The sequence below is a fragment of the Solanum verrucosum genome, unplaced genomic scaffold (assembly GCF_900185275.1).
Source record: "Solanum verrucosum unplaced genomic scaffold, falcon-dt-bn FXZP01000176.1, whole genome shotgun sequence".
NCBI classification, from domain to species: domain Eukaryota; kingdom Viridiplantae; phylum Streptophyta; class Magnoliopsida; order Solanales; family Solanaceae; genus Solanum; species Solanum verrucosum.
In genome coordinates, this window is record NW_026020412.1 from 666509 (window position 1) to 738597 (window position 72089).

The following is a 72089-nucleotide window of genomic DNA, read 5'->3' on the forward strand; positions in this document are numbered from 1 at the left end:
CAAACATATATTATGATAAATTATGTAAAACATAAAAATGATTAGATATCAAGATATTTCTAATCATTCATTATATATTTAAAATTCTCGAGATATATGATAATGTCAAATCATTTAATTTATGTTGAAATGTTCTTAAAACCTACTAAGAATTACTTTTTTTCTTATAATAGTCGATTATTGAAAAGACTGTTCAAAAGCTTAGAAAGATTATTTATGCCCGCGCGGGTAAATTACCTAGTAAATAAATATTTAATTATTTTACTTCAGGGGAGCAGTTAAAAACAAGGACAAATATGAGCTAAATGGTTAATAACGAGGGTATTTTTGAGCCTCAAGGTTGACGTCAGGATATTTAAGTGCCGAAAGGTGGATAGAGGGTAGTTTTGTACCAATTCAAATAGTTGGGGGCATTTTAGGCCCTTCTCCATTTTTAAAATAAGTTTCAACACTTTATAAAGTGTTTTTAAGTCACTCTTTAAAAGTCACTTTTTAAAAGACAATCCAAATGGGCTGTGCTGGTGTTTTTTAAAAAATGGGGCAGCACAAAATGATTGAAAATGTATCTCAATGGATTGAAATGGCTTTCAATAGTTTTCCAATTGATTTCAATAATTTTATTAAGCATTAAGGGACTTTAAAAAGCCAACATAAAACACATAATCTGCATAATTTAAAATTCAAAAATCCTAAAATATCTCAACAACTAAAACAACCTAACTAAAATTCAAATTTCAAATTTATCTTAAACTAGACAACTTATTTTGGTAAAAACTACTGCAGTAACTAAAAGTAAACTTCAACACTCCTCCTTTGCTTTAGTTATTGTAATTGAAAAAATGCTCCTCCTCAATTTTTGCTTTGGTAGTTGATGTTGGATTCTTTTCTTTGTTTTTGAACTTGCAAAATTTCTTCTTTTTCCTTTTTCTTCTTTTGATTTTGTGCCTCAAAAATACCTTCCGTGATATTGTCTTGTATAGAAGTTTATTTGAAAGTGTTTTAATATGAACTTTTGTAGGATTTGCTGGGAGAGGTTGTAAGGGTTTTTCTTCCATCACAACATCACATATCACATAGGTTTTAAAATATGATTTTATTCTCACAGGCCAGATTTGATACTTTTTTACTGTGAATATTTTTGGGGTTTTAAAAGATAGACTATTGCTTGCTATTATTTTTGGTTAAAAATTGGTTTAGAAAAGCCTATGCGTTGAAAAAAGCACGGGTTGAAAAGGTAGCCCTGCTGGGTTAAAATGGGTAGCTCTGACGGATTAAAAAAGGTATCCCTTACGGGTTAAAAAAAATTTGGTAGTTCTTTGGAAGATTTCACATATCCCTTAAGATCAATAAAGCTCTTGATACCACTGTTGGTGTTTTTTTTAAAATGGGGCAACACAAGAAGATTGAAAATGCCTCTCAATGGATTGAAATGGCTTTCAATAGCTTTCTAATTGATTTCAATAATTTTATTAAGCATTAAGGGGCTTTTAATAGACAACATAAAACACATAATCTGCATAATTTAAAATTCAAAAATCCTAAAATATCTCAACAACTAAAACAACCTAACTAAAATTCAAATTTCAAATTTATCTTAAACTAGACAACTTATTTTGGTAAAAACTACTGCAGTAACTAAAAGCAAACTTCAACACTCCTCCTTTGCTTTAGTTATTGTAATTGAAAAATGCTCCTCCTCAATTTCTGCTTTGGTAGTTGATGTTGGATTCTCTTCTTTGTTTTTGAACTTGCAAAATTTCTTCTTTTGATTTGTGCCTCAAAAATACCTTCCGTGACATTGTCTTGTATAGAAATTTATTTGAAAGTGCTTTAATATGAACTTTTGTAGGATTTGTTGGGAGAGATTGTAAGGTTTTTTCTTCCATCACATATCACATAGGTTTCAAAATATGATTTTATTCTCACAGACCAGATTTGATACCTTTTTACTGTGAAAATTTTTGGGGTTTTAAAAGAGGGACTATTGCTTTCTATTAATTTTGGTTAAAAATTGGTTTAAAAGCCTATGCGTTGAAAAAAGCACGGGTTGAAAAGGTAGCCCTGATGGGTTAAAATGGGTAGCCCTGACGGGTTAAAAAAGATAGCCCTTACGTGTTAAAAAATGTGGTAGTTCTTTGGAAGATATCACAGATCCCTTAAAGATCAATAAAGCTCTTGATACCACTGTTGGTGTTTTTTTTTAAAATGGGGCAACAGAAGAAGATTGAAAATGTCTCTCAATAGATTGAAATGGCTTTCAATAGCTTTCCAATTGATTTCAATAATTTTATTAAGCATTAAGGGGCTTTAAATAGCCAACATAAAACACATAATCTGCATAATTTAAAATTCAAAAATCCTAAATATCTCAACAACTAAAACAACCTAACTAAAATTCAAATTTCAAATTTAACTTAAACTAGACAACTTCTTTTGGTAAAAACTACTTCAGTAACTAAAAGCAAACTTCAACAGACTTCTTCCAAAATGAGAAAAACCACTATCTATACTAAGGAAATAAATGTAACACCCCATATTATGCATATGCTAGTTCTATTCATATGATATTTGACATATCCTTATCGTATAGGTGAGAGACCATGTTTCTTATATAATTAGTGTTGGTTTCAATTAGCTAGGAAGGTGTTGTAATGTTTTGCATGTTTCAGTATGTGTACTCCAAGTTAACTCCGACGGAAGTATTTAAATTCGAGATAGTAAGGTGGTAACTGAGCTTAATGTTCAAAGTTAAGTGTTAAGTTAAAGAAAAAGGGATTAATATCTAGAGAATAAAATAAAATAGTGAGTTGATTGCTTGGCTTATTAAGCTAGCTACTAGGTACATCACCTACTTTAGTTATATGGATCTAGCTAAAAAGGTCAAGGTTAATGGATTAGATTTAAGTCTATGTTAATGGATTCACTTGAGGCCCAAACTAAGTAAAAGAAAATGAAAAAAAGCCCAACATCCAAAACTGTCAAGGCTCAATGCAGTTTAAGCCCAACTAAGAAGAAGGCAAAAAGGTGCATCACCCAATTTGACCTTTTAAGCAACTTGATATAAATAAGCAGGTGCATCACCTACTTGACTAATTAATGGCTGAAAATGGAGAAAAAAAAGAAGTTCTAGAGAATATTTTTAAGGGTCAAGAAAGCTCAATATAGAATAAATATTGGCTGATATTTTCACTCATTTTAACACACAAAATTCAAAATTAACTCCAGCTCTCTCCCTTTTCTCTCAAAGCTTAAAAAGCTTAGAACATTAGCCTTAGAATTCCTCCTAGGGTTCTTGAAGAAACCCTCATCTTTTCAAGACAAGGTAAGTGAAAACACTTATGGATTTAGCTCAATTCTCCTATGGAAGACTAGGAAAATATGTTATTTATGCTGAAGTATAAGTACAAAGGAAAAATGTTTTCACTAGCTACTGCTCACTTTTCTTGGTTATTAAGAGACTTTTCTCTTATCCTTTAGTTTAAGTGTGAAGGAAAGTTGAAGTTCTTGAAGAATTCAAGTTAAAAGGAGAAGTTGCATAGATTGAGCTAAGGTGACTGCTCCTTTTTTGTCCTCCTTATGTATGAGTTTGGATAAAGAATTACAAGTGTATTTTTATTAAGAACTCAAGGGATGGTGAGTTCAATATTTGATTGCTATGATAAATAATATTTGAGTCTATTTTATGTGTATATGTCAATATGGTTGATGTTGGGAAAAGGTGTGAATATTTTCTATTTAAATATAGAAGGAGGGTGTAGTGATACACCACCGAACTGAATGTTGTGTAGGGTTACTACTTACTCCACTTTGTATGTTGTTTAGAGGGTGTAATGAAGTCAAAGTTGTTTCGAAGGATATTATAAGAATATGTATGATATGTGGATCTTATTTGAGGAAAACTAGTTGAACAACACCCTTGATATGATAAATTACGAGTCTGCTGCCCAACTACCATTTTGGTGAGGTTAAGTAGCAAAAATGTATTGATTAACTACTAATACTAGTTTTACTTATTTCATGATTAATAATCTAGAAGGAAGGAGGTTAATTCATTGTAATATCCGAGTTGTACAACAAGGTACGTAAGGCTATTTGATTTCATATTCTTTGGAATGAAAACTTACACTTGTGTAGTAACCAACGAAATAGCTTCCGAAGTGCTCCTCCTTGTAAAGGACATGTAGTCACAACGTATGATCTCTAATGTAGCTAACGATCTTTTTCCCACTCCATCATGTGACAAAGTACTCCAATATGTGTTTACTATTAGAAGCTACATTTTTACTCTTCCAAGTACTATTATGAATAAAGGTGGTTTCCAACAACAATCTTTGTGATTTCTCCTTGTAATCAAATGAGGTCCATTGTGTCATTTAAGCTATTAATTCATTGATGTTACATTTGCTCTTTGTTTCATTGTTAATGCCTCAAGTGCATATTCACATGTCTTCTACTACTGATCCATAATTTTGAAGCTAAAAATGATTAAGTCCACCAAAGTAACAATCTCAAAGATTACAGAACAACGTGGAGCAATCTGCATAGTTGCGGGTGGGGCAAAAGCCCATAGAATGATCCCATTTTTTGTATAAATGTGGCAGCCCAGGGGCAAGAGCCAAGCATGGGTCGATCCCAAATGTATGTTTATGAGGACAACATCCTAGGTATTAAAATGCCTAGCATGGTCATTATTTTTTACCACTGATCAACTCGTCATTTGTATCACATGCCTTACAAAGATTATAAGCACATAAGAATAAAGAAAAGAATGTACCATACATAATCCCAAAGAGTAAGCAAAGGTGGTCTTTCATTCTATACTATGCATTTATATATTGATTTCATTAAAACCCTTGCTTTACATATGCTACTGCCTTACATATTTAGTACATTCTTTCGTACAGACGTCCCTTATGGGGGACTGTGTTTCATTCCACAAGTATAGGTACTCCAGTTAGTAGACCTCCTCAGTAGGAGTGCACAACACTCAGCTGCTTTTAGTGAGCTCTAGGTTGATTCGGAGCTTTACCGAATTTTTACTAGATTCATTTTGATATTGTATAGTAGTTAAGGGTAAGGCGGGGTCTGTCCCGACCTACTCTAAGTTAATCTATTTTATAGAGACTTTGTAAGCTAATGTATAAAGTGGAGTTATGTTTGGCACCTTACAATTTTACCCTTAATTAGATAAGGGCCTTGTTTGGTTATCTTCTTTTGTGAATTCTTAGATTTAAGAGATGGTCACTTGCACACATAGCCTCTTTTCTCCATCCTCTTGACTTTGATAGACCTTCTACACATTGTATGTCTTAATTTGGTGTCCATCATACTCCTCTAAAGCTTTCAAGTGATTCATGCTATCGATGTCGTTATCAATTTACATCAATTCAAGCTCAAAGATCTCAATTTTTTGTTCGTTTTCATCAACTAATTCACAACAACTTAGTGACCCATTTGCAGCATTCAACTGCATTAATTTTGTATCTGATAAAAAAGGATAAAACATACTAGATACCTTTAATCTTCTTATTGAGACTAGTGTAAAATAGACTTCAATATATCCAAATAAAATGAAAGTCATAGCTTGCGTAGTTTCTTTATCAGCCCTAAAGTAGAATCATATATGAATCGGTGCATCTGATATGTCATTCCATCCTTATTTTTAATGAAATATAGGAATTTTAAGACATTAGGTTTACGAAATCCTCCAATAATGCACACCTAATTAATGAGAATATGTTTGTTCTATAAAACATCAATCATGTAAGCACCTTTGATACCACAACTGTATGGGAATTCCTTTCCCTATCTCTTCTATATCCGGCCATTCATATGAAAACTTACGAACCACTGCATATTATAAGTTTTTGATAATATTGATAACTGCCACCATCCATTAGACCACTGGGACACTATCAATAAATTCAACTGGTCTCGATGGAGTAGGAGCAATGTATGTTTGTTTGTTTGTTTGTGTAGGTATGATGATATTGTTAAGCTTTTTTGGGTAATTAATCATATATGAATGTTAAGTTGTTCAAGCTATGCACATGTTTGACATTACTCTTGACTTGGAATGATTTACAAAAAGACTTTATATTATGAAATTTATCTCATTTCATTTTATATACATTTCAAGGACACCAATAATCAAGAAAAGAGAGTGGTCAGCTTATACCATGCAATCTGTGAGATTGCCTATCATAGGGTAAATCCCTTTCTTCTACTTTGTGTCTTCGTATGTCAAATCTCAATATTTGATAATTGTGATGCTCCTACTTCACTTGCAAATGTGTTTACAGTCAATTTTTAGGAAATTATTAAAATTTGCTACAAGAAAATATTTTCTAAGGACAAATTTTTCATCCAAAGAGGGGAAATGTCTTTCCTCACTTACTTACAACTATGTTAACTTTTACCTTCACAATATTTACTCTCAACACTTGAGAGACATTTTACCAAACCTGAATCCACATTTTTTGTCTCTAAAACAGTCAATTTGCTGATAATACTGTCAATCTTCACTCTTCAATATATATATATATATATATATATATATATATATATATGCTTTTTAAAAAATTATTTCACTCAGCTAACCTAATACCAGAAAACATGTGTTACAGAAAAGTCATGTAGGTGGATGGAGTCTCAAATTCCCATTTCAATGGATCCACACAAGGAAGTTATTAGCGGGTGACATTGCTCATACCAAATTCACTCATAATTGTCATTTGCAGGTCCATCAGTCAAGAATATACCTGAGATTTTTGTCACCATTAGGTTTAACTTTGATTAAACCCACTAGATACCTACATCAATCAGGTAGCAGATGCTAGCCTAGAAAGCTGTACGTTGCATATGCCTTAAGCTGAAGGGATGCTAAGATTGAAGCATACCACAAAAAAGTTGTAGTAGCAGCACGTCAATAAATAAGCTGTTGTATGTCGATTTATAGAGTTTTCACGGTGCCAATGTAATTAAACTGATTAAATTAGGATACTTACCTTTTCAAAATACCATCACGCTCAGCTATAGACACTTGTCTTTAGTTAACTTTTGCACGCTAATTAGTGTATAAATATTAAACCAAAAAAAATCACAAGCAACTCTTCATTCAATCTTACAAAAGATGCACTTGCAGATTCACACTACTACCACCAACCCACCCACAGAAAAGAAAAAAGAATTACACCTATATGATACAGACATTTCCATTCTCATTACATTACAAGTGAACAGAATAGACAGTTTTTGTGAAACTCTGCAGCAATTCTCAGTACTCCCTCACTTTTCAATGCCCTGCTGCATATATTGTATCAAATCATAACCGGCAGTCGTCCACTTATTGTATGCATCACTACATGCACGAATCATGTAATTGGCTGCTTCACGCTCACTCATCTCAGGATGAAATCTCTTCCGAAGATTTCCTATAGGGTCACCCCTGCTAAAGCAAGGTAATCCACTATCTAGCATCATCAAAACTGTATTTATAATCCCATCCATGTAGCGACGTGCAGCGAGGTAACCCTTGACACACAAGCTGGAAAACAATCCATCCAGTCTTAGGATAAGAAAAAAGAAAATCATACCTAAAGGGCAGTGCAAATGGCCCAAAGAAGACCACTGACCTTACAAACAGGTGCCATGTCTCACTTTTCATTGCTCCAGATGGGTCAATTAATTGGGTCATCTCATGACTCAGTTTGAAGTGAGCACTTTCAAATCGCATATTTCCACCAGGAGAAATTTCCAGGATAAAACCAAAGTCAATATGGACAAGCCTACCAGCACTGCAGAACAATGTGAAAGAGACATTCATAAGCTGAATCAATATTACCAGACCAGTAATGATAAGCTGGAAAAGATGTCTATTTGCTTCTTTTGGGTATCCAAAAGTATGCGTCTATATCATAAATTCCTCCACAAGAAAATCTGCACCACCCCATGTGGAAACATCACTTTCAAAAGGCATAACACAATAGACACTTTTAGTTTGTCTCAAGTTACAACTAAGTACTCCAATTTGAGGATGCACATCTAGACACCCCAACTCATCTCCATTGTGTCAGTTGAACACTCCAACTTACAAAATGATCATCTAGACACCTCCAAAATTTATGTGTTGCATCAGTGTTGGGAGTCCACTAGACACAGTCGGGACAAGTTGAGGTGCCTAGATGTGCATTCTTAAAGTTGGAGCATTTAGTTGCCAGTTGAGGCCAAGTAAAGGTATCTATCAAAGTATTATGCCTTTAGAAAAGAGGATTGTACAGCTATGAAGTGAAATTAATTCACATTATTTGGTCTTTGGTTTGTTAATAGACTCATTTAAAAACAGGTTTATTCAACAATCAAAGCAAGTTAGAGACACCATTAACCATCAAGATATATAAAATACAAGGCTAGTTGAGCTTGCCTAATGACGCATAATGTTTCACGTGAGTCTCCTAGTAGACATTGCAAAATGCAAATATCACACAGCAAAGGCAAGTATATAACCAAATCTTTAGTACACAACTTAGAACTTCCAAGCACGATAGTTGCCTGTTGGTTGGATATTGCACATTATCTTAAATCATCAACAAATGTGTATCAGCAATCTTACAGTAGACAAATGTTTTGAGTTCCTATGCTTTCTTAATCTCAACCTTCATACAAATTTTCAAATAATATCCAAAATAGAACCAGACTTTTGGACACATCACTGACATGTAAGCTAGAATGCATAGTGAGGAAACTGTTGATTGTGTTAATCAATTAGCATGATTTTAGAAGACTTTATTTTTCTAACGTAGTTACAGGAATAGAATATTCCTTTGATTGTAATCTTTTGTCTTTTTCTAATTAGTTACAGGATTCATTGTATAAAAATTCCTTCTCATGGGATGTAAGATACACAAAAATACAAGAATCATAAAGTCCCAGCAAAGCTACTTATCAATGATTTATAGATTCCAAAAAAAGATAACAGAAATAGAAGAAGTCTTTCTTCTAAAAATCATCAAAGTAAGATCCATCCCAATTCTTGGTTTCTGATGTTGAGCCCCCACATTTTGTTGTCAGTTTGAAGACTTGGGCATGCAAGGGGGTGTTAATTGTCTCACATTAGTGGGATGTAAGTTTCTTGGTCTTGGGCAATCCCCACCTCATGAGCTATCTTTTGCGGTTGAGTTAGGACCAATGTCTATTTCAAGCATATTAGAAACTCTTGCTCTTTAAGTGATAATAAAAGTAGTAGTACTTTTACAATTATTCATTTTGAAGTATGAAGATCCTACTCATATTGATATTTTGCTTGAAAATAGATGGTTTGTTACTTTTATTGATTGTACTACTAGGATGACTTGGGGTGTATCTGCTAATGGTCAAAAGTGAGGTCTTCTGTCATTTCATAAGATAATTTGTACTCAATTTGATGTTAAGATTAAAATCTTGCAAACTAACAATGACACATGATACATGGATAAAAGATTTGGTGTTTATGTGAAATTCAATGAGATAATCCATCATACAAGTTGTCACTATACTAGTGCACAAAATGGAGTTGCTAAAAGAAAAAATCAGCATTTGTTTGAAGTGGCAAAATCTGTAATGTTTACCATGAATCTACCAAGATCCCATTCTAGTTATCGCCTATATTATCAATAGCATGAAACTTAAAACCCTCCATTTTCAGATATCTCTAGAGGCTTTAAAGGATGTGAACATATATAGCAGAACTACGGAAGAGGGACAAAGTACCCCTAACGTATGGAAAATGGTTCACTGATACCCTCCGTCCAACTATTGGTCTAAAAATACTCCCAACCTATTTTATTTTTTTTGCTCAAGGATTACCCCTCAAACTAACACCCTAAACTTGATTGTCTTTTCCTATTTAAAAAAGGCACATGACTTATTATGATGGGCCACATATATTATTTAATTTTAAAATTAAAGTCGCACACTTTGAAATCCAACCCATTGATATGATGATATTTAAGAGATGTATATACATCCATATACACAGCTGTATAATATTTATACGATGTACGAGTTCATCTTCCTCAAAAAATTGAATGTTTTTTTCAATTTCGACAACTCAAATATGAGTTCCTCTCGATGTTTCGAGTCTTTTGAATATTATTCACTCAAAACAATTCACATTCAGGTCAAATTTAAAAATGAAAGCTTCAAAGCTCTTCAATGGCAGATTACAATGGACATCAACTCAAATCTTCCTCTAAACGGTTCAAATTTTATATATGAGTTTCTGTTAATGTTTCAATTCTTTTGATATACTATTCACTCGAAACGATTCACATTTCCGGTAAGTCAAATTTTAAAATTTAGGACAGTGTTGGACAAGAACGATAAATGGGGGTTTTGCTCAAAATTGATTCTTGTTTGTTCTTCTTGTTTTGCTGTAAGTATTGTTTAAGTCGAAACATTATGATGAAATTATCAAGAAAGACATAGAAATTAAACAAAGAACAAAGGAAAACAATGGAGAAAATAAGAAAACAGAGAAGAATGGTGCAGAAAACAAAGAGGAAAATAAGATTACAAGGCTATATCTATTAATAAAGTACTCCCTCTGTCCCATTTTATGTATCATCCTTTCCTTTTGAGTCTACCCCGAAAAGAATCTCACCTTACTATAATTAGAAACAATTTCGCTTTAAAATTCCTCTATACCCCTAATGAAATCCCAACCACACAAATATCTAAGGATTGGTTTAGACCACAAGTTTCAAAAGTCTTCCTTTCTTTATTAAACACCGTGCCAAGTCAAAGGGTGTCACACAAAATGGGGCAGAGGGAGTAATAATTAGACCATTTTTTGTTATAACAATGACTGAAGGGTCATTTTATTTAATTTTCCCTTGTTTAAATGAAAAGGGCCCAGAATTTAATTTAAACAGTGGGGCTGGTCCAAAGGTCCTAAACAAAAGCCCACTTTGTTTACTTAGAGAGTGTTTGGATTGGCTTAAAAGTTGGTTAAATCTACTTTTAAGTTTGTTTTTGACTTCTGAAAGTGTTTGGCAAATGTAAAAATAACTTATAATAAGTCAAAAATGACTTAAAATAAGTTAGGAAGTGTTTGGCAAGGTTAAAAATAAGTTTAAAATGATTTAAAATAAGTTAAAAACCAAAAGTAGGCCTCCCCCTACTTTTTATTTTTTGACTTAGAGCCCGTTTGGATTGACTTAAAAAAAGTAACTTTTAAAAAGTAACTTTTTAAAGTGCTGGAACTTATTTTTAAAATAAGTAGTTATGTGTTTGGATAAAAGTGCTGCAGTTGAAAAAAAAGTTATTGATGTGTTTGGCAAATAAGTGCTGGTAAACACTTTTTTTTATCAAAATGTCTGAAATACCCTTTAAGTTGTTAACATGATAAAAAGTTGATTAATTTAAGGTTTTTATACTTAAAAAAAAAATTAAAACAAAATTAATTTATGTTTTACATCCATAAGTAATAATATTTTTCTATCATTCACATATTTCTTTACCACCTTATAAGAGGAATATAAATTCATATTTCAGAAATAATAATAATAATAACAATAATAATAAATAATAATAATAGTAATAGTAATAGTAATAATAATAAAATAATAATAATAATAATAAATAATAAAATAATAATAGTAATAGTAATAAACATAATAATAATAATATAATAATAATATTTATAATTATAATAATAATTATTATTATAATAATAATAAACATAATAATAATAATAATATAATAATAATAATAGTAATAGTAATAGTAATAATAATAATAATAATAATAATTATTATTATTATAATAATAATAAAATAATAATAATAATAATAAAATAATAATAATAATAAAATAATAATAATAATAATAGTAATAATAATAATAGTAATAGTAATAGTAATAATAATAATAATAATAATAATAATAATAGTAATAGTAATAATAATAATAATAATAATAATAATAATAGTAATAGTAATAGTAATTATAATAATAATAATAAACATAATAATAATAATATAATAATAATAAACATAATAATAATAATAATAATAATAATAATTTAATAATAATAATAATAATAAAAAATAATAATAGTAATAGTAATAATAATAATAATAATAATATAATATAATAATATAATAATAATAATAATAATAATAATAATAAATAATAATAATAATAATAATAATAATAATTCAATATGGGCAATTTGGAAATTGTATAAAAGAATTAAGGGCAAAAAGGTAATATACTTGGTCAACATAAAAGGGCTTTTAAGTTAAAAAAAAAAAAAAGCTCCCCTCCCCTAGCTTTTAGCTTTTGGCTTAAAATAAGTCACTTTGATAAGTGTCAAACACTCTAATAAGTCAAAAACTGGCTTTTAAAAGCCAGTTTGACCAGCTTAAAAGCTCATCCAAACAGGCTCTTAAAAGTCATTTAAGTTTGACTTTTTATTTTTGACTTAAAAGGTACTTTATTTAAAGCCAATCCAGCCGGGCTCTTACCCTTCCACCAACTTTGTGCACGGATTGCCCCTATTTTGAGGTGGTTTTTAAATTTTTGTCCCTCAAATCGTTGGTCTTTAATTTTTGACTTTGTTTCTCATTTTATGAAAAATTATTGGCCAAAGTACCCTTAACTATAACCTAATTTCGCAAGGCAAAAGTTTAAAAACCTTTAGCCTGGTATGGCAAAGATTTAGAGAACTTAACCTCTATCAGCATAAGCTCGCATGAATAAGTTATGCTTTGTAAGGCATAGCTTGTGTCTTGTGATTTTTTTTCAAAAGTTTAGAGAATCTTTGCCTTGTCGAGCAAAGTTTTAGAGAACTTAGCCTCTATCAGCAATTCAGCATAAGTTTGTATGAATAAGTTATGTCTTATAAGGGATAACTTGTGCCTTGGGAATTTCGTTTCATAATTTTTTTGCAAAAGTTTAGAGAACCTTTGTCTTGTTTAAAGATGGAGGCCTGGTCATAGATTTTCTGAAAAACTGAAGATGCTAAAAGGGAAACTGAAAGAATAGGAGTAACAACAACAGGGGAATTGGAAACTCAGAAAGGAAGATATTCACATCTTACATTCCAAAGACCTCTCACCGAGGTTGACCTTTAGTAAAAATCCAATTTAGCCATGGATTTTGAGGAAGTTGTTAAAAATGAAGAGAGAGCCTGGAAACAAAGGTCCAGAACACAATGGTTGAATAATGTTGACAAGAATACCAAATACTTCCATAGAATGGCAACAGCTCACGAAAGGTTCAACTCAATAGACTCCCTGGAAGTAGATGGAAGTACAATCTTTGACTCAGGAGTTATTAAGGAGGCAATCCAGAAAGTCTATAAAAAGTTTTATATGGAACTGACAACTGGAGGCCTGACCTTTAGCTCCATGAGGCTTCAGTCATCTCCAATAAAATGCAGATTTGGTTACAAGAAGAATTTGAGGAGGAAGAAATATCGGAATGCATCAGACTCTGTGGCATGGAGACAGCACATGGTCCTGAAGGTTTGTCAATGAGCTTCTATCACACCTCTGGGATCTTTGAAAGGAAGACATCAAGAATACTGTCCAATACTTTCACACCAACCATGTACTTGAGAAAGGCTTCTATGCCACCTAGGCACCTACATTGCTCTTATTCCTAAGAAATAGGATCTTCTGAACTGAATGACTTCAGACCTATAAGTTTAATAGGGGGAGCGTACATAATCATTGCAAAGTTGCTTGCAAAAAGATTGGAAAAGGTGGTTCACAAGTTGATTAACAAATAACAGATGGCCTTTATCAAAGAAGGGCAGATTATGGATGTGGAACTTATAGCCAATGAATGTGTGGATTCAAGGTTAAGAAGTAAGGACCCTGGAGTTATGTGCAAGATATTGAGAAGGCCTTTGATCATGTAAATCAAAAGTTCCAATTGAACATCCTCAAGCAAAAGGGTTTTGGTGACAAATGAATCAACTGGATTGATTTGTATAAATACTATCAGTTTCACTGTCCTTTAATATGGAGAACCTCTTAGTTTTTTTCCCACTTAATGCAGGGTGACCCATTATCTCCTTTTCTATTCATAATGGTCATGGAAGGCTTTGACAGTATGGTGAGAATTGCAATACAAAACAGATGGCTCAGAGGCTTCAAAATTGGCGACAGGAGTAACATTAAGGAGATTTGTCATTTACTCTATGCAGATGACATAGTGATTTTTTGTGAGCACCAAGTATGATCAAATCAGATATATCAGGATGTTGCTATCAATTTTTGAAACCTTATCAGGATTGAGGGTAAATTGGGGGGAAAACAGCCTTTTCCCCATCTGGGAGGTCCCTCATATACATGATTTGGCTACTATCCTCGGATACAGAGTTGATAAAATGCCACCAACATACCTTGGCATGCCACTGGGAAGCAAGCACGTATTTACTGATCAAAAGGGGTGGAAGCAAAGAGCAAGATGAAATGGTGGAGGATAATTCCATCATGTATATGGTGGACAGTATGGAAAGAGAGAAATGGTAGATATTTTAAAGATAAATCTAATTCCATTAAGAAAGTCAAATGGAATTGCATTGAATCTTTTTATTGTTGGTGTAAAGAACAACATATAGAAGATACTGAGCAACTTGTAGTTCTATTAGGAGCTTTGCAAATATTTACTCTTCTTTTTGGAGGTTTCCAACATACCCTTAATACTGAGGAATACAACATTACCAATTTTCAGAAAAAACATATAAGAATTATTTTGAGAAAATACGACACATGTAAAGGCAGGTATACTTTGTTGTGCATATTTATCTCCACTTAGCTCATGCATGTGAACTGTTGAAAGATTTTAGAACATTTTTACCATGCATGACGATATTTTAGAGGCTTTCTGTATCTTAAGTAACACCAAACTTGACTTAGGGGTTGTTTGGTTTGAAGACAAATTATGTTGAGATTAGTTATGTTGGGATAAGTTATGATGAAATTAGTTATGCTGAGATTATTTTTTATTGGTTGTTTGGTTTGTCATATTCAAATAATAAGCATGGCATAATTTCTAAGGATAAGTTCTTTGTTTACAAAAATACCCTCCATTTTATTAGTTTTTTATACTTTCTTTGCAAGCTTTAGTTATTCACTCTTAAAAACAAAATTTTCATCTTATTTAGCTTAAATATTTTTGTGTGTGCATTCTCATAATTATGCCGTGTGTTTTTAAATATAAAACATCCATCTTATTTATCTTTAAAATGAAACATTCATCTTAAGTTTGTTACCGTAAAAGAGATTTTATTTCATTTAAGCAAATATCACTCATATATTGTAAAATATTTTTTTTGACACTAGTAACATTGTATTTCAATCAGTACTTAGGTAGTACTGAAAAACCATATTTACAAAAAAGAAGAAAAAGATTAGTCTTTCCAATGCTAAACCAGGAACTAGATGGACCCTAAAACAACTATGATTGACTCAGTCTCATTGGAGTAGACATTTATACACCAAAAACAGAACAACAAAATACATTTAAGCTTGACTTCCTGCAGGTTGTTGTCCCTATTTTCACATATATTGTAAAATATTAAAGTTATCTTCATTTAAATTGATATATAAAATATAAATTTCAAGTGATTAAAAAAATATTTAATTAAAAATATGTAATTCAATAGTGAAGTGAACATTTTAAGAGAAATAAAAATATAAATAAACATAAGATTAGTCAAATAAATTCAACGTATAATATATTCAGAAATAAAAATTATATTAGTATAGTTTAATTTTTTAATGGGGAAATATTTAATTATAAAAATAACGAGTAGTGAAGGTTGTGAATGTTATTATAAATGGTATTAAAAATTATTTGAATTTACATGTATGTAAAAGCGATGTATAAAAGAGGATTTAAGAAGGTGTTTTTGTTATTTTACATTTTTACCCCGGGATTAGCTATCCACACACAAGTAGGGATAATTTATCCCAGTCATAATTATTAATCCTCGGACAAGTTATCCCACACTTTGCAACCAAACAAAGAATTGAGGGTACTGAAAACTTATCCCATGATTATTTTCCTTATCCATCACACCTAACAGCCCCTTAGAGTGTAACTTCGCAGCCAATGGTACTATGACAGAGGACAGAGGTAATTACCTGTCAATCAGAAGGTTCCCGTTATGTCTATCCTTAGGTTGAAGCAGCAAGCTAGCAACTGCATAACCTGCACTGCTTACGATGAAGTTCTCACGAGCAGCTTCAAAACCAGGAGAACCTACAGGTCCATAGTCCTGTTGGAAAATTTCATATAGACCACCATCAGTCGTCTCACCCATCTGACTTCTGCTCCGTGTGTTGGGTACAACCTGCAAAAGGGACAGATGTGAAAAGATTTTGGAGGTAAGAAGCCTGTCATGACCACATAAAACTAAGTGATCTCATCACCATTGTATACACATAATATCATCTTTCTTCTGTACTGCCAAGTAGAAGATACCACCATGTATCGCATGCTAGGTTCTCTCACCAAAAAAAATTCATATGTATACACAAAACAACTCTTTAATTATCATCCAATACAAAACAAATCACTGTGTTCATAATTGCTTAATGCATAAGAACCAAAAATTAATCGCTGAAAATATTCTATTTATTACAAAGATAAATCCAAGATATGAGGGAACTAGAAGAAGATAGGAAAGCTTATGTTAAGCATTTGTTACGGCAACACAGTTCAGTAACCAATATTAGCCACTATCCTGTAGGTGAGCGCAGCATCCCTTTAACAACCTACTGCATTCAAGCCTTCAATTATGCTATAAGATTCAGCAGACAGTTTAATTTTCTTCAATGCACTCTAAGGTGTCCCAACTGAATAAATAAATTTATCAGTTGTTACTTGTTACCACACTAGAGCCCTATAACTAACAACACAATATTACATGTGTGAGTAATTTGGCATATCAGCCATGTATTGCTTTCTGGCCAGAGAATTGACAATTGCACTTATCGATAAACAAAAAGAGGATGACTTGGAGAAATCTGGGAATTTGTGCATAACGAATTTTAGGTCAAACTACTACCTTGGTCATTTTCAAATATTCAGACTCAATATTTTTTAGCGGATGACATGAAATGAAGATGCAACACAAAAGTAAAATAAGATGGCTGAAAAGGAAGAGTGTTCTGTAACATGAAGATACCTAACAAAGTGATAGGCACACTCTACATATCAAATGTAAGACTAACAATATTAAATAGGACTAAATGTCAGGCATTCAAGGCCCAACACATCCAAAGGATGAATGCCATTAAAATGTGGATGTTAAGATGGATGTATGGACATCCATTATTAGGCAGATTAGAATGATCAAATTCGAAAGAGACTGCAAGTAGCACATATAGAGGATAAACTACAAGAAGGTTGGTCTTGATCCATGTGCTTCATAGACCTCCATATGCATCAGTTAATGTGTGTAATATGATGATTGAAGACACTAAAAATGAACATGTGACCTAAAATCAAATGAAAGTAACCTGTATCAGAAAACCTACAATCTCAAGAATCAATGTGAACTTAGCACAAATTTTATATACACAATACCTACTACTTGAGATTAAAACTTAGTTGTTTGCAATGTGCTTTTTCTTACAGTAGGTCCAGTGTTTGTAATGTGCTTTTTCTTAGTCTGGTGACATATTTGTATGTCAATGCAGGGATAAACAAGGAAAAGTGTGAGACCAAAAGAATCTGTGGTTTTCCTTAAGTGACAACTAATCTAGTATTGAAAGAAACTGTAACCAAACAAAGCAGGATGAATACAGAGAACTCAGAAATCCAGCCCCAATTAATTTGTGACTGGGAGCAAGACTACTGGCTTATCCATGAAAGAATAGAACCACTGGCATTTCTATTTTTCATTTTAAGTGTAAACAAAAAAAATTCATACCTCAAACTCGACAAATCTGGCATATGTAATTTTGAGTTAGTTTTTTATTTTTCTCATCATACATACTCCCTACAAGCTTCTTATATAAGTTGGGAGACTAAATAGCTCCTTAGACCAACGGTTATAGATACCAACAACATTAATTTTTCAACAACTTCCCTCCAACAGGGACAAAAGTTGTACTCTTCACTATGCAAAGTAAAAGCCACAGAAAATTTTAACTTGAATTTGTTTTCCTAAAAGGTAGCACAACTGGATTCACATACTCTATTAGAGCCACAAAGCTACAAAATTTCAGCATATCCTTAATGTTTTGTTATTTCTCAATCTTTCGTCAGAAGTAGAAAAAACAAAAAATGAGGTGGTTTGCTGGTTTTGTGTGGGAGGAAGCGGGGGTGCAAGCATTAGTGACTGCCTCCACGGTCACACGGAAACAGGGGGAGGGGGGGAGGGGGGGGGGGAGCCCAGTGCACAAAGTGCATTAGCAAGTCCGAGGAAGGGCAATGTAGACAGCCTACCCTAATGCAAGCATTAGTGACTGCCTCCACAGCATGAACCCGTGACCTATAGGTCACACGGAAACAACTTTACCGTTCCTCCATGGCTCCCCTCCTCTTTCGTCAGTTGTATCTTGGGAAAAAAGAATGTTAGAGATCATTTTGAAAAAGTGCAGTTTGACATAAGAAGATGAACGTGGCATTTGGAAGGGAACTAATGACCGCAGGGTAGTTTGATGGCCCATAAATTACAATACGAAAGGAGTCATGGGCATAACTCTGACAATGGAAGAGCTTAATCAATTTCTTATTCTCCTCTTTCAATTTATTCATAGTTTTCCTAGAGTCTCCAAGTTTGTCTTGATATTTTCTATGTACTCCATAATCAGAACATTCCATGTTATGATCCCTCAAGGGACTATTCACAATCTGACTCCAGTAAAATAATCTTATCATACAAAAAGAGGGCCATGTGGTTAGCAATTGATTTGGGTAAACCTTAGTTGCTTTTTTTCTTGGGTAAAACTTAGTTGATCGGTGATGGCTTGTTTTCATCTCCAAGTATCTTTTTTCTCCACTTCAATTGATTTCTATTTATATCAATTTCCATTTTCCTTTTTTTTGGATAAGTTATCAGTTCACAGAAATTTCACATATGAAAACTTCACTCTGAAAGCACATGAATCCATGAAACCATAAGCAGATGTCATACAAGGATTCACCTCAATTATTCCTCTTTCTGGGCCAGTTGGGAGAACTCCATAAGGAAATAAATAAAGACTAAGGCCAACAGCTTCAAAGATATCTTTCAAAAGTGAAATAACTTGTAAAGCAAGGACATCTTGCCGACAATCATCTCCAACCTATGCCAAAGAAAACAAAATTTAGCCATATGTAAAGTAGCATAAACAAGAAATGAACCAGTTAGCATACTGAATCTATGGAAAAAGTTGTAGATTCTTTTTTTCATAAAGTAAGAACTGATGGTGTTCTACCTAACATACTTGAGTTTCTAGATTATATAGGTTACCCAATTTCATATGGTATCAGATCAAACATAAATCCTGGTTTCATGTTTAAAAGCCAATCGTCATTGAAATTCTTTTATGCATTTGGCCCAAGAAAAGAGAATCAGATGTACGCATGAAATAATAAAGGTGTCTTGTGTAAGAGCATTTAAAAAATTACATGAGATGATAAACATTTATAGAAAACTACTATTCCCACTGTTTCATTTATGTGAAGGTGTTTCATTAGAACTGATTTAAGAAAGAAAGACTTAAATTTGTGGTCTTACACGTGACATAACATTTCCATGGCTATAAGATCATTTCATTAGGGGTAAAATGAGAAGATTAAAGTTAAATTGTTTCTAAATATAGAACTACGCCCTTTTTGGAACAGACAAAGGAAAAGAGCGTCACATAAAATAGAATAGAGAGAGTAGTACCAACAGCAAAGATGTCAATACTACATAGAGTCTGAATAAGCATGGGACGGCTTATTAATTGCATAAATTATTCAGGATTGTTGTTCCCATGTCAAGTTCATCTACTGCCAGAGCTCAAAACTGAAGCTATTAATGACAAATTTTACATCCTATTCCTCAAAACTGAGGTATCAGTAACATAAGAAAAGTAATTTTTTTTTTTAAATAAAGAAAAGTAACTACTTTTTCTTGAAACTGAAAGAAGAGTGACCAATTTTCCAAATCGTCTACAATAAATCAAATGGCATTGTTACTATACAGAGTTATTCAAAATTTAACTTCCTAAAATGGAAAACGTTAATTTATTTTTTATCATCATAAATGTGAAAGTTCTATTGGATTTACCACAATACTTGCGAATAAACATAAGAAGACTATTGTATTATCTAGCAGTGGTTGTAAACATAAATAACACTATTCCAAATCTACATTGACCTTTAGTACTTCAAAATCTGTCCGCTTTTTCCCACAGGAATTTTTACTGAAGCTACAACACTTTCTTGAACTCATAACAACAAAATCATAGCAACCAGCTTTTTCTATGATCAGAGACTTAACATTACATAGCTTTAAATACATCAGACATTTGACTTTATCCTTGTACACTCGCCTAACCATAAATTGATGCAATCCACGAAACCTCAAAGGAACACACAAATTTAATAAGGTCAAAATTTTGGAGCATTCTTCTCTCGAGCTCCTTCCACCTGTATTACTTTTGCAGTTCATTTTCCTGAATTCTGCTAGAGCTGTTGATGTTGGCAGTATGGTAGCCATCAACTCAAAAAAATTCTGGAAGAGACATATTTTATAGTTTGTCTGACTCTGCCAGAATTGGTAGTATGTTGTATGAAATTCTCCTTGGAGCAAGACCGGTTTCTGGAGTTAAAATTATCAAATATGTTTCGATATATCTGATTGTGCTTCATTTGTGTAAAAATAGGAATAGGAGCAAAATTTGTATTTAGCATCCTACATGGAGAAGGATTGGTATGGAGTGTCTATACATAGGGCTAAGCGTAATAATATAGATAAACAATTCAATAATACTTTCCCAAGTCGTTATCTCTCACATGGTATCAGAGCATTGATGAGAAACTTCCGGGGGGGGGGGGGGGGGACTCAATCAGACAGATAACCGAGAGTCAATTTTCGGCGACTGTTAGAGCTGATTTGTGTCATCTTCTGTTTTGTAGGTGTTGTGCGAAAACCAACACTAACACGAGTTTCCGAAAGCTCAGGCGACATCTAGCGAGATCTGGTAATGCGCGCATGAAAGAGATTTTCCGGTCGATTATTTTGAGCTGTTCTTTTTCAATTGAAGTTTTCCAAGTCTTTCGAGCAGTTCCTACCAGATTTCTTCAGATTTTGATCGCCAGACTAGGGTTCTGTCACTGTCAGATTGGGTTTTTCCAGAGATATCTGCCTCGTCTGATGTGTTTCGAGTCACATTTTGCATCTTGCTATTTTGTTGTCATATTGTTAGTGCAATCCTACTTCAAAAACATTTCTTTTGAGCCGAGTGTCTATCGAAAACAGTCTCTATCCCACAAAGATAGGGGTAAGGTTTGCATACATCCTACCCTCCCCAGACACCACTTGTGGGATTACACATGTATGTTGTTGTTGTTGTAATGCCATTATATTTTACATTCTAAATACATATTGTTCCAAGGCTGAAAATAGACCCATTTCATCTTTCTAAGCCTCCCATGTGCCTAACCATCACCGTCATAGTACCCATTTGACCTAACAATTTTCTACCCCTTTTACCCCAATTGGTGATCTCTGACAACTATTCTTACATCAGTCATTGCAAAAGAGATGAAGAGAATATACTTGAGATATAATAAAAAATGACCAGTCTATAAGATAAAAGGTCATACTGAACATTTAACACAAATTAGAGTACGTACCTACTAATCATTAATTACCATCAAAGAGAACTAACTGAAAGAAGACTTCAAGAGAAGAAGAAATGCCTTTAATTTTAACTGAAAGAAGACTTCAAGAGAAGAAGAAATGCCTTTAATTTTAATTTATACTAGCTGCTAAACATAACGATCTGGTGGGGAGAACTAGTGGATAGAATGTACGACAATACACATATTTTTCGTTCGAAATGAAAATATATAAAAATCAAGATGTCGATGGAAGGAAAATACACCTGTATCCCCCATCTTACCTTGAATATACAGGCTTGGGGTTTTATGTCATTTTGATCGCTGTCGTGATCTGCCACATCAAATGTGATCATAATAGGAACCTTGGCAGCTGATTGCAAGGGAATCCCACTATCAACCTGAATCCCTTTCACGATTTTATTAGGAGCAGTAGGTAGATACAGATCATCTCCTTGCATCTCAATTTTCTCAAGCTCCCTAGAAATCAAAATTTGAGGTTTATTTTGAGATACACAAGTGTCCAAAGGCACAACATTTAAGCATATTTACTAACAAATCAAATTATATATAATATTAAATCTTGGTGCACAATTTATTCACCTCCGAATACCAGCTCTTCGCTCCTCCTTGGGAAGTGGATAAAGTGCGCCAGATATAGACGTGACCTTGTCAAAGAAATCAAACTCTCTCCGAAACACATCACTAGCCTTTTCATTGAACCCATCAATTATTCGTTGCCTCACAAGAGGAAGTAGGGCCAAAAATGCAGCATGCTGAAGATAAAATATAAAATTATTAACAGTTATAAAGGGAAAATAGAAATTAAGAAAAAAATCTTTTTACCACTGTGTGACGTCGTGTAAGAATTTATCATGTGAAACAGCTACATGAAACACAATATTTGTTGCCTTCAGCAAATGTGGTACCGCGTCAACATAAGGTGACTGAGTGAATCACATGCCAACATGTGAGGGTTTCCAAGAGAGAGAGAGAGAGAATAGTAATAGTGAATCTTTCTCTCTCTCTCTCTCTCTCTCTCTCTCCAAGTCAAATTGGTTTAGAGGTATTACAGTGGTGTTAGTCAATAGCTAAACTAAAGGAAAAATTGTGTTTATTATCTGAAAATTTAAAGTTTGCAGCTTTCAAACAAATCTTCTTCAACATGGACTTTGTGCACAGCATGCTTATGGAAGAGGGCTAGATAAGACTGTTGAGGTCAAGGTGCATTAGATGTTTTAATAGCAAGAGGTATCAGTTGAAAAAATTATCTACCTTTGCAGAAGAATCTTTCCCCGACTCTGGCTCACAAGTCTCACCCTGCAAGTGTTTTTCAGGTTAGTGGTTATCATAGAGAACTAAAACCTATATTCATGATAAAGCAAGAGGAGACATATACTTTTTATCATACAAAGACAGCCATCTTAAAACAGGAAAAACAAATACAAATGCAAAAGCTTCCCACCTGCAGATTCCATATCAGAATATGAGCGAATATGTCACTCCTTTGAGTAGCTCTGAGCAAGTATCCTTCCACCAATTTCTGCATGAATTAAATTCATATGATTAGAGTCAATCATGCCTAGTATATGAAGGACGATTAAGCATCCTTTGCCATTGATGCACACAATGGATGGGAGTTCAGACACACAAGGTACTATGAAAACTACTTCGAGCTGAAAAGCCATAGTGATTTCTGCTGTTTAACTCTGTTCCATTTTTTGCAAACTTGGTACAATAAGAATCATTAACTTACTCTCCGTCATAACCATATAATATGTTGTTCAGGAAAGAATAATAATATCTAAAAACTGACAGGAATGCTAAATCCAAGGTGGTGAACTACGTAAAACCATTGAAGATGCATCAACTACCAATAATACATCTCTTTGACTTGCTAGCCAGATGATTAAGAGCATCGAACAAATTCACAACAATAAAACTGTTGAAGATGCATTGACTTCCAATAATATATCTCTTTGACCTGCTAGCCAGATATTAAAAGCAATGAACAAATTCACAACAAAAAGTCCAGAAAACGCACCTCGTCATCATATCTCAGAGCCTGCACCAGTTGGGGCATGAAGAAGGTTACTCTTTGAGGAGGGTAAGACTCCAACACCCTTAGAACATAAGCCATGACACGTGGATGACCCTTGTATGCTGGTGTGAGAAACTCCAGTGCCTGTGTAATTGAGCAAGCAGCCCAGTGCGGCAATTGTTGTAGAAGTGTTGAATTTTCGTCAATGGCTTTAGGTGTAACAAAGTATGGCAAAGCTTCAGGTATATGACGTATCTCCAATATATGCAACTGTAATAGAAACAAGATAACCATTTTCATCAATCACAAAGATCAAGTGTTTGGATAAAAGGGAATGACTAGTAAGATTGTAAAACAGGCTAACTCAGAGAAATAGTGACAAGCCAGGATCTGTAAGGAAAAATAAAAAAAATAATCAACCTTAAGCTGCATTGGAAGACCACAGGCATCTCAAAACAACAAACATTTCTGATCAGAAATATCTTCAGAAAGTAAAATCCTTATTTCTTAATTACTTTTCCAGGATTAGATTTGTTCATCAGTACCAGATAAAGTTACAGGGCCTAACACAATTATCTCAGTGAGGAGAACAACTGCCTACAGCTCCAAACAATTCTAAAAAACAGGTCACAGTTCAGCAAAATGAGCATGCAGTACTGAGAAATAAAGACAGCAAAAAACAACATACCCCGTGTAGTCCCACTAAGTGGGATCTAGGGACGGTAAAGTGTGCACAGACCTAACCCCTACCTTAGAGATAGAGAGGTGGTTTCCAATAAACCGTCGGCTTAAGGAAATATGGTCCAAAGCAGTCACAAAAAAGGAGCAACGGAAGTACATGAAACAACAGATAATAAGAAAAACAACCGATAGTAATAGAACAGAAACTACAACCAAAACAATACAATAATCGTGGTACAAGAAACATCAGGTAGTAACAGAAGACAAGAAACTACAAGAGCAATACAACGGTTACTAATGTGAACAGACAGCAAAACAATGCACTGCTACCTACTAACAAGCAGGTAGCAACTTCAAAAAGAATCATATACTCTCAGGAGAATCATTCATCCAACAGTTTTTAGCTTATCACACATGTAAAACAGTTCTCACAATAGTCTGGACTATTTTGTTTTGAATCTCTGAAGAGGTTTGACTTTGAATTTGACTTCTTTTTTTTTTTGAAATGAAAGCTAAGGCAAAGATGGTCACTAGAACCAATAGAGAGAATTCAGGGAAATGTATGGTTCAAGCATACCATTGGAAGTAACATGTTTTCTGATTCGAAATCAGCCCAAAGAATATATTCAGCCGAGACCAAATTTAGAAGCTTTGGAAGCAAATACACAAACTGAATCAATACTAAAACAACAAATAAGATAAGAAAAGGTGGATGTAGAAAGCACAGCAGGACACATTTTCAAGCATGTCTGAAAATTGTGGATGGATTTAGTGAATTTAAAAAGAATTGATTGGTTCTATTTTGTACAAGAGAATAGACTTGGAATTAAAGTGGTCAAGCTGTCCAAATCATCATTTCTTTCATTCAAAGAATTAGTGTTGTTAACTTTGTGGAGACTGCCTATACTAGTAGCTGGATTCTACCCAGCTTTTTTGTTAAGCAAACATTTGCATTAGAAGAAATAAACCCCAAGAAAAGGTGCCATCCCTAATAACATGTAAACAAACCCAAAGGTAAGCAAAAGGAACTAACTCTTAGTTCAATTTCTTCCCCAATTTTTATTTTTTATTTTTACAAGGTAACTAACAGTCTATAATTCATCAGCATAAAGTGTTGGAAGCAAAAATGGAGTGTTAACATCAGTGGATCCAAACCCAAAAACAATAAACTAGGACAGACCACCTAAGCCCAATATCATCTCATAAGGACCCTAGGATGTCCACAACAGAAATTGTATCATCTACATACTCTGATTTGCACCAATAACAGAACATAAGAATACAATTCATCTGAATCCTTTGTAAGGAACTACTAGTATCTTCAAAACACCTAGAATTCCTTTCCTTCCAAATTGTCCACCAAATTGCTTCAAGGAAAATTTTCCATCTATTTTTGTTTGTGCTGCTATTCCCCTCTGAGTTCCAGTTCATCAGTGCATCAGATGTTCTACCTGGCATTATCCACCTTATACCTCTAAAGCTTGTGACCAAATGCTTGAACAGGCTGATCATCTTGCAATGTAAAAGAAGATGGTTGATTGTCTCTAAATTTTGCACACAAATATAGCATCTAGAGCACAAATGAATTCCCCTTCTCCTTAGATTCTCCCAAGTTAAAACTGAGTCATTCACCACCAAACAAGTAAAATCGCCCACTTTATATGGAATTTTTACATCTCCATATTAATTTCCATGGCAGTAGATTCACCTGTGATCCCACTTTATTCAGGTCGTTTGTAAGCAGAGCTTACTGTAATAAATGCCTTTACCATGAATAATCCACCTGAGTGTATCTTCCCCTAGCTGTACTTCATTGTATTGATCTGAAGTCCCATAGAAATCTGCCAAAGTGTCTATTTCCCAGTCTTGCATCAGTCTTCTGAAAATCAAGATCCCTCACTGTGTGGACCAAACTTCCTTCGAGGTGGCACTTGCTGTTGGTTCAAGTTTAAAATGTTTTTTTATAGGAAGGTAACAATTGCATTTCTATAAACAAAACTTAGACACCCCAAACAAAGTGCTAATTTGAGAGTTTTACAAAGAAAGCCAAAAGTACAAAAGACCACGGTCCAAAAACCTATATTCTTATATGTTGCCAATTAAATCAACTAAGTCACCTACTTCCCCCAATATACTTTGTTTACACCAAAAGTAGAACCGACTAAGACAATTTATCCTAATTTTATGGATAGAACTTGTAGTGCCTTCAAAAAACTGGAATTCCTTTCTTTCCACACACTCCACCAGATGCAAGCAGGGATGATCTTCCACCAATCCTCCTCCCCTCTTATGTACCCTACACTCCACCAGACCTCCTATTACTGGCGCCCACCCATGAAATTATTTTTCCAGTACCATTTCCCCTTCAAGTTCGGAAAGGAATCTACCGTCCCCCATCTCATAAATATTCTTTCCATGTATTTGAATCCAAGTTGCACTAGCCCATCTTCTAGTGTCTGATAGTGTCGTGGCTTCAGATTTATTCCCTGTTCCTAAGAAAAAGCCAACCAGACATCTATTCAGTACCTCTTTCTGTGGTGAATCCAGACATTCTTTGACGTGAATAACATTTCCTTCCTGTGAAAGCTGTCCACCAACACTTCTTTATTGGACCATCAAGAGTTTCTGAGTGCATCTGCATAGGGAAGCTCTTTATCAGCCAATCTGGGTTCTCCTTAGTTAACTTGGTCGCTACTAAAGTTAATGAACCTACCGATCTTGTCGGCTATTGAATTTCATCCAGCATTGAAAGTAGTTTCTGGAATAATTAGAACAGCCCTCCTCCTTCCCCGAGGACTGACAATGCTGATGTAACGGCCAAAGTTGTTAAAGTTTTCCTTGCACAAAAAGTTTCAGAGAAACTGTCTCCTTTGTTCCACCTTCTAACACCATTTCCTCTGAACTTAAATGCCTCTCTCAGAATCTGAACAACCCATTCCAGGGTCTTCCTATTTTCAGGGATATCCTTCTAAAGAAATTCCTACCTCTCTCAGTCCATTCAAACCAAGAATCTGTTGGGTTAGTGGATCTAACAATGTCATTAAACTTAAAACCAACCGCAAAATAAATGTGACTATACATATGAACAAAACTTGATGGAATGAAGGAGAACAAAATTTCCAGTGATCAAAAGGGCCACCAGAATCCAGACGCCTGATTCAAAAAGTAACCTTTAGTGTATTACCTCAATACTAGTGCCTGGGAGCATTTTTCTAGTCATACTGGGGATATAACTGCTTCAAGCTGCCATTTCCCAACCAGTAGTCTTCCCAAAACATTATCCTCCTACCATCCTTAACATTCAAACTGATCTTTTGTGCAAAACTGCAAATCCAGGCCAAAAATTCCTAATTGAACTCTACAAACTAGTTTTGTAGGTGCCGGTTACCCATTTGGTTTACCAAAATCCCTCCTTGTATTTTTCCATCACTACAGTAGCCCATAAAGTTTGATCCTCCTTCAGTAATCTCTAGAGCCATTTCTTCAGGAGACTTTTGTTTTGATTCCTCAAATTTCTCATTCCAAGACCACCTTGTTTTTTGGGAAGGATGAAAGTTTTTCTATTTAACCAGATGGATACATTTCCTCTCATTGTTTCCTTGCCATAAAAAGATCCTTCTGAGACTATCCAGTCTCTCCTCCACACTACTGGGAAGAGGGAACAAAGACATCAAATAAGTAGGTAGAGCATCTAATACAGAATTAATCATAACCAGCCTTCCTCCGAGAGATAAGTACTGAGATTTCCACTTAGCCAGTCTTTTTGACATCTTTTAGATACACAGTTGGAAAGCACCCCATTTCTCCACTCAAAATATCAGCCAGTTGTTGTAACCCTGTCACCTCATTTACTGGGAAGAGCTTACTTCTCCTCCAATTGATGTGGTGGCCAGAAATTGCTTCAAATAGGATAAGTATAACTCTCAAAGCCTTCATCTGTTCCTCTTTCCCAATATTTATTTTCCATTAACTCCTTTCTCATCATTGTTGGCCTTGCTTTCCAACCATCATAATTCAAACTCTTGTTTACGGTTTCCCCTCTTTCCTATCTTGTGTTGGCTCGCAATCTCTTTGCTAATTCCTTCAGCTTGCATCAAGAACAACCTTACCTTTCTTGATAAGGAGCAAAAGTTCTTACCTTTACATCCAAATTCCAAGATCCCATGATATGCTGAAGAACTTCATAAATCTTGTAGTTGTCATCGTGGTCAGGTATTACCTGTTGGACCCTTATTGCAATTTGGTTATCTGATGGGTTGAACAGTTTTATCAAGAACCTGCGATGCACTCTTGGTTATCTGCTCTCCAACAACATACCCAGTGTAATTCCACAAGTTGGGTTTGGAGGGTAGGATGTATGCAAACCTTACCCTACCTTTTGGGGTAGGGAGGTTGTTCCCGATAGACCCTCGACTTGATAATCTGTTCTCAGTGACCAAATTTTGACTCATCATCCCTTGTTGCCATGCTTCAACCCCATCACCATATTCAATTTCCTACTCTTTTTCAAGATTGAGTCCTCATCTGAGAGTGTATGATAAACACCATGTTTTGAACTTAAAGCTTCTTCATGTATGAAAGATGTGTGCAAAGTACTATTGTTTTTCTAAGTTTTCACATTAGGTCATGTCCCATGGTCCATATAGAGATGGTCTGCTTGGTCAAGTTAAGGCACCGGATGCCGGTCTGCCAGACCAAAGTTTGGGGCGTGACAGTATAATCCCTTTCTCGTAAAGAATCCCTCTCCAAAACTAATTGAGCTTCTTGTCACCCAGATCACGGGTCCCCAATCATGGACATTTCAGCTATTTCGTGTAACTGTCGCTCCTTTATTTCTTTCCCTTGTGAACAACCAAATATTTTTACTGAGGAAAGTCTGATCCAAGCAAGGACGATAAGAGGAAACAGAACTTGGAGCAGAGGAAATTTTGAGGTCAGACATTTCTTATTTGTCTAAAATGCAAGGCATCTGAATCAATAACCGCAGCATTGTCATCATATCGTATTATCATCCCATTGTCATGTTTGAGTTCTTTACAGGTACGCACAATTACAGCGAACTTCTTGTTTCCAACGGTGAATCTATCAATATTTTATCAACCATTAACAAGTAATCTTAATGTGCGCGGATTTGGTTATGGAGATGAAAAAAAGTACTTCAAGATCTATCAATACTTTGGGTCAACTTCAACTCTAGTCTTATCAAAGAAGAATTCATCAGCTCCTTGCTTTTTTAAAAAGGAGCAAAGTTACATAAATATTTTACAATTAGGCATCTTCGTCATACTTAAACGAATAAAGCTTAACTTACCAGGAGAAACATGATAACAAGGCATAACCAGCAACAATAAGTTGCAAGCACACTATACAGGAAACAACTTTCCTCCATCTTTTTGACAAAAAAAAAAAAGATGTTATATATACCTTACTAGGTAGTGTTCCCACAGTTCCAAAAAAAAAACACAAATTTAGTCCATTTAAAGAACAGTCACTTTTCTTTAATTTCAGTCTTCGCTCAAAAGGAAAAGATAATCATATATCATATCATATATCATATATATATATATATATATATATATATATAAAAGAGAACCTTAGGCCCGCCTACGTGGCGCCACCACAAACCAGAATTCCCTTTTAATTTATTTATTTACAAAACTAGCCTTACCCTTTCATTAAAAGTTGTGAAATTTATGAAAAGTTGTGACTTTTATGAAAAGTTGCGACTTCAATGAAGAGTTGCGACTTTTATGAAAAGTTGTGATTTTTATGAAAAGTTGCGACTTCAATGAAGAGTTGCGACTTTTATGAAAAGTTGTGATTTTTATGAAAAGTTGCGACTTTAATGAAGAGTTGCAACTTTTATGAAAAGTTGTGACTTTTATGAAAGGTTGTGACCTTTCCGAAGGGTTGCAACTATTTCAATAGTTGTAACATTACCGATAAGGCACAATAAACATTTGTTCACACTACTATTTGTTGCCTATAAATAGAGGAATTTCCTCTCATTTTAAAACAACAAAAATTCTAAACCTCTTCTTCTTCTTCTTCTTCACAATTAAATAAATATTTGTGTACTTCGATCCTGTTGAGTGGCTCACTGACACCATTGCTTATATTAAAGATCCTGGTATGTATTTTTATAGTCATTTATTTATGCTTATGTTATTAAGTATAAATGATGAGATGTAATATATTACATTTTCCTTTACATTGTTAATGTTTGTTACTACGTAATCTTGTATGTAAGATAATGTAGTGTTTTAGTTTTAATAACTGTTAGGTTTTAAGTATTATTTTATAAATTCCATGATATTAAATCCCCGCGCGAAGTGCAGGTAATTTTACTAGTAATTAGAATAATTCATAAGGGAAATCTTTCTATTTCCTGGTCAAAGACTTTGTTACAAAGAACAGTAACCATATGACTGAAACTAGTTATAACGCAAAAGTTACTCAAGAATGTTTGTAGTATGATTCACATATCCCCTTATTTTTTAGATTCTTTCGCATATAAAATTCAAGAAAATAGACAAATAACGCAGTCTTCATCATCCTAAAGTCGACTTCATATGTCACTTCTGTTTCAAGTATTCTGTGTTCTCTCTTAAATCATGTTTCATTTCAGGCACATCCATTCAAGGTTCAATAAAAAAAATTAAGGAAATAAAAAGTGGGAAGGAAAGACATACTTGCACCAACTGAGTCACTTCAGCCTTCAGATGATTATTTGTTGGAAACCTGGCAGCCAGACACAGAGCTATCCGAGGATCCACAGAAAAGGCGGTTCGCGCAAAATCGACCCATTTATCAGAGCTGATTTTAAGACGTGAAGTGGTTTCCCTGATGTTGGAAGAATTATTAATATCAATAATGACAACCACATCAAAAGAAATTAAAACAGGGAGAAACACAATAAGCAATCATCATGCATTACTTGACAGTGGGTTGTGCCCAAACATCAAGTCTGTCAGCTTCATGTTGGCACAACATCAGAAGCAACTGCTTCCGCTTTTCCCTTCCAACAGCATAGCTCTCCATTTGGCCCCAAACCGGATGGTATTGATCTCTCTGTGACCATCATTAAGTTCAAAAAAGAGCACAAGAGCCAGAAAACAATTAATTTGCAGAGAACAGAAACTGCCCCACGCCAAAAATATATTTTAGACGCAAAAAGTTTCTCAAATGATGTAAGAACAGAAGTTCCAGCGCCTTGTTTATGATTATCTCACCACATCATTCAAAGAGCTTCCATTTTCGAGTGCCCGTCCTCTCGAATCAAGTTGGGGAGTATCTAATTGCTCATTCAAAAGATGATGGACAAACATAGAAACAGACTGCGCCTCACTCAGGGCAAAGTTTTTGTTCATGTCATACCACTCAGGTTGGTGAGCAAACCACCCCAATGATGCCCTGCAATTGAACATAACCCAAATGTTCAAATGCATCAGCAAAGTCAACAATTGTCTAGTCTGATGTAACATATTGAATCTATTGAGATAAACATACAAAAATAAATACAAAATGTCTTGGTGTGCATCTCAATATCGACTAGCAAGCTATAGGTCCGAGATGATGAGTAAGGACCTTCCATTACTTGTTTTCATGTCTGTATTCATAATGTAGGGAAACATACTAGTCCAATTAAATGCAAGTCAATAAGTCGACTTTACCGATATATCCTGTCTTCCAGAAGCTGAAGCCCAGCCCTAAGGTTTCGCAGATTACCCTGTGACTTGCATGAGCAGAACTTCAGCCCAAGTAGCATAAGGGTGAAAAATGTGCCAGTGGCAGCTGGGTGGCAAGAAAAATTCCAAGGTAGTTTGGTGGTTCCTTGCAACAACCGCCCTAAAAGCAAAAGCTGTGGAACACTATCATGTCGAACAACCTGCAAAAATAAGTTTTTCAAGACAAAAGAAAGCTACAACTTGAACATTTTTTTAAAATGCAGTACGAAAACAAAAGGCTGAAACAATAATAAGAGCACTAGATCAATTGAAAGCTTTTAGCAATATTATCAAGAGAACAGGCTGCATTTTTCACAAACACTGTGTGGTGTTTGTGTATCTGTAGATGTGGTTTAAACAATGAAAGCATTAACCCCTCATAATCACCTCAAACCGATCAATGAAAAATCCAAGCCATAGTCTGTGGGCCAATATTTGTTCAACGGGATCCTTCTCAGGCGGTGCTTCCGGCTCCCCGGAAACCAGGTGAGGCCTTAACTTAGCAGCAGGCCCAGAACACCTAAGCTCGGATGCAAAAATCCCTCGCTTTGTGTCGACTGTCCACAACCATGCATCAACAAGCTCAGCAAGTACCAGAGAACACAATTGAGGAGCAGCTGAAACCAACCATGTCCAAATAAATACACCAGTCTCCATGGCATCAGATGTCAATATATAAGCTGGGCACCAGCAAAGAAGACGTAAAAGTTGTGAAAAGCTTTCTACATTTGATTTAGAACCCGAACCCTGTGGACAATAGAAAATTCAGTAACATGAATACAAAAATCAAAATTGAACCAGGGAAAAGAGAATGTCTCTTCCCAACCTAACAAAGCAAAGAATGGTAGAAATCAGATTTATACCAGATCAGACAGAAGCAAAGCAGTTGCTTGAGAACAAGTTTCATGGAATGCTGACTTATCCACTTCTCCCCCTTTTTCTGCAACATTAACAAACTTCTGAAGCAGTCGGACAAACTTTGTAAGTAAAACCTCAGAAAAGGACTCAGGTTTTTGCTGCATATTTTCCTTCGTATCACCCGAACCAACCGCTGGACGATCAAGGCTGCCAATAGTCTCATATAACCTTCTCATTCCAGCAATTTCTCCAGCATGATTGCATTTTGCAGTTGCACTGATCATACCAGTACTGAGCACCTCTAAATTAAATGCCTCTGTCAATTTTAATTTTGCTCCAGATGCTGCAGCTGCTGCAGCCATAACAGCAGGAATATTTGCTGGCTTTGTTCCTGTCCAACAATCATTTTTACCAGTACCAATTTTAATCTCGGATAAGAGAGAAACAACTTCTGCTGTAGGCTGTGATTTTTGCCAAGTGTTTGCTTTACAAAGCTTTTCCTGAAGTACGGAAAGACAGATTAGCTAATAGTATATGCAATAGAAAATATAATACGATAAGAAAGAAGGGTAAAGGCAAGTAAAACATCAGCAAGAACCACGCAAATTCAGATGCAAAAAGGTACCTAAATTATGAACTCTAGTTACCACATAAGCTAACGTACCATCTCCACCAATATTTACTCCTATGTAAAGAAGACAGATATTTCACAAATTTAAGGACTAGTAATGTTTTTCCAACAAAATATATTTTGTCTACCTGTATCATAGAAGAGAAAGACCCAAATGTTCATTTTGCACTCTAAGAAAAGTACATCAATCCCTTAGCAAGACAATGTACACAAGTGAATGATCATAGACATATGAGCATACTTACACATGTAATGAGAGGAAAAAGAGCTACACAGCATTTTCATGAAACTGAAACGGATGAATAACAAACCTGAAGAAGCCCCTGACTAGTACAAGGAGCCTGTGAAAGTGAAACAATTATCCATTCGCGGACAGTCTTTTGGTACAAAGAGCGGATAGTAGCAACACAAGCTGGATCATTGACTACAGAAGAAGGTGGATCATTCTGCACCGAAAGCAACAGTGAATCTAGACAAGAAGAATTCCACAAAATCTGCAAGCCAATAAATCATTCAAACGTTAGCATCAAGCAATGGCAAGAAGCAAAGTTGACAAACTTGATACTTGATACAAGCAGCGAAACGACACCTGAGGAAAGCAATCTCTTAATTGATTCAACAAGTTAACTGAGATATCTCGTATATGCTCATCCCTTTGAGACAAATTCTTTACAAGAAAACTGGCATGAGTGGACAATGTAGATTCCCTATACTCTGCTTCAGGTCCAGTCTCAGACATCCGATCCTCCTGCAGCAAGTTATTGGGATCATGTGACCTTTATGGAAAAAAAAAACAAAAAAAAGGAGAAATGGGAAGGGAAATGCAAAAGAAGAGGATCAGCAACTTATGTTTGTTTCAAAAACTATCATCTCCATTAACTTTTCCATTACTGAAAAAAACCCACTAAGAAGGTATACGATATAGTTGTTGATTTTCAACTGTGACGAACTTTGTCCATGACAGTTTCAAAAAATGTGTCTACCGCTTAAAGAAATGTTAAAATGCTCTAAGTGAGTATAGACACAAAATTGCATCATGCACAAAGGAAGCCCCCTATTCCTATTTTCTACAATGAACCTCCTCACAATCCTCTGAAGATCTAGACTGACAGAGGCCAAGTAAGAAATGTCACTGATGGCATGAAGAAGATGCTAAAAAATAAAAAAGCTAACAAGTACAAAAACAGAGTCAGCTCCAATACATTACAGGCTATGATAAGATCACAGAGCTAACAAAGTCTAAAATATTATCCAAGAAATTTACATAAGATTGGTTAATCCAACTAAAAAGACACAAAGACATCTAGCCTTAAGGGAGTAATTTGGAGTTGATATTACATTAAAGCATCTGTGATTTCTTTCTGTTCAAACACACCCAAAAATACAAGGGGGGTCATCTTCCAGACTCTTTGGCCGACACCACCAACCACCGCCAATTACCACCAACACCATCATCAATCATCCCACATTCTTCGGCCACCGCCACCAACTGTCAACGACTAACATCAACCAACTCCACCATCACAATCACCACCACCCAGTGCTGTCAAAGGTGTGCTTAAAGCGCACTTTTAAGCCCTGAAGCGAGGCTCAAAATGTGTTCAGCGCTTCACCTCGCTTAATGTACGCTTCAGTGTCGTCATCAAGGTTCTAATCTACTTAATACTTTTCCTAGCCAATGAGCCTCATCTTAATAGGCGACACTAAACAATTGATATTTCACTTTATGTAAGAAAAAATCAGTTTCTTTGTTCATATTTGTCATTCATGCTTCTAATTGTAAGTCTTGGACTAAATCTATAAATTTGTATTTTACTTCTCTCTTTTCGTTTTATCCCATTAAAGCCCACAAATTGTGCTTTGCACTTAAAGCCCCAACAGGCCTTAGAGCATTTTTGCGCCTTTTTCTTTTATCAACACTGCAACCACCACTATTAACCATCACTATTGTGCCAGTCACTACAACACCAACCACCTCCAACAGCACAACTATCACCACAACCATTACTTAGCCACTAGCACCAACCATCACCACCACCACTACAAACAAGAGTTTGAGAGAGAACTCAGCTTGATTATTCCCACGAGCTATTAGGGTTTAAATAGCTAAGTATACATGTCCTAAAGAGGAAAGCAAATCATACCTAATCAATACAAATCAATACCTAATCAAGCTAGGAGTAAATCAAGCTACCAATATATTTACACATATGCTATAGAATATTTCTAGGATTCTAACAAGTACAAATACCTATTATACTCTGAAAATGTAGACAGTTATATTGTTTTTTTTTAGAGGTCATGCAATGCATTTTTTCATTTGGTTTTACAAATTATCTGTGATAAATTCATGCATTCTGTATTTTTTAATTTACTTCCATATGTGGTATCCTTCTATCGCATTATATAGTTACCTTTATCCAAGAACTACGAAAATTTCAGAAAAAATGAACTAGTCTGCCAATCTTTCATTTATGAATAGACAGTTGAAGAAAGTTAAAATACCAGCCATGCTACTGCTGTTTCAAAAGCCCTGTGAACGATTGCTGTCAAGCACTGAGAGACAGCTTGTGTAAGACCAGGACTTTTCAAGTATTCGAAGGCACAGCTGAAGGCACTTCTAGAAGCTGTTGAGCTAGGGCCCACATTGAGGATCCCACCGTTACTACTAAATCGTATGATCTCCAGATATGCAACTGCAAGTAGATACGTTGACTTGACACCTGTAGAGGCCAAAGAAAAAATATCTCTTGAGGCCTAGAACATCTCAATCATCATCTGTACCCAAAGCAACAAATATCTCCATAACAACTAAATCATTAAGAAGATTTCCTTCTCAAACTGAACATAAGGGAAGAACAACAAACCCGAAATTGTGCTCATTGCTGAAACTTCCATGCGCCCTCCTAGAGCAGCACAAAGAGCAGTTCTTTGGCTAATGGCAGCTTTCTCATTGCCACTACCACGCCGACTACCTGGGTTATGAAGAGCATTAAGTTCCAACTCATCTTCAAGCCATTTCACGGAGCTCACAACCTGGTAAACAGCACATTAGACCCTTGTATAAAATATTCAGTTAAATTAATTACATTTTTTCATGAAACAAGATATATTAACCACACACTGATGGACCTGTTAATATTGAAGTTATGACTTATGAGTAGGATAAACCATACTCCCTTGAAATAGATAGCACGAACAACTCAAATAACCATTCTAGTCTCTTTCTTCTCCACTTTTCACCCCACCCTTCTCAGATTACTAAGACCAAGGAGAATATCAACAAATGGGATAAATATGTACCTTCAGGCATGTGATATTCATATTTCAATTTGGAAGTTAAAATGCACAATATTTCAGTTTTTGCCAGTCGATCAACATGACCAAAAACAAATAAGTCTAAACTGCTTATGTCACCAAATTCTGAATTTGGGCAAGTTAATCAATGCAGTAGGCAACGCAAGCCCAAAGAATTATTCAAGCAAAAGCACAGTTATACCTTTTGTGAGAATCACTAAACACGAATATGTCTTGTGGCTTTCCATTCTTTAAGAATTATATCATCTTCACTATATTGTACTATACTTCACCATTTAGGAACTCTACTTCAGAGTGAAACCTACTTAACATCAACTAGCATGAAAAAACCTGCAACATTTTACATCAAACAAAAGAGAGCCATATCGATAACTTCCATTATGAGAACTTGATGAACATAATTCACAAGGCATGCTCATATAAGACTTCATTTCATGATTTAGGTTGTTTTTTTTCTAAGAACGTAGCAACATTTATAAAATTAGACGTGCTGGAGAGAAGGATGCACAAAAAATATGAGGATTAGAAAAGCATGTGATAAACCCAGATGGTATCCCTATAGAGGTTTGGAAGTGCCTCGAGAAAGCTGGAATACCAAGACTAACAAAGCTATTCAATGTTATATTAAGAAGTGAAAAAATGTCAAACAATTAGACAGAGTCCCTTGGTTACGATTAAAAAAACAAACGAAATAGCAAGAGTTGTTTGAGCTATCTTGGCATAAACTATGGGTCACGAAAAGATCGATGGAGTGTATACTTAGAAAACCTTGAATTTGCCTGAATTAGAAAATTTATCTATCAATATTGGAACGAAATGATCCGAAAATAGCAATATGGACATAGAGGATTAAATAGACGACCTCAACTAGTTTTGAATTGATGTTGTTCCCAGTGTTCTGATGTAGCCATTTTTTCAAAACGAACCTCCTCTTAATCAAGGAAGACGGAGTAAAAAAGTAAAATATTAGAGCTTTATGAGCAAGAGGGAATTAATAGAAAAACCGCTAAACTACTAAGTTGGAATGAAATTTTACTAAGTGGCACACGTGACTTAAGAATGCACAAATAGGTGCGACATCTTAAACATGTTTCCAGCTTGTTTCTCAAGGTTGACCTACAATAGTTGCAACAAGGTGCAGCAATTTCAACATAAGAACTAAACATTCTAGGAGAAGATGGACCACAAACTTTGCTCAGAGACTGAACTTTTAAATCAAAACTAAACTTACTAGTGGTGGGGTTCCTTGAGAAATGCGTTGGACAGCGGAGGACCAATCAGCACTCCACATGTATGGACCACTCACTGCTTGAAGTGCAATTGCTCCCATACTGCCGACGCTGTTTAGAGTAGTCGATACTGACTTTGTCATGGCATGATGGCTCTGTAATGGAGGAGCTAACCCAAAGAGAGCAATATAGAACCACAAGTTTCGAAACAACTTCAAGAGTGAAGGTTCAACATCTACAGTAGGATCGAAATCTGAACATATCTCAGCCACGGCAGGAAGGAGAGGCCCAAGAAAATCAGCTCCACTCCTGCAAAATACATTGTCCCTGAGTTTCTCCAAAAACAGTCCAGTAAAGCACATTCTCAGCCAATATTAGAAAGACCTACTTTCCACTTTTTGACTCTGCAGCCAAGCCCACATCAGAGCACAGGGATAGCAAGCGCTGACGGTAGTCTGTACGCAACTTAGGAGTAGTCAAGTGTCTGGCAATCAGAAGAAATCCTGCTGGAAGTGTCTAGAATGTGATTGAACATGTGAGCAGTAGACCAATAACAGATTATCAGGGAGAAGTAATGATATAATATGATAAAAGCATCATGTGCACACCTCAACACGTTCTGTTGTGGCCTCTGGAGCTGCGGTATTACTTTCAGCTGAGCCAACAGCAGCAAGCTTACTTAAGTAACTCCTTGTCATCAGAACAACAGCTTCACGATAGGACTTCTCAAAACCTAAACTTGCCATACGAGCAACAGCATCAAGAAGCTGCAGCAACTCAACAAAAACATGTGACTCAGAAAGTAGTTCAATAGCTCAGTTCGGGGAAATGACTTTCAAAACTTGAACAAATGAAGTAGAGATACAAGTGCACTATGTTTGTGATGAAAAGAGAGCCTCATACTCGGAGTCTCAATAAGCCTGGTATCGACGCATCACGCTCCTCTAAGCTTTCAATGAATTTCGGCAATATCATATCCACAACTTCAGGCCTCTTAACTGAAGAATTTAGATCAGCTAGTAACCTTATAACGTTTAACTGCAGGGAAGGAGCTGTGTGGTTCTCTCTCTCTACCTGGAAATGTGAGCATTTGCAGACAACATTAAAAAAAAAAAAAGGAGATAATAAAGAAACACTAGAAGAATTAAGCAATATGTTCCCGAGAAGAGACAAAATACATATAAGCCTCTTAGGTGGCTGTGACCATATTCTGTGAGATTCCCCCACTTTGGTTCGTAGAGATATTTCATGAAGATAAAGCATTTGAAAAAGAGATGAAATTGAGAAAATAATTTTTGATTGTTAAGGGAATAAATATATAAGCATCTACTTTGTCACAGGCCAACCAGAAAGATGTTTGTCTACTGGCACAAGCATGCATTGGATCATCAAGCTGTGGATTTCAAACTTCTAATTGAGAAACTCAAATATTCCAAACCTGTACTTGAGCCATAGGTTTTGTAACCTTAACACTACATAAGAACAAAAACTTAAATCTAAATGGATGCATATAAGCTATTGAAGTATTAGATTCCGTTACTTATCATCTGAAAATGTCAAGAAAAAGAGCCAAAAACATTCTCAAGTCAAAGGAAAACTAACTTCGATTTTTTTTCTTGATAATTACACTAAGACCTCATTTGTTTTAGATTAAGACGTCCGAATTCGAACACATCTGAATATTAAAATGGACATTAAGATTTAGATATTTGAATTTAAATACACATTTGAATATTAACATGTTGTATTAAGATGATAGATCCAAACACTAGATAATTAAGATATATTTTCAATATCTGAATGTATAAACTTGTATTTATTCAAAAATTAATTTTAAAAAAATTAATAAAATACTAAATAAATATTCTACTATATTAACAAAATATTTTTAAAAAAATCATATGGTTGGTGGTGGTGGTGGTGGCGATGGCTAGTGTGGTGGTTGTGGATGTCGATTAGGGATGGTGGTGGTTGCGGGTATTACCTAGTGGTGATGGTGGCTAATACAGTGTTGTCAAAGGTGTGCTTAAGCCCTAAAGCAAGGCACAAAACATGTTGAGTGTTTGTGTCGCTTTATGGGTATTTCAGTGTCGTCATCAAGAATCTACAGCATGCTTTCATATCCAATGGAGCAATCCTGAAGATGTGAACAATTAAAATTTCACTTTGTCATAAAAAAAAAATCAGTTCTTTGTAGTATATTTATTATTCATGTTTTTGCTTATTAATCTTGGACTACACATACATATTTGTACTTCTTCTCCATTTGCACCTTTTTCATTTAAGCAAACGCTTTGCTTGCGCTTGCAGCACCCAAGGACCTTATAGCATTTTGGTGCTTTTTGCTTTAGATAACACCGGGCTACCAATAATGGTTGATGGTGGTAGTTGGTGGTGGTGGTTGATAATTGTAGTGGATATGGTAATAGCTATTGGTGGTGGTGAATGCTGACAACGATATATAGTGGTAAGTGATGGTGGTGATTGGTGTGATATTGGTGTGTTATCACTCCTTAGTCTCCCAATGGTTAACAGTAGTAATAAGTTCTTTCTAGTAGTTATTTGAGTTTCTCATTCTAGTAGTAGCTATTTCTTGTAGTAGTTTGCAGTTACTCATTCCAGCAATGTTAGGAAGCCATGTCCTAGTTTCTAGGGGTAGTTATCTTGTACTGTATTTAAAACTCTAAGTTTACTGCATGAATCTAAGCAGAAAATTATCTAGTTTTGAGTACTTTAACTCAAGATATTGCAGTTTCTCTCTTAACAAAACAGCATTATAGGTTGAAAAAAAAAACTCTTTCCAGCTCCTAATACACTCTACATTAACTTTGATTTTGTCTTGCAAAGTCCCATAACTAGATCCATAACAAGGAACCGTAACAACTTGGTATCAAAGCCGGGAGTTATGGGAGACCAAATTTAACATCAACTAACACAATTGTTGAACTTGTTCCAAGAAGAATGTGCAGCCAATTTAGCCGGGAAGCAACAAATGCTCCCGTGGATGCACTCACAAAGGATTTAGCAAATTCAAAGATCGATTCTGATCCAACTGAACACACCAATCAGAACCGTGACTGGAAGGGTAAAACTAGAGTGGCAGAGACCCTTTGGGATGGTTGAACAGATGTGAACACTTATTTCGACACCAACAAACATCAAAAGAATAAAAGGTTAAACTTGCTTCTTTTCATTTGGAGGGCAATGCACAACTTTGGTTTCTTCAACTAGAGACAGATATGCCTCAACTATCTTGGGATGAATTCAAACGTCGTTGTAACTTCATTTTGGGCCACCAATCAGAAGCCAGAAATTGGGAGAATTAACTAAGTTACGCCAGATCGGGTCTGTGGCAGATTGCCAAGAAAAGTTTAAGCAGTTAATTTCGTGGGCTGGTACACTCACACAGTCGCAAAAAATTGAACTTTATATTAGTGGTCTTACTGATTATATAGCAATTGAGGTTGAGTTGAATAATCCTCTAGATTTGGCTACAGCAATGAGTTTATCCCGGCTTTATGAACCCAAGGAACAACCCATTTGTTTGCAATTGTTAGATGCTTGCATATCAAACTTGAAAGACAGCAAATTCTAACCTCAACAACATGGCAAATTTGTGAAGAAACTGACCAGATTTGAAATGGAGGAAAGGCATCTTAAGGGACTTTGTTTCAACTGTGATGAACCATTCACTCAAGGACATCAATGCAAGAAATTATTTTGGATTAACTCTATATACGATGAGGAAGAAGTTGTTGAAAAAGAGGAAAATAATAATACTTTCCATACTTAGCGCTTGAGGACAGGGGCGATTTGAAGGAGGGGAGTAATGTTATCACTTGTTAGTCTCCCAATGGTTAACAGTAGTAATTACTTGTTGTAGTTATTTCTTTCTAGTAGTTATTTGCAGTTTCTCATTCTAGTAGTAGTTATTTATTTGATGGAGTTTGCAATTTCTCACTCCAGTATTGTTAGGAAGTCATGTCCTAGTTTCTAGGGATAGTTATCTGGAAAGTACTATATTTAAAACTTAGGTCATTGCATGAAATCTAAACGGAAAATAATCTACCTTTTGAGTCTTTAACTCAATAGATTGTAGGTTCTCTCTTAACAAACTAGCACCATAGGTCGAAAAAGAAAATCTCAACGTCCTCGCTGAATTTTGCCCCACCGAATGGGATTCTCCTAGACTCAGCACTGAGGTTTGCCCCGCCTTACCGGGAGTTGCCTAAACCCAGTTGAACTCTGGCCCACATCGACAAGGCTAACATAGGAGTGGCTCTGGTACATTTGTAACGGCCCAACCCTCTAGTGATATTGTCCGCTCTGGGCTAGGCCCGAACGGCTTCAAAATGTTTCACTAGTTGGTAATGTCTGCCTACTTCTATACCCAACATCTCTCCGATGTTTTAAAAGACTCCTAATACACTTTACAGTAACTCTAATTTTGCCTTCCAACATCCCATAACTAGATCCATAACAGGAAACTGTAACAAGGTGGTTGATGGTGATGATTTTAAATAGTGGCTAGTGGTGGTGACAGTTGATTGTAGTAATTGGTAACAGTGGTGGTTGTGGCTAAAGATGATAGTTGTAGGTGGTACTAATTGATAATGGTGTACGACAGTGGCACTAGTTGATAATGGTGTACGACAGTGGCACTAGTTGATAATGGTGGGGGATGGCGATAACGATGAATGGATTGAATTGGTGCATTGCCATTTTTGTAAAAATCCGTGAATAGACATATCAATAATTTTAAGACTTTGTTAAAAAAATTGATTATTCAGATCTATTCAAACTCATTAAGTGGCTGTAACATTAAAATTTTAAAAAAGCTTAATGGTTAAGGCCACATTTGTTTGCACTTAATGGAGACCTGAATTTGAATGGTTCAAACCCAAGGCCATTAAGTGCATTTGTTTTTATTAGATTTAAACACTTATTTGGTCTGATTAAGTCTTAATCATTAAGATCTTGAACAAAGTTTTGATATCACTATGAGGCATATTTGTGTGGATACTTTTCAACACCACACTCTATCCACAATCGCTAGCCGCCACCACCACTAACCACCTCTGCCATCATAACCTTCACTATCATTACTGTCGCCAACCACCAATCACTTATATCATCACAAGCACCACTGCAACATCATCGTTATCAACTACTATTGTCGGTCGCTACCAAACCTATCACCTTTCATCATTGTTTATTCACTACCACCATTGTTAAACATGCTATTGTCGCCCAACCACCTTTGCCATGACAACCAGCATTGGCAACCATCAGCGTTGACAACTACTATTGTTAGTCACTACCACACCTACCACTTCCATCATTATAATTATTTTCCATTGTTACCACCACCACCATCGCCACCTACACCACCATCACTGTCAGCCACTACCACTATTGCGGTCAATCCCTACTACTAACCACCTCCACTATTATAACTAGCACCAGCACCAACTACCATCAACACATCGTCAACCACTACACATGCTTCAGTCACCACTATTAATACCGCCAACTACTAATATCAAAATTATCAACCAACTTCACCATCACTACCACACCAACCACCTCTACCACCATTACTAGCCACTAAAAGCAACCATTACCACCACCACGATACAAACCATTTCTAACATTTTTAGCGAACATAAATGTTTTAAATTCTTTTTATCAAATAGTGATTTTATTTTATCAAATTTATATTTTTCTCATATTTAATTACTTTTTTATTTAAATCATATATTTTTATGTTTACAAAAAAAATAAAGGGGTAGTTTCAAATACATACAGTAAAGTAATTAGTTTACAACAAATATAGTCATGTTTTACTTACATAAAAGATAGCCAAAAATCATTGAAAATATACAATGACCATACAGTATAGCTTGCCAAAAGTCAATGAAAGTATATACTGACTATACAATGTAGCTTACCTATACATGAGCTATACACTGAATATACATTATAATACACTCAAAAAGCTTAATATAGCTTAACTATACATGAAATATACACTAAGTATACATAAAATACACACATACTATTCAATCTCAATCACCTCTAAACAGTTCCAACATTTAGATATTAAATCCTCTTGATGTTTCGAGTCATGTTTGCGATGGATCAATTTTTTAAAAAGAAGAAGAAGAGAAAGAACTGAAAGAAAGAATTGGAAGAAGAAGAAGAACCGGAAGAAGAAACAGCAACAACGACGACAATGAAGGTCGAGAAGAAATTGACCATTTTTTGGTAATCAAATTGACCGAATGGTTATTTAATGTTATTATCCCATAAATAAATTGTCCACATTCCGATGTTGAAAAACAAATACTCTTAATCATTCACCCTTCGGGATGGGCCAGTGGTTTGGGCTTGGGACTTCCATGTTGGAGGTCTCAAGTTTGAAACCCCTTGCCAGCGAAAGCAAGGGGTTTGCTTTTAGGGTCGAGCACGTCAGACCGAGCTTGCCTAGTGCGGGTTACCTCTCATGTGTGGTTTGCGAGCTATTGAATAGGAGAGAGGGTTTTACCCTGTGCGCACCCAAAGGGTAGCGGCTGTGGGTTTCCCTTGTCATAAAAAAAAATACTCTTAATCATTCAGTGCTCAGATCTAGATACAACATCGTAAGCATTCATATGTGCATTCAAATTTAGACATTTAAATTTAAGGAAAACAAATGAGGCCTAATATCTTAATGATTAAGGTTCAAACCAAAAAACAAACAGACTTACGATTAAGATGAAGACCTTTCAAAGGGAGACAAATTATGGATGCAGTCTTGATTGCCAATGAAGCTGTAGATTCCAGAGTTAAGAAGAAGAAGCCAGGCATTCTCTATAAGTTGGACATAGAGAAAGCTTATGACCACGTTAATTGGTGATACCTTATGAAGGTATTAGAAATGATGGGTTTTGGGCAAAAGTGGTTTAAGTGGATGGAGCAATGTATTTCAACAGTCTGCTTTTCAGTTCTAGTTAATGGTTCTCCAACAGGATTCTTCCAATCATATAGAGGACTCAGGCAAGGTGACCCACTGTCACCTTTTCTGTTCCTAATTGCTATGGAAGGACTGAATAACATGATCAAGACAGCCAAATTACGAGGTTGGATAAAGGGTTTTGAAGTGGCTAGAGAAGGGATTGACAGTCTGGAAGTGACACATCTACAATATGCAGATGACACACTTATTTTTTGTGATGCTGAGGAAGATCAACTAAAGCACTTAAGACTGATTTTGGTCCTGTTTGAATGGGTCTCTGGTCTACATATTAACTGGAGAAAGAGTTTAATGTACCCTATTAATGTAGTCAACAACATGAGTTGGTTAGCAACAATCCTTGGAGGTGAAGTTGGCACTCTGCCAACTACATACTTGGGATTACCTTTAGGAGCCAAATCTATGTCCATAGATATATGGAACAATGTGATCGAGAAGTGTGAAAAAAAACTAGCCAGGTGGAAAACACAATACTTGTCTATGGGTGGAAGATTGACACTAATCAATCCAGTACTTAATGCTCTTCCAACTTACATGATGTCCCTTTTTCCTATCCCACCAGGGGTCACCAAGAGGCTGGACAGTATTAGAAGGAAACTTTTGTGGCAGGGCAATAAGGAAAAGAAAGGATTTCACTTGGTAAAGTGGAAATCAGTGATAACTGGGAAGAAAAATGGTGATTTGGGGATTAAGAACCTAAACTTGCAAAGTAAAGCTCTTCAAATGAAATGGTTATGGAAGTATGCAAATGGTAACCAACTGTTGTGGGAAAGGGTGATTGAGGCTAAATATATACCAGAAGACAAATGGATGACCAAAGAGGTGACTACTCCTTATGGAGTCAGCCTTTGGAGGTCCATTAGGAATCTATGGGATGAAGTGAAGAACAACTCAAAGGTGAAAGTTTTTGATGGGAGAAAGACCATGTTTTGGAAGGATAATTGGAATGAGAAAGGCAACTTGGAAGAGTTATTTCCTGATGTTTACAACTTAGTTACATTTCAGCAAGGGTTTATAGCAGATTTATGGACACTACAGGGCTGGAATTTCAACTTCAGAAGACATCTAAATGACTGGGAGGTTCAAAGAGTAGCCGATTTTCTTAACACAGTGGAACCTTTCAATGGACTTCAAACAGGGAAGGATGTTCTATGGTGGACAGGAAACAATAGAGGAGTACACAAAGTTAATAGAGCTTATAAGCTAATGGATCAGACAAACCAACAAATTAAAAATTGGCCATGGAAACAAATATGGAAAAGCAGAATACCCTACAAAGTATCTTGCTTTGTCTGGTTGTTGGCCAAGGAAGCAGCTCTTACTCAAGACAATGTCATGAAGAGAGGGATAACCTTATGCTCTAGATGCTTTCTCTATGGGGAGACTTTAGAGAATGTGAATCATCTGTTTCTACACTGCAAGTACACTCAACAATTATGGAGGATTTTTTTGAGTCGCAAAGGCATCTCCTGGACTATGCCTAGGAAAGTTTCTGAGGCTTTAAGAGCTGGGAGGAAGCAGGAGTACTGGCAAAAGACAGAGGCAGATGGAGACTTATCCCTGCTTCAATATGGTGGGGAATATGGAAAGAGAGGAACTCTAGGTGTTTTGAGAGCATAGAAAACAGTGTGCAGAAAGTGAAGCTCAACTGCATTTTGCTATTATGTTTTTGGTGTAATCAGTTATACTCAAATGATACTATCTCTATAATTGATGTTTTATACTCAATTTAGCCATAGAGCAGTAAGAATTTGGGGCTTTTGTATATAAGGTTTCAGTACAACCCATGTACTGTTTTGTGATATAATACAAACCTTACGAAGTTCAAAAAAAAAAGATGAAGACCTTCCTCAACTTCTTTTATCAAAAAGTAAACTACAACACTTACATGGAACAACAAGCAACACTTTCAGTTCCCAAAATCCTTTCCTTTTGGGAGCCTATGGGAAAATTAAAAAAAATTAACAAAGCAGATTCAATTACACAAGACTATCTTTTTTATGAAAATCACGAAGACATTAAATGCCAAAAGTTTTGTCCTTGCAATGTGAAAGAGTGCATTAAGAGCCTGTTTGGATTGGCTTAAAAAAAGAGTTTTTAAGTCAAAATAAAAAGTAGAGAAGGTCCTACTTTTGGTTTTTAACTTATTTTAAGACATTTTAAACTTTATTTTTAACTTTGCCAAACACTCTCAAAAAAACTAAAATGACTTAAAAGTAGGTTTAACCATCTTTTAAGTCAATCCAAACATGCTCTTATTTTATATAATCGGAACTAGAGAAAGATTCGCGCGGGGAGGGTAGAGAGGATGAAATACAACAATTGTCCCCTTCAGTAATCTTAGGCTTAAAACAACCATATCTCAGATAAAGAAAAGTTCACAGACTAATCTTTAACTCACAAACTTGATAACATAGTTTCAGTTCCAGAATAATACGTTTTTCTTTTTTATAAATGGTGAGTTTGTAATTCCAGGATAATAGACAAAAGTTCAAATTGTCAGTAATTGAAGCAGAACTCAAGGAAAATAGACTCTGGAGTTGGGTCACAAGGAAGCTAGAATCCACTGGAGTAAAAAAAAACAGGGAGAAAGATGGACGAATTAGTTTTCTTTTAACTGTATGATCACGTGAACTGTAGAAGTCGTCACACAATAATCGAAGATACTGACACACATTCAATGACATAATCCCTGATCTTTTTAAAAAGATTATAGAACATCAGTATAATCCCTGACTTAATTACAGTCAAAAGTGTTTTCATTACTCTAAGTTATCTACATGGAGAAGTGGACATGAAATTATCAACCTGGAAAAGCAAATTTTAGAGGGAGAGTGAGAGGGAGAATGGTATTAATTATAGTGTGCTAGATGCTCTCCCAACATTCTAATTGTTTTACTTCCCTATGACACCAAAGAAAGACTTGGAAGCAGCTACTCTTAACAAAGATGGAGGTCTAAGCATAAGGAATCTATGGATGCATGCACTATGAAAGTCTATTGTTTTAAATCCTATGGAGGTTTAATCATGAAGGCGCTCAATGGATGAAAGTTGTATCAGCTAAAATTGGTAAACTAAACACTAGGCACACTTAAGTTGTGGCTCCCATGGATTGGGGTTTGAAAGCCATAAGGAATCAATGGGATGCATTCTCTTAAAGTGCAAGTTAAAGGGGGGTAATGGAAGATGAATATATTTTTGGCACAAAACATAGATGGGATTCACACCCTTTAAGGACAAAATTCCAGACATTTTTAGATTTGATTAAGATGCTGATGCTACCTTAGAGCAATGCAGAGGTGAGACAGTAGGAATATAAGGTTCAGAAGAGACTGCAACGGTTGGGAGGTTCAAAGGATATTACAACTGCCTGGTTGCCCAGAATGTACTGTGGAGCTATCTGAGGAACCTGATAAAATAATTTGGTTTTATAGCAGTAATGTTATGTTCTCTGTAACAATTGCTACAGAAGTTTGCTACTTCAAGCAACAAAGATAAGTTCCCATGGAAAAGGACTTGGAGGCTGACAATAATGCAATGTGATTCACAAGAACCTACAGGGGTCTTAACTTCTGTAGCAGATGTCATATGAGCGGGAATGAAGTGGAGACAACAGGTCATCTCTTCATGCACTATTACATTAGCATTTCAGATGTGGGGCTTATTTCTCAGTATCTTTGGAGTGGTGTGGTTAATATCTGCTTCAGATAAATATCCTCTTTATTAGTGATCAGCAAAAGGATGTCAAAGTTACTGGAGTATGTTGCCATTTATTTGCTTCAGGTATTATGGGAGGACAAAAATAGAAGATGTTTGGAAGAGAAAGCTCAAGACATAAATAGTTTGAAATACAAATGCTTAGAGTTGTTAGCCGTGTTGTAAATGGAAAGATGCACATGAAGGGTGTGGCCTAGTGGTCAATGAAATGGTTGAGAGACATGAGGTCTCAGGTTCAAATCCCAACAGAGAAAAACACTAGGTGATTCTTCCTATCTGTCCTTGCCTTGGTCGAAAGAGTTACCTAGTACCTGTTGTTGGTGGGAGGTGGCAGGTATCCCATGGAATTAATTGAGGCGCGCGAAAGCTGGGCCGGACAACACGGTCATCAAAAAAAAAAAAAGTAGATGTTTTGATAAGAGTTTTTCCAACTTTTTTCAAGCTTAGCCTGCTTTGCGCATAGTTTGCGTATATTCTTACACCCTCGTGTTGCTGGTTTTACTGCCACAAGATTCTTACTTTACCTATCAAATTAAAAAGAGAGGAAGAAATAGATGGCAGATTCTTCTTTTATGGACTATCAATGTGAGTCAGGCACATAAATAAAACTAAAAAGAACAAATAAAAGGGCTAGAAAGTTACTATCCATAGTAATCAATGTGCTTATCCAAATAAATCCAGCATAATAGTGTAATCATGGCGTAAGACACTCTTTAAAAACTGTTTCAGCTGTCATATGGTGAAGTTTGGCTAGAAAGAATAGATTTTTAAGGCAAAATGGAAGATGTAATTCACCTTAATTATGGGTCTACTTTTTTGTTATCTTTTTGGTGCAGGCAGATTTAGCCACATAATACAAATTGTTGGGAAATACTTCTAGAGTAACGATAAAGGAAAAATATATGTTCCTTCCAAATGAGTAAACTACTTCTTAACTTCACAATCCACATCATTTCATTCTGGGATCTAATACCACAATATGGACCCTACAGTAGTTCCATAGACAAAATAACAACCAACACAATGACCAGTATAGAGAAAAGAATAGACAACATTAGATGTCGTAAAAAGCTCTGTATACAATTTCTAAGTGAAATCTCTAACTGTTACTCCATCAAAATTCACTAATTTTTACCATATCCAGGGGCAACAGACATCCCCGAATGTAATGCTTGGGATACATATCAGAAGAAACAAGAGAAATTATTTATACCGCATCAAATGATAGGTAAACCACCTTCTACCATCCAGAATTGATTCAATTTGCTACAAGCAGAGCAAACAATAAGTGATTTTAGCTTGGAAATCATTATACCTAGTGCCTCCAGACAGCAAGTAGTGTTTAGTACCTCTTAATTCATCAACAAACATACATTCTCCCTTTCCACTAGTTAATGATTAGCGTGTGCAAGTTACTCAAACTTCTAGGTAAACGGCAAGATAAAACTAACCTCTTCATCATAACCATTCCTTTCACAAATAGGAAATCCCATTATAAAGGTGTCCACAGGAGATCGATCCTTGTTCCATCCAAATTGAATTATCTCACAACTTGTCTTCAACACACTTTCAAACATGGGCCCCTGGTTGCTGCCCCAAGTGTCTGTCTGTGGTATAAAAACACCATAATCAAGTTATGCTAGATTCTCTTATCAGCACACCTAACGTAAACCAAATATTGTACCTGAGCACAAGTCGCCAACACAAGAGACTTAAACCGAATGAGCAGCACCCGAAGCATCTGACCATCACGAGCAACAGCGGCATGAGAAATTCCAGAAAGCAAGGAGCTGAACAGCTCTTCACATGCTCTCCACTTTCGCCAAACTGAAAATAAACAGGCCTCTGCAGCCCCTATCAATGAAGCAAGAGCTCCCTGCAACAATTTTTTTGATGATTTTCCATCCAAATCAAGGGAAGCGAGGGCTTTAATCTGCAACCTGGCTGCTGCTTGATAAGCAGCAAGCTTGGCGTTGATCCTAACTTTCAGTGACTGCCCTTGTTCGGACCAGTCACGCTTCCTTATCTGCCAGTCAACCAAGTAGACCACCCTTTTCAGTAACATTTTCATCTTTTCTTCCAAAGAACGATACCACAGATTTAACAGAATAAAGTGCAATTAAACCATGCTTCTCCTGGACTACCCTTGCAACTTCTATCCTAAACAGAAAAAATAGCCACACAACTGTAACAGAATAAAAGCAATATCTTGATGGTTTACCTTTAAGAATGTTACCATTGACTGAAATTGCTGCTTTACAATACCTCTGACACTTTCCAATAGATTGGCATCAATAGAGACTTTTTCCAGGACATTTCCTATCAATATCAATGCTATTTCTTGTTTCTCAATCCTATCGATGGGCTCCTCTTCGAATGAGGCAATAGCTCGTTTCTCGGCAGCATCTCCTCCTCCATCACTGTACCCACTACTTGCAGGTAATAAATCTACATTGCTCATACTCATTGGTGAACTATGAGAGGAAGTTGCGAGCTCTTGTGGTACAAAACTGTCAAACTGCTCAAGCAGAGCTAAAACCAATTTGTTGGCATCATCAGGAGGAATAGGAGGGAAATGATAACACATTGCTTTCAAAACAGCCTTTGAAACTCCGAAATCTCCATTGGGATTACCTAAAGCTGATATAAGAATATCCCCTGTGAATCTAGCAACGTCAGTAGAAAATTCTGGAGATAATTCAGATGCTTTACAGATATATTCCAAGAATTCACGGAAAAAGGAAAGAATAGTGTCGTTTGTAAAAGATTGTGGCCAAAAAGATGGGTTAAAAGATGAAGGAATTGAACGATAGAAAGCAAGAAGGATTGATTTGGGCATTTCATCAGAATGATTAGGGCATTTAGAGAGAAATCGTGCAACAGCGAGTATGGCATTGAGTTGAGACCTGGAAACCCTAGGAGATCCAACAAGTAGGGCTTCAGGAGGAGGGCATCTACCACATATCCATGCTAGTTTATCCACGAATTGAGCTGGGTTTTGTGCGATTAAATCACATAGCTCAGTCATTGACTCCATTTTTTTCTTATTTGAAGAAAAATCACAACATTACTAGTCGGGAGGGCCCGATCGCTGCCGGAAAATGTAGATAATGGAGGGGAAATCAACGTGTGATTGTTTGGTGCAATTTCTGAATTCCGATGCCGGCTCTCGTCGACTACTTCTTCTTCTTCTTTTTTTTGAATTTTTGTTTTCTTCTTCTTCTTTTTTTTCAGTTTGGGGAAAGTTCCATTTTATTTTTTATTTTATTTTATTCTTACACACATTCGTACAAACAAGACTAGTTTTTCTTTTTTCCTTAGTTTTTATACCTGCGCGAATCATTCCGTAAAATAAGCTCTACTTCCTCTTCTCAGTATTTAACTCCTTACTCACAGCATTTTACTTTTAAGAAATCTAACAATATATTGCGTTTAACATTAAGGGAGAATTAATTTAAAGTGTTCAATATTTGAAAAGTATTTACAACCTGTAGCAACATAATCCGTATTTCGCACGAAGTAACTAATCGTTTTATAAATTTGTTATTAGTTAAAAAATAAAATTTGGTTTTACTATTGTTATAAAATCAAGCTCAGAAAATATAACTATAAAGAGAAGAAAACAAGATAATTAGATGAAGGAAAAGACATTTCTTCTTATTCAAGTGTGTCATACATTACATGGAGAATGATATCTCTATTTATAAGTAAAGAAATCACTTCAAAGGCCACCATGAGAAGTGCCAAATTAATAGATACATTGTTATCCCAAAAAGGTTTATATCACCTTAGGAACACACATACATGAATGTTAGTTCATGAATAAACTAAATGGACAATCCACTATTCAATGGATTTATAACACTCCCCCTTGGATAGATAATGTGTCTTGTTAAAACCTTACTAGGAAAAACCAGGTGGGGAAAATTCTAGTGAAGGAAAAAGAGTACACATCTTTTAATATGCATTATTTGTTGCCTCATTAAAAACCATACCATAAAAATTCAGTGGGACAAAACCTCAGTCAAGGAAAAAAGAGTGCAACACATATTATACTCCCTTGATTAAAACATCACTTAATATCTTGTGGTGATGTCATCCAATCTTATATACCAGCTACTCAAATATTGATATTGACAGTGTTTTTGTGATTACATCACATTTATGAAGATGTTGTATTGCTGAACTCATCCCGATATATCATTTTCTGGTTTCATAGATATGATGAGGCTATGAGCCTAGCCAGATACATTCTTGAAAATCCTATATTCATGACCTCATTGTTATAAGTAAATTACTCATCCAACTTGTTTATAGCAATAATCATTTTGTGGACACTTTCATTTGCAGTTGATTATCTTGTAGAATAACTTCATAAATGTCATTGATGTCATTTCAACGTCTTCTCGTTGGGGAGGAGCGGAATCTTGTAAATAAACTCACTGCATAATATTTAATCGCATATAGCAAGGTGCTATAGTGTCTCAATTGACTGATAAATGGAGTTTCATCACTACAAAGTTCTTCATCCTTCTCTTGAGGTCGAAATGGATCTTTATTTATGTCAAGCGATATCATAATTGTCACGACCCGGGAGCACCTCCTAGTCGTAACCGGCGTACTCGACCTCGAAGAGGTCTAATACAAGCCTCTTAGCATTCATTCATTGCATAGACACTAAAACCATAAGGAATTAAAAATTTTCTTTACCAAGAAAACATTTCATAAAAAAAAAAAAGCAAGCAGAAGACTTTCTTGACTTTATACATGATATCTCAAAACCATCTAATACTTTAGAGTACAAAATTCGGGGCTAATCCCATACACAACTTAAACAATACTAAAAAGACATAAAAGAACATATTGGGTATTGTCCTCGAATATATAAGGACTCACCAAGTCTTCATCTTTAACACTTAGAAACCTATCAAATAGCCATGACATGTCATCATCTCCAAATCCCTACACTTTAGTCAAAAGGAAAGAAAGGGGTTAGTACAATTAAGTACTAAGTATGGAAACCATGCAAAAACATGCGAAAAAGGACATTTGGTTGAAAGTCATGCCTTATGCCATTTTAGTAAAACTTCATGAACATTGACATATTAGACATATTATAGAACATAACCAACATATAAGACATTAACCACATTATAGACATACTCAACATTTTCACCACGTAACTCATTTATCATCCAAGGACCCTTATCTAAAGTTACCCTAAGACACACTTGAGTGAGACATGAAATGGCCGCCCATACAACCTCTTCATACACACCTAAGTGTTCCTCAAGGCTACTATAGACAAGAACCATCATGCTTCAAGGTAACATACCAAGTAACTCACTTCATTAACATAAGCTATTCATTCAACAAATCATTTAGACAATAAGTCAGCATTCTTCTTTAAAATCATTTAGGACACATTAATGCATTTAAGGGACTTCATCCTTTAGTCATATAGACTTAGAGAACTCACTTTAGCACCTTCAAAGGCTACTCGTGTCGTGTGTAGATGGCATCCCATACTACTACCTACACGGTGTAGAACCTATCAAGTAACTAGAGTTCACATTAAGGGCATCAAGTTCTACACTTAAAGATCCAAGTGTCAAGAATGCTCATAGCACCAATTTCCAAGAGATTCAATAACAAGGCTCGCCCAATATATACATCATGTCATCACACCAAGCACAAACGAGTATCAAGAAGGGTCGACGCCCTGTATCAAGAAGGGTCAAAGCCCAATAATCAAGAGAACCAAGAACCATATTAAAAATGGCTTTCTAGTTCGTACTTAAAATGGACAACTTTCATTCATAAGACGGACTAAAAATCTAGAGTCAAGATGGCAAGTGATCCGAATCAAGAGGCATGCCAAGCGTGACAAAGTCACTGCCACAAGAAGGACAAGGTCCCAACAAGAGTGATAGGTGATCAAACAATCCGTACAAGTGGGCGAGTTACACAAGCATCTTTAATTCCTTAAAGGATACCAACATGACAATGCCAAGTGACAAAAGTAACCAAGGTATCAAGATAACCCTTCAAATATACAAGAAAATAACAAGAGTACAAGTACAAGTTTATACACAAACCTCGGGCTTTAGCATAGAAACAGTCCGACAAAACATCAAGAATTCAAACCGTAGCCCGACCAACGTATCAAGGTTCTCAGCTTGTACACGAGTATATATAACCTTAAAATTATAATTACATAACTTATTTAACTTCTATTAGCTCAGTAATGTCGACGTAAAACAGGATCATCATCGCAAGTAAGTCTAGCATGTACAAATACATCTATGCTCCCAAAACAGTGAATCTGCTCAGCCTGGTACCCCAAGTCGCAAGTTAGATTTGAATAGAAAAATAGTAAAATTAGACTTTATAACCTTCATGAAAGATGTAACTACATCTCTTAAGGTTGCAAACAGACAAGAATCACCACAAAATACATTTTGTACAAAAAGATATATTCAAAACACTACAGCTGAACATGCAGGATTTCAATTTCCAAAATATGGGCAGAACTTTCCCTATGTTGCGTCCCATATTTCGTATCCATAACAGTTAAATTAGCGTTTTACATAAACATAAGAGTTGTAGGTATACGAGTTAGATTTCCAAATCATATTTGGCCATTGCAAACTAAGTTCTAGATCGAGAGATATGCATAAAATAACAAACACTACCCAGCTCCGAAACAGATTTTGTCACTTACCAAAAAGAAGTGTGTGTCTCGAATTCCAGCCAAAAGAACCAAGTTTTCTCTTGTGATTTTGAAGAACAATCTATTTAGATAAGTTTCTAAGGTTCTAAGGCTTAAGGAAAACGAAATTACTAAAGGAGGGGTGAAAATATATAGTCAAACAAGTGATGTTTATCCCTTGGGCAGCTGTCCTTCAAAGGTGCTGCCCAAAAATTTGTATGCTGCCCAAAATGCATACATATACACCTATATATATATATCCCTCATCTCATTTTAAAGTTATACATAATTCCAATTTGAATATTACCTAAACACCTCATCACAATCCTTTGCATCACATTCACATATATGATATCATGTCAACACTTCAATTCCTCATATAATGCCCTTCATGGCCTCAATTCACAACAATACAACAAATAACCACCTCCATCAAAGGTGGGCCACCAAAGGTGGATCAAACCAATCAATAACAATTATATCAATACTAAGAGATTAAGCTATCTTACCATTCTCCAAAGCCATAACCAACATTACTCAATTCCCTACTAATTCAACATTATTCATAAAGTAGATCAACTTACCATCCTTTCCAAGCCACCTTCACCATTCTCATGATCAAACCATTCACAATAGAAAGCATAGGTAATCATGGTATTCAACTATACCATTTAAGCTAAGCATAAGCCCATAATCAACATGAAGACAAATTCACAATTTTTGCCCATTCAAGGCCAACATCCCACATCCTTCAATTCTATAAAAATTCTTTACAATTCACATATGTAATACCATATATGAACAGCCCATACCATAGTAAACACAATTTTTATAATCATCTACTCAAAATCAATACACCCACTTAATGGTGAAATTTAGAGAATTTGAGGAAACATGGGTTCATGGGGATTTCTTTCTAAAAACCATTAATAATCATTAATAACAATATAAATCATCATTTAAAACCCTTTTTATGCAAGAACCCATGCTAGAATCGAAATTAAGACTTTAGGATTTTTGAAGAACTTTGAAAATACGTTGAATTAGCTCTTTGATTGAAAAAGGAATTAAAGATAAAGACTCCCCATACCTTAACTAAGAATCCCCAAGAAAATTGAGAAAGAACCACCTTAAAATCGTCAAACCCTAGCTCCTAGTTCTTGACCTTCTTCAATGGAGGATTGTAGAGAAAGATATTTGAGAGGAGGTGAGTTTCTTTCTTTATTCCTATTGGAGTGACTTAAATGAAAGAATTTTGGTCAAAAAGGGGTTTTATAATTGCTAGAAAAGGCAAAGAATAATAGGAACTCAACTTAGGAAAAGAATTAAGGACCCACAAAGTTAAACTTAAAAATGTTCACTAAACCCGTCTAAACTCGTCCTTTTGGACTGTGCTTCACTATTTCGGGCATAACTTTTTACTCCAAAGTCAGAATTGGGAAAACTTGGCGGCGTTGGAAAGAGGACTCAGAGACCTTTAATTGGATAGGTAAAGGTCCACCTAATTCATTCTGAGCTAAAAGATATGACCATTTAAAGTTGACCCTTACAACTCACTAGTTCAAATGACTAGTTTCCGGACGTCACAGTCATTTCTCATCATTTCATCAAGTTCTCAACTCCAAACTCACATGTGAGGCTCTAGTTTCACTAGTTCATTTTTAGGGTCGTTACAATAATCATTGGGATACTCAATGAATGTGATTTATTCATGTGAAATCGAATTAAAAATTTTCTATATATGTTGATTGATGGACAAATATTACATTTGTCAAATTCTCACTCTGTAGTTCAAGACAAATTTTTGTCTTACCAAAATCTTTTCATTTTAGATTCCCTTTCAAACACTCAACAACCTTTGAAAGATCTTTAAGAGTACTAATAATGTTCAAGTCATCAACATACACAACTATTATAACAAATTTAGATCCTGACCTTTTTAATAAAAATGCAAGGACAAAGAGAGTCATTTTTTATACAATTTTCTTCCCTGATTATTTCAATTCATATAAGGATTTTTGAAGCTTTATTAGAAAAGTTTCTTTCAAACTTTTATATGCTTCAGGCACCTTGAATGCTTCAAGGATTTTTATATAACCTTCATTGTCTAGCTAGACATGACAATTATTCATTATGCATTCAAGTTTTTCATATGTTGCCAGATCAAAACAAATCATTGCATCCACCATAGGAGAAAACATCTCTTATAATGTCAGGGTTTTTGCCAAAAATATTTATACCCCAAGGCACAAGTCGTACTTGATATCTTACGATTATACTATCGCATAATAATTTATTAGTACCCCACTAACATTATACCTTGATATATGGACTATCAGTCCAAAACGTCACTTTTTTAAGTGAAACCAAATATACTTGAGTATTGCATTTATTTGGCCAATTATTTATTTGTCCATATTATATGATAGATTTGAATTCAAGATCCTCATCTCCATTTATATCATTGAGCGCTACTTCATATCAAAAATACTGTCAACTGTTATTTGATATCGATTTCAATATGACATAACTTATCGAAATCTCTTCATTTTTCATCATTTCAGGTACATGAATCTTTATTAATATTTTTATGAAGTGTTATGTCGTTGTGCTCCTTTAAAGCACTTGCTTCATTATCTTGACCATCTTAATCTTTGCTCCTCTCATTCTTCAAGGATCTTTATATTTGGAATCGACCGGTCCATCACACTTCAATCATATCATAGACTTTTTTCCTTCAAGGACTTCTCATTGGAGCATTTGCAGCTGACCTATAACATAGGGTGAGTAAATTTATTTGGAAATAGATTTGCAACACTATGCAAATGAATTATCCGTTGAACTTCAAATTCACATTTTTTAACGAGGATCTAGATAATTCATAATTCACCTCACACGTAATTTTCAGTTGTCAATCATCTCTCCCTCTAATGTTAGAAAATCTAACATGCATCCCAACCTTATTTGGAAATTCATCTTTGTGTGTGGTGGAGCAATTAAAATTATAACCGTTTATTCAACATTTTAGATGAAAATTATTTGGTTCCTGGACCTGAACCAATTTTGATAGGGAAACCTTGTTGGCTTGATGCATACACGTGATATTACATGTTAAATAAATTCATCTCATACGAATGTTCTTTTGGGAGATTTGTTCTCATTACCAATGATTTAGCTATAATTGGAGGCATACAATTTTTGCTAAACCAACCAGCATTATCTACATAATTTTACACTTTGAAGCTATGCTCTTGATTTAACTATTCAAGCAAACAACCTTACAAAATCCAATTTATAAGTTGATAGCAAAGCACATGGAACCATGCCATGGATGCAACTATTGAAATTATATAGTTACAAATGGACCACATGGCAAGTGAACAGGCTCATATTCACCTTTTTAAATGTTCCAAAATTTCAAGGAATACAATCTCAACCTTAGTGTATCACCTCGATTTTATAAAGAGCTAAATCTAGAAAGAACTAAATTGAGAATTGTGCAGGTTAGTCTTCAATTGTGAGTTTTGTGTCAACTTGAAACAACCATAACTTTCAGTACATGATGAGTTAGGTAAGCCATAATGTATTAAATGAAATATCTTTGAGTCATCTTTTCAACGACGCTGAGTTTGCTAAATTTCGAGTTCGGATGAAGGAGATATGCCCGTTTGAGTGTGGCCAATCTAGTTAAGGAAATTCATCCGTTTTAAGGAGGAGTATTTTGGTTTTTTCCTTACCCCATTAGTCTTAAACGTTTTTCTATTCCAATTAGGTGTCAAAGTTGATTAAAATCAGATTTCACTCAAATCTAAAAATGTTTGGAAAACTAGGGCAAAGTTCAAGAGGAGAAAATAGGAGTTTCAAGAAGTTCTTCAAGATTTCGGGGAAATCGCCAAGAACTTCGTTCTTTCGAGGTATGTGAGCTTTCATAATGATGGGATTTTTAACCCTCGTGTCAATCATGTGATTTTCATCTAGAATTTTTTTCTTGAGGTTGATTGATTTGAGTTCTTGAGAAGTTTTTAAGGTTTTAGCTTCATCTTTCAATGGAGTCTTGTTGAGTTCTTGAGGTGAGGTTCTTGCGAATGAGTGTTGTTGTTGGTGGGTTTTGTGTGGATTTTCGTTGTAATTGAGTTGGGTTTATGATCTTAAAAGATTTTGAAGGAATTCATTCGATTCTAAACGGGTTAGGCCTCAGAATAGAGAAGAATAATTCGTCAAAAATCTGGGTAGAGGAGTGGGGCGCCACACCAGCATAGCACCCAAACTACTGTTCAGTAGTTTGGGTCCTGGTGCACCGTGCCACTCAGTGCGCCCCAAACCACCTTCAGTAGTTTGGGGGTGATGCCCCGCGCCACTCAATGCACCAGGATCACCAGGTCCCTTACCCTTTCGATTTTTCTTCTGTGTGAATTTCCTCGAATTGTACCTATGCTCTCTTCTTGATTTCCACACTTAAAATCTTTATTAATCCTTGAGATATCATCCATATCCAAATCATCTCTTGAATTCACATTTCAAATTCAAGATAGAGTTGAGAGTAAAGTTCGAGGGAGTCCTTTGAGTCGCTTTGAGAAGTCTTGTACAATCTTTAAAAAAAAAATGTTTTAAGACTTGATTACTTGAGTATGAGGATGATGAGAGTTGAGTTCATGTTTTCAAAATGAATATATGGGGGACTAAGTATCCCCAAGTGTAAATGCTTTTATATTTAAAGCGAAAGGAAATCTTAATTTCCAAATGAGTTCATGAGGAGTTTTGAGCACTATCTCTTTTAAGAGAATCTTTTGAGTAATAAACTCAAAGTTTGAAGATGAGGAAATGTTTTTAGACATATGAGCATAAGTTATATTATTGAGAGTAGTATTGAGCACCGATATAGGGATGAGTTCAGACAACTCAAAATCCTCATAAACCATGTATGCCAACATGTGTAAAGGATTATACTTTTTAGATGATTCCTTATTGCTTTCAACCATAGTTTAGTGGATCCACTTAGTTGAGGATGTCTTATACTTCGGCAAGGTATATGACAGTTCTGGCAGCGTGGGCGAGGCGTTGTATCATCATATAGCTCATAGAGATGGTTGTCGGTTAGAGAATCTCCCAAATAAGAGTAAAGAGTTTATTATTGTATTTTTAAATATAATGAGGTACTACCTACTGTTTTAAAAACTTTCTTTATACTGCATCTTTATTGTTGCTTTTATATTGAATTGAGTTGAGTTGAGTTGAGGTGAGGTGAGTATGTTCTTCTTTTTTATCAGTTTAAGCATATGTCTGTGCTTTAGAGTTCCCCTTTCATGCTCGTACATTCAATGTACTAACGCCATTTGACCTACATCTTTTTATGAAGCAGATACATGTATTCATGGTTATCAATAAGTGCTTCGTTGATACTACTTGCAGTTCCAGATTTACTTTGGTGAGCCTTTTTCCTTTCAGAAGGTTCCACATTTACTTCAAATTTTGTTAAGATGTCGTGGATCTTGTCCCGACTTGCATCTCAGTATTTTTTTTAGTTGAGGCTTCGTAGACTGTAGTAGTTGAGGAGTTTTTTTTTTTCTCATTCTCCCTTGTTGATGTTTTAAAGACTACGAGTTGAACATTTATGTTCATTTGAGTATATTGAACTAAACTATTTCATTTACAATATTCTTATGAGTTGAAGTTGTGTATTAAGTTCCTATATTGTTAAGTAAGTTTTCTGCTGAGTTGAGTCAGACCAAGGGTTCTCTTGGGGGACAACAATGGTTCTCGAGTGTCGGCCGCTTCCAGGGTGTAGACTCGGGGCGTGACACTGTAATGCCCCGGAAACTAGTAGACCAAACTAGAGCCTCTAGCTAAGGTTCTAAGGTTTGATGTATGAGGAATAGAATTGTAGATGAGACTTTCCGTGCTTAGAATGAGGGGTTTAGTGGTTAAACGTCAAGGAACGTGTTAGAACCCATAGATTAGAAGAATATCTAAGATTTGGGTAAGGGTTGCAAGGGCAAGTGCCAAGGTAAGGGGGCAAAGCCTAAGCCAAAGGCCAAGGTGGCCCAACCTTGGTCATGCACTGCGTAGGGTTCACGACCAATGGTCTTGACCACGGTCCGTGAAAGGGTCCGTGAAGACCCCTTAGAGTCATGGGAGGCAAGGTCCTTAGGCCTAGCTACTGCCTAAGGGACCACGACCATCACCACGACCCGTTGTCTTGACCACAGATCGTGGGAGGTCCCGTGGTCATGCCTTAGTATTGTGGGAGTTTGGCAAGTTGAGGGGAGCCACAGGTCAAGGGACCACGGGCTGTGGTGCCCTTGACGGCTCGTGAAGAGGGGCGTGACCCCTGGCAAGGGGCTGCATAGTTAAGGGTTATTTGGTAATTTCCAAAATGATTAATTAATTAAAGGGGTCATTTTATATGAGTTTTATTCACCTATATAAGGTATTTTAAGTCATTTTTCACAAGACCCAAATCACTCCTCTCTCAAACATTTCTCTCTCTAGAAAACCTCTATTGAAGAAGAAGCTAGAGTTTGAAGTTAAGGTCAAGAACAAAGACTCCATTGTTGAAGGCTTGTGCTAGGGATTTGATTAAGGTATGTTTAGCTTTTCATCTATGGGTTATTCCACCCATAGAGTCCCCAAGAAATTTCCCCAAATTTGTGAAAAAGAACTCCAATCTAAGTTAGGGTTTCTTCCAATGTGTGTGTATAGTTGGGTATGACTCCAATTGGTTGGATAATACTTATATATGATTAATTTAGTGTTGATTCATGATATTATGATGAATTTATGTGAATTCCATAGTTAACCCTAGAAATCAAAGTATGTGGGTTTATACCTTGTGAAGAGAAATTGGTAATTCTTGATAGATCTTCTAGAATTGTTATCATGTATAGAACTTGTTCAATAATATGAATATGAAAGCATGAATTGATACTAGATTTATGAATGTATGGTATACCATGAATGGTAGTGATTGAATTTGGGACTTTATGATGAATTATACTTAGAATTGCCTATGATTAAGGCTTGTGACTAATATGTCTTGTGATCTAGACTAGTATGATAATTGTGGAGTAAATATTGAAGGTAGGGCTTGAAGTCATAATGTTGATCACTAAGGCTTATAGAGTAAGTCTAATATGATAAGATAGCTTGCATTAGTTGGTATACAAATAGATAGTGTTGTGGTGGAAGGCTTTTACCCACATGACCTACTTAGAACTATATGAATGCTTGTATGTAGAATGTGAAAGGTCTTCTCATATAGAATGGTTCTAGATTGAAGGGTTAATCACCTAAAATGAATCAAATCATGTTAGAATAAAATAGCTTGAAGTTGTGACATATGATCCCTTCATGTATAGCTTGTTTGAATAGCATGAGTTAGTAGTTCTCATGGTAGCTTGGGATTGAGGAATGTTACTCTCCTAAGGTTAGCTTGAATTAGCATTGGTAGGATGCTCTTCATGGTAGCTTGAATTAGCATTTGTGGGATGATTTTCATGGTAGCTTGCATTAGAGTAGGCATGGTAGCTTAGGATTGAGGATATATACTCTCCTAAGGGTAGCTTGAACTAGCATTGTTAGAATGCCTTCATGGTAGCATGACTTGGTTAGGCCAAGACCATTTCATGGTAGCTTAGGATTGAAGATTCATACTCTCCTAAGGATCGCTTAGGATTGAGGGCTTATACTCTCCTAAATATAGCTTAGGGTTGAGGATTCATACTCCCCTAAGGGTAACATGCATCATATTGAATGTTTCCATGGTAGGTAGGTTGGAATACTTGTATTCTTCCTTGTATAGCTTGGTTTACATGTTAGTGTGCTTTCCATGGTAGTTAGGTCTAGCCTAGTAGAGTGTTATTCTTTGATAGTCTAGAATGATAAATAGTAAGCATTGAGTAAGATAGCCTAAGGAAGTACTTAGTGTGAATGGTAGTATGGGATGTCATTCATACATGGCACAAGTATGACTTGAAGCTACTTATGAAGTGATTCTTTATGTGATGTATGCTTAGCTTGGATTGCTGCTATAGTTGTCTTCCATGATATGATTGACTTAAGATGATAACTCCTTGTCTTTATGAAGTAGGTCAAGAATGACACCTATGACTATTAAGCATGAATAGAGTGATGTCAAGATATGCTTAGTGTGAGTGGTATTATGGGATACCACTCATGCATTGCACAAGTGTGCCTTGAGGTTACTTAGGAGAATAGTGCTCTTATGACATGAAAACCTAGGTCTTGACTATGAATGTGAACTATGCCCAAGAATGACCAAGAAGAGGTACTTAGCTTAGATGGTATTATGGGATGCTATTCTTGCCTTGCACATGTATGCTTTGAGGTGGCTTGTGAAGTAGTTCTCTTGTAATATGAAAAACTAAAGGTTGAAGTATGTAAACATGAAAGTCTAAGTAAAGACTATACCATGAACATGAATTATCTCCTATGCTCATTAACTATGTCTTACATTGACTTATGATGATATGATGATTATGTTGGAGATTATGCTATGACCATGTTATTATCTCTTATGCCATGTCTTATGTTGACTAACCATTTTGAGATGCTATTATGATGTTGTGTTGGCTTTCATACTCGGTACATTTTGTACTAACACATATTGCCTACATTCTAATCAAATGCAGGGTTTCGGAGATTGAGTTGCTTGAAGGCTAGGTTTCTAAGGTACAAGGAGACTTGAAGATTTGGTGAGTCCTCATAGCTTCGAGGACAAACCCATTATTTCTTTATGTCATTTCTTTATGTTTTAGACTTTGTATAGGCTGCGTCCCAAGAGTTTTATTCAAGAGTTTAATAGATGGTTTGAGACAAAGGTTATAGTAAAGACTTCCGCTTGCTTATGAAAATTGTTTTTGATTGTATGGTTTTAAAGAAGTTTTAAATTTCCCGTACTTTTCTAGTATCTTATGTTATGATTATGCTAAGGGCTTGTATGAGACCCCTTCGGGATCAAGTACACCATGTTACGTCTAGGGGGTACCCCTGGGTCGTGACAGACACTTAGTTGATACAATGATATTTTATCATGAGTACAAGCAACACAGGAGAATTCTTGAAGATTTTTTTTATTTCTTCAATATATAGCCACGTGAATTCTTAATTACTTTTGCATCATATTTTAACCGAAATGGTCAATCAGTTATGCCAACTGATTTTTATCCCAGTAAACTTTTAGTTTACTTTTGCATGTGATTCCATCATCATGATCATGTTTGTATATAACAAACATGAGGAAAAGACGAGTAACCTTTTAGATAAATACTTATAACCCGCTTTGGTTGTAGTAATATGAAGATATTAAATCTCTCATACTTTATAGTCTCAATATTTCTTTTTAATTAATCTAAAACTTAAAAAATTTCTTTTGAGACTTACTACAATCTTAATATTATTCCTCTAATAATAACACAATAACTCTTTAGAGCTTACAATTAATTTTGTGTATTATCACATATTCCATGACACCATTCATATGGTGAACATCTCCTTCAAGGAAAAATTATATTATTATTTCATGGTCAAAATTATTACAGGCAAGACATGTTTCTTACTTTACTTTTGTTGAACCACAGGTACACAACTAATGACAAATTTATATTGCCACATAATAATATTATTTTGTCATGGCCACAACCTTTATAGGCAAGAATTACTTCTTTCTTCTGCCATTTCGATAGTTCACAATAAACATATCATAATATTTATGACGTCTAAACGTACACGACATTGACCATTCCTTCCAAATAAAATTTATTTATTTTTGTCCAACCTCTCGTAGAGGTGAGTTATGGCATATTTCTAACCATATATGAATATGTTCCTATATATATATATATACACTAGTTTTTCGACACGTGCAACACACATGATTATAAATTCAGAAAATTTAAGCGAAGATTTTAATAATAAGCTTTACACAAAATAATAGTGCAGATTCTTTTGTGAATATTTAATGTGGATCGTCATATATATCTCTTATTCACACAAACCTATGAAGATGGTCAATGAAAAATTTTATTAGTTAAATGCAATAATGTATATATTTATTTCTATTTGATGAGGTTCACTCATGTAATTAGTTGCATCTCACTAATATTACCTTATAGACGATATTTGTTGTGTATTTTTCTTGTCATCTAATCAGATGTGCTTTGCACGTGTATTCCACTTAATCTTTTTAGATGCCATATGAACATAGGGAGAACAACTACATTTTATCTTTAGAACTATTTTTGTATAATATTTTTTATTTTATAAGTTATAACAAAATAGATGACGTTCTTTTTGTTGACTCTCATATTTGACTTCTCGATTGACTGTGTACATAAATCAAACATAGTTATCAGACTCTCCATAGTTAACTGAGAAAGGTTTCCTTTTATTTTACCAAAAAAATTAAAATTAAAATTAAAGAATATATTGTATTTGTAAAATCACATATATAATCACTTGTTTATCTTACACCCAACAAAGATATAGTTCATATATTTGTAAATAATTTTCAATTTATTCAACCAAGCATGATTTGTCCAAGGAAAAATAAAAGCACCATGTTATCACATATATAGAGACGGTATAATAATATGAAAAAAATTTAGTCAAAATTTAATATAATGAAAGATGGAAGATAGAAGTAATTAATTTAATAACTATGTGAATTCATAATATTATAACTTAAGAATGTAAAAGAGTGTGAATAACATTTGCAATAATTAGTAATAACTAAGAGAATTTATAATGTTAGAACTAAAGAACTAATGTGCAGTAGATGAATTTCTAATAAAATTTATACTTACATAAATAAATATGACTTTTAATTAATAATACTATTATTTTTTATAGTTATTAGATTTTAATTTAGTGTAGGGACAAAATGAAAATGTTTATTCCATATTACTGAATATAATTTATTTTCTTAATGATAAATATTAAATGGTTCATATATATTCACACATTTTCACATTTGTTTCGAGTTTTTTTTAAAAAAAAAAGAACTCAAAATTTTTTAAAATAATATATTTTGAAGTTAGAAGATCCTGTTAACTTGATTATATATTCGTGACATATATAAATATCTACCCAAATATATACATTTATATATATATATATATATATCAGAATAGTGGTACCTCATATTCCGCTAAACTTTGAACTCACTCAACGACAATAAATCACACAGAATGTTTTAAAATGCAAGAACAAGAAGAGTAGAAGATTAAAGAAAAATTGTGGTTGAAAAATGAGAGGAAACCCCTCTATATATAGTCAACCAAGGTAGTATGAACAAGTGTTTTTCGTGTCGTATCTGAAAAGTCATGACATTTCCGAGAAGGCACAAGCTTTTGGAAAAGTCACAACTTGTTGAAAAAGTCACAAATTTTTGGAAAAGTCACAACTCTTTGGAAAAGTCAGGACTCTTTGGAAAAATCACAACCCTTTGGAAAAAGTCACAACCTATCAGAAAAGTTACAAATCATCGAAAAAGTCACAACCTAAGTAAGGGATATTGTCACGCCCCGAGCTACCCCCAAGACGCGGACACGGGACCTAGGACCACAAGTGATCCCAAGCTAACCCTGCTGGCATGATCATGAGCATACTAAAGATAATAAACTGATGCGGAAGCTAATTCATAAATAAATCTGAAAAGATGGGGAATACCCATATACTATAACTGAATATATCAAATCTGAGAGTTTAATACAAAAGAAATATCAAACTCAAAACACTAAGCTGAATCTAACTATGTCTGAAATAAGCCTCTAAACTGACTAGAAATGTTGGGACATACCCCAACTAGATCTAGCAAAACTGAAACTAAAGACTAAAAGCGATAAAGATAAACATATCACTAGTCCTCGAAGAATGAGGACTCACCACTGATGCTGCTAAACTGAAGATCGAGAACCGATCTAAGCGTGATCTGGATACTGAGAACCTGAACCTACATCACGAGAAAATGTAGCGCACGTATGCGTCAGTACTTGAAGGATACTGAGCATGCAGGATAGAGTAAAGCTGAAAGAACATATAACTGAACAAAGCAATAAAGCAATGAAATAATCTGAACATGATATAGATACTGATTACTGAGCTAACTAAATGCAATGACCAATTTATAACATGCTGACTGAATACTGAATGAACTGTAAATGTGGTCAATGCAATAGAGTCTGACTGAACTGTGGGAGCTACTAATAACCGACATAAAACTACATGAGCTAAATGTGGAGTCCGATGTATACGCCCCATCGAGAGGACCCAATATACCCGGCCAAAGGTTTAGAGGCATGACTGGCATGATCACTAAACTGATGTTGCCCACAGAGGGGACTTACACCTACGTGGCTCGTAGTTCTGGGACTATATGGGTACGCTGAAACCCTAGTCCAACTCGATATTATGCTACTCCCAATAGATTAAGTGGTTAACACATTATGACTGAGTTTCTGTAATACTGGATAGCTCGAAATTGAACATGCAAACTGAGAATGCAACAATTAATCTGATAATGATGCATTCATAAACTGAGGCATGTAAAACTGAATACTGAAATATCTGACCTAGCATGTGTAATTCAAGAACTAAAGAAATACATAGCTAGGGTTCTGAAATTCATGCGATAAAATGAGCAATAACATGATAATCTGATTTGGAACATTTAAATAACTAATTCATGATGATCTGCTATAATTCTAGAAACCCTAGGTCTGTTCATAATCATGGAATCAAGAATCTGACTGAATTCTAGGGACCTAATGGGCGAAAGGAACCCACTAGTGAAATCCCACATACCTGATGACGAATTCCACGGAGAAATCTTTCGATTTCGGGGGTAGAATTGAAGAAACCTCGCTGCGTTCTTGAACTAGGGTTCTTGACCTTTTTCTCCTCTCTTGATTCTAATTTTCTAAGTTTTGATTAATGATTTTGACTAAGGTAAGTTCTAATTATGTTTCTAGGCTTAAACTGATTAAAATCTCATGATTTAGGGTCTAAACGACGTATCTTATAAATGAAATAGGAAAAGACCAAAAGGCCCTTGAAATAACTGCTGTCGGAGTGACTGACGGAATGGACTGACGGTCCGTCGATCAATCGACGGTCCGTCAATCGGGTCCGTAGGTCGAGTCTGCCCGACAGGGCTTCACTAAAACGGGCATAGCGTTTTACTCGGAGGTCGGAATTTAGCAAACTTGGTGGCGTTGGAAACCCATCAATATTTTTCATCTAACTAGCTGCTAACCTCATCTACGGTTAGACCTACGAACCGTGGATCGAATGACGGTCCATGCTGGTCGACCGTAGGTTGTGTCAGAGGCTGGTAAGGGAAGTCTCGATCCACAGACATAGACCACGGACCGTGGGTCTGTCCGTGAGTCAGGACTTAGCCAATTTTCTGAGCTGGTTTGGGGAGGGGTTGCAGTGGTGAACCACGGACCACCAGCACGGGCTGTGGTCTGACCTACGATCTGTGGATGGTGACCGTAAGTTGCACCTTCAACTTCTCAAAATCTGCATTTTTGTCTGTTTCAAATACGGGGTGTTATAGATATTATGGTAATTTAACATTCAAGTTAGGAGTTCATGCTTATAAGGTAACTAGACATCGGAGCCCGTGCTAGCACGGGCCCAATATGTATCATTTTTTGTTTCAATTTATGTGGCAAAGACAAAATTAAAGAGTTAATCAAGCTTTAATATTAATTTAAAAGAGTTTAAATTTTTAGTTATTGTTAACTATGGTAAAACATTTTTTATGTCTTTTAACATTCTAAATTGGTAATTATTGTTGTATGATTTGTAATATCTTTTACGCAATTTTGAAATAATAAAGGTTATTTCTTCTTTCTCAATTTATGTGGTACTAATAAAATTTGGAGATTCAATCAATTTTTTTTGTCTTTAAAATATTCTATTGTTAATTACTGTAAATTATTGTACTTTCTAAGAAATTTTCAAATAATATATATTATTTCATTTGTCCAATTTATGTGTCACCGATAAAATTTGAAGAGTTAAGCAGATCTTTTATATATTTTTATATCTTTTGAATAGTTAAGTAAATAATTATTGTGATTTATAATATTTTATACAACTATTTAAAAAAAATTAAACAACAAACAAAACGAATTCATCATAGGAAAATTACCAAAGCATCCTTGAATACATCAATAATGGGTCCCACTTTTTGTTTAAAAAAATATGCATATTGGGAGGATATTTTTGTCCAAAGTGGAAATAAAATAAGTATAAAGCATTAAAGTCTTTTAAAATTTTAAATTGTTAATTCTTATTGTATGATTTGTAATACTTTTACGCCATTTTCAAATAATAGAGGTCATTTCTTCTTTCTCAATTTTTGTAGTACTAAATTTTTTTTGAGATTCAATCAATTTTTTTTGTCTTTGAAATATTTGTAGCTGTTAATTACTATAATTTATAGTACTTTCTAAGAAATTTTCAAATAATATATATTATTTCATTTGTCCCAATTTAAGTAATTAATTATCGTGATTCATAATATTTAATAGAATTATTTAGTATAGTAAAATAAATTTAAAAGAAACAAACAAAACGAATTCATCATAGGAAATTACCAAAGCATCCTTCAATACATCAATAATGGGTCCGACTTTTTGTTTTTAATAAATTGCTCATTCGAAGGATATTTTTGTCCAAAGTGGAAATATTGTGTATTTATTGTGATTTTGAATGTTTTGTGGGGTAATAGGACGCACGCAAAGTTAAGGTGTCTTTTTTAAAATCTGGGACAACTTCAAGTATCACTTCATGTTTTTTCTCAAAATCTAATTTACTTTCGTAAACTATGTGTCAGATCAAAATTTAACAAATTCAAAAGGAATGAATAATAAATATCTCATACAATGAAATAATAAATATGTAACTAAAAATCTTGTTAGCTTTTAGCTGAAAGCTAACAAGATAGATATTTTGACACATTCACTTTTCATAATGGGCAAACATTCACAATGCTTATTACAAGTCACAATCTCTTTATGAGTTGATCATAATCATTTATACGTGTCATACCTTTATATTTGACATATTTACATGACCCACCTCAACATCACTTTGAAAGGTAAAGTGCACCACCACTTTAGATTTATTTTTTTATTTTGATGGAGGATTTGTAAAATTGTCAAATTATTAGGTCATACGAGAACCACATGTCCAATGACCTTTCATATTATTTTGATGACAAAAATTACCTTCACATTTTGAAGGATTATTTTGAGAACTCATAGTGTTCTTTTCACCACAATAATGATTATTATTATTATTATTATTATTATTATTATTATTATTATTATTATTATTATTATTATTTCGTCCTTCCATGCCCTTATTCATACATTCAATCACTTTTCCTCTTTCAGACTTATTATTCGTTGCTATCACATTCATACAATAGAATGGAGCAAATCAATTGGTCAGATTTCAAAGTAATCATATACTGCTACCACATTCTCTAAATTTCATGACTTTTCATCAAAAATATGTTATTTTTGCCTTAGTCATCATTATATCATCACTATGGTGCATCGAGACTCAAATTCAATGTCTTATCCAAATAAAGGTGTGTTAGAAACTCGAACCCAATATTTTATCATCATGATACATCAGAATCTTAACTCAATATCTTATAATATTGTGGTGCATCGAGACATTAATATGATATCTCACCCTCTTGATTCAATGAAACTTAAATCTATCGTTTACCCTCATCTAATGACATAATAGGTCAAAGGTCATTCATATGCAATTAGTATGAACCAATAAAAATAATACTCAATGCACCAAACCTTTTATTTGAGTTATCAACTTATTGACACAGAAAGAGGCTAGACAATTCTCACTATGAATAATAAATATATTACATGCAAATAAGCATACACACAAAATAATTGAATACATTTATCAACTCCAAAATAGATTCATCAGTGATCAACTTTGTCATTTACTATATTTCTTTATAATTTATTCTTATTTTATATGAATACCTCAAAAATGATTTCATTGTATAGTTGCATACTAATAAAAATATTTATCACACTATAATAAAATTAGTTACTGCCGTTCCCATTTCCTTGTGAAGTACCCTTAGAGTTCCATACACATCTAAAAAAACATCAACTAGCTTATGAAATAGACAAAGTAATATTTAATGTTAACCAACAAATTGCTCAAAATGACAACAATGAGCATAATCATAAAGAAAACATAAAATAGGTTCAAACATACAATAGGAAAAATACATAATACTAGTTATTCACCTTGTTAAAAAAAATCAAC

The 72089-nt window shown here is 35.0% G+C and overlaps 1 protein-coding gene across 1 annotated transcript; it reads right to left on the bottom strand.

Annotated features, from left to right (window-relative positions):
• Positions 1-7070: 7070 nt before the first annotated feature.
• Positions 7071-52097, bottom strand: LOC125840694 (phosphatidylinositol 4-kinase alpha 1). The gene is made up of 26 exons (XM_049519656.1): positions 51258-52097; positions 50721-51062; positions 50488-50643; positions 39208-39378; positions 38913-39071; positions 38693-38820; positions 38307-38613; positions 36625-36793; positions 36263-36480; positions 34347-34505; positions 34069-34251; positions 33132-33626; positions 32656-33015; positions 32215-32429; positions 31774-31954; positions 31479-31612; positions 31234-31384; positions 23864-24130; positions 23285-23362; positions 23095-23139; positions 22423-22595; positions 22104-22299; positions 19152-19292; positions 16140-16348; positions 7635-7796; positions 7071-7546 (listed from the first exon to the last, which is right to left on the bottom strand). Exons 1-26 carry the CDS (start codon positions 52071-52073, stop codon positions 7288-7290), a joined length of 5874 nt encoding a protein of 1957 aa, XP_049375613.1. The 5' UTR covers positions 52074-52097; the 3' UTR covers positions 7071-7287.
• Positions 52098-72089: the final 19992 nt, after the last annotated feature.

Bases quoted from the DNA above. Each gene is read 5' to 3' on its own strand.
- LOC125840694 (XM_049519656.1), bottom strand. From the start codon at position 52,073: ATGGAGTCAATGACTGAGCTATGTGATTTAATCGCACAAAACCCAGCT. The intron at 39,379-50,487 runs GTTAGTTTTATC...TCACATTTCCAG, and splicing joins GGAATGGTTATGATGAAGAG to GTAGAGAGAGAGAACCACAC. The intron at 36,794-38,306 runs GTAAGTTTAGTT...GCTGTTTACCAG, and splicing joins CTCAAGGAACCCCACCACTA to GTTGTGAGCTCCGTGAAATG.